Source organism: Sparus aurata, chromosome 7, assembly GCF_900880675.1.
Source record: "Sparus aurata chromosome 7, fSpaAur1.1, whole genome shotgun sequence".
Lineage (NCBI taxonomy): Eukaryota > Metazoa > Chordata > Actinopteri > Spariformes > Sparidae > Sparus > Sparus aurata.
Window position 1 is genome coordinate 33,912,713 of NC_044193.1, and position 71,879 is coordinate 33,984,591.

General features: G+C 40.3%; 3 protein-coding genes and 1 long non-coding RNA gene across 15 annotated transcripts; 3 read left to right on the forward strand and 1 right to left on the reverse strand.

Annotated features, from left to right (window-relative positions):
• Positions 1-5,852: 5,852 nt before the first annotated feature.
• efhd2 (EF-hand domain family, member D2) lies at positions 5,853-17,246 on the forward strand. 3 transcript variants are annotated; one of them, XM_030423605.1, is made up of 5 exons: positions 5,853-6,450; positions 10,478-10,625; positions 10,715-10,849; positions 11,955-12,134; positions 12,169-12,714. In XM_030423605.1, exons 1-4 carry the CDS (start codon positions 6,164-6,166, stop codon positions 12,084-12,086), a joined length of 702 nt encoding a protein of 233 aa, XP_030279465.1. In that variant the 5' UTR covers positions 5,853-6,163; the 3' UTR covers positions 12,087-12,134; positions 12,169-12,714. The 3 variants fall into 3 exon arrangements, with proteins under 3 accessions (XP_030279465.1, XP_030279466.1, XP_030279467.1); XM_030423606.1 differs by having other exon boundaries at positions 12,175-12,714; XM_030423607.1 differs by lacking the exon at positions 12,169-12,714 and adding an exon at positions 16,873-17,246 and having other exon boundaries at positions 5,854-6,450; positions 11,955-12,115.
• A 457-nt stretch (positions 17,247-17,703) lies between these two features.
• Positions 17,704-48,985, forward strand: LOC115584365 (actin-associated protein FAM107A). Of its 8 annotated transcripts, none has more exons than XM_030421731.1 (5): positions 17,704-18,050; positions 19,602-19,861; positions 21,219-21,321; positions 27,870-28,017; positions 47,297-48,985. In XM_030421731.1, exons 2-5 carry the CDS (start codon positions 19,750-19,752, stop codon positions 47,450-47,452), a joined length of 519 nt encoding a protein of 172 aa, XP_030277591.1. In that variant the 5' UTR covers positions 17,704-18,050; positions 19,602-19,749; the 3' UTR covers positions 47,453-48,985. The 8 variants fall into 8 exon arrangements, with proteins under 8 accessions (XP_030277591.1, XP_030277596.1, XP_030277592.1 ...); XM_030421736.1 differs by having other exon boundaries at positions 19,602-19,650; XM_030421732.1 differs by having other exon boundaries at positions 19,605-19,861.
• LOC115584366 (uncharacterized) lies at positions 40,593-45,375 on the reverse strand. Of its 3 annotated transcripts, none has more exons than XR_003984527.1 (5): positions 45,166-45,375; positions 45,015-45,088; positions 43,200-43,319; positions 42,559-42,648; positions 40,593-40,731 (listed from the first exon to the last, which is right to left on the reverse strand). It is a non-coding gene; the product is annotated as an uncharacterized LOC115584366 (long non-coding RNA). The 3 variants fall into 3 exon arrangements; XR_003984526.1 differs by having other exon boundaries at positions 42,725-43,319; XR_003984525.1 differs by having other exon boundaries at positions 42,559-43,319.
• A 6,666-nt stretch (positions 48,986-55,651) lies between the features above and the next one.
• On the forward strand, positions 55,652-60,274 carry tnnc1b (troponin C type 1b (slow)). Its single transcript, XM_030421936.1, has 6 exons — positions 55,652-55,839; positions 57,282-57,312; positions 58,663-58,809; positions 58,967-59,081; positions 59,386-59,522; positions 59,956-60,274. The coding sequence occupies exons 1-6, from the start codon at positions 55,816-55,818 to the stop codon at positions 59,985-59,987; spliced, it is 486 nt and encodes a 161-aa protein (XP_030277796.1). The 5' UTR covers positions 55,652-55,815; the 3' UTR covers positions 59,988-60,274.
• Positions 60,275-71,879: the final 11,605 nt, after the last annotated feature.

Below are 71,879 nucleotides of genomic sequence, written 5' to 3' on the forward strand. Positions count from 1 at the left end.
CCTGTAGTAGCATGCGCTATGCTCCTGTAAACAGTCACATATTTTTTTAGTTCGCATTTCCAATCCAGCCCTTCTGCTTGAGCAATTTTGATTCTCTTCATCAGTGATGAGTTTTGGCGCTCGACTTCTCCGTTAGCCTGAGCCCATTTTGGTGTTGTTCTCACATGTTTGATTCCATTATTTTCACAATATTCTCTGAATAGGTCAGATCTGAACTGAGGTCCGTTATCTGACTTGCAGGTGACAGGTAACCCATGTCTGCTGAAGATTGACTCCAGACTGTCAATGATTTTCTCTGTGGTTGTCGATGTCAGCACATCATACTCATAATAGCGACTGTAGTAATCCACTACTACAAGTATGGAATGATTGCTTGGCAGTGGTCCTAACAGATCTATGGCCACATCCTGCCACAGACCGTCTGGTAGCGGAGTGGTTCTTAGTGGTTCAGGTGGATCAGGTCTGGCCACAATCTGACATCCATGACATGCCTTGCAGTATTTCTCAGCGGCTCTGTCCATGCCCGGCCACCACAGTTTGGTTCTGAGGTGTTGTTTGGTTCCGACAATTCCTAAATGTCCTTCATGTGCCAGGCTAAGTGCTCTGGCTTGCAAACTTTGTGGGAGCACAATGCGATTTCCACGGAGGACTAAGTATCCCATTACACATAGTTCATTTGCAATTGGTGCATATGGCTTATAGTTCTCCAAATGTCCACTTGTGATTGCTTTGCGCACCTCTTCTAGTTCTGGGTCAGTAGCAGAGGCTTCCTCCACCTCTCTGGTTGTAAGTGCTTTGGGCGTGGCACTCACTGCAACAAATCTCACATACTCCTCTGACTCATGTCTGTGTATCTCTTTCTTAGCCGTGTCCCCCAGCAGTCGTGACAAGGGGTCAGCTATGTTCTGTTTTCCTGGTACGTGCACCACTCTGAAGTCATATGGCTGTAATCTAAGGACCCAGCGCTCTATGCGTGCACATGGTTTCGAACGCTGACTGTATATGATTTCCAATGGCTTGTGGTCTGTGATTAAGTCAAACTTTCTGCCGTACACATAAGGATGAAGTCTTTCACAAGCCCACACCAGCGCCAATGCTTCTCGCTCTGTCTGAGAATATCGTCTCTCGCAGTCTGTCAAGCTGCGGCTGACATAGCGGACAGGTACCATCTCTCCTTGCTGGTCCTGCACTAGTACTGCCCCTAAGCCTACGGGACTGGCATCCGCTATTACTTTTGTTGGTGCTTCTTTATCAAAATAGGCTAGGGTACCAGCTCTGGCTAGCTCATCCTTTAAAGCTTGAAATGCTCTTTTCTGTTCCAGTCCAAAGTTAAATGGTGTGTCTTTTCGGGTCAGGCGTTGTAGTGGTTCTGATAGTGTTGCATAGTGTATCGTTCTCTTACAATTGCCTCGTTAGCTCTTCTCATATCTAGGCACATCCTGATATCCCCATCAGTCTTTGGAAGCACAACCACTGGATTTACCCATGGAGTGGGGCCTTCAACACGTTCTATAATGTCTATGTCCATCAATTCTTTTATTTTTTTCTCAACAGCCTCCCTGAGGTTGAATGGTATGTGTCGTAGTGGCTGAGCCACAGGTCTCACTTTTGGGTCAATGTACAGACTGATCTGTTTGGTCGTTAATTTTCCCACTCCCTTGAACACATCTGGGTATTGTAGCTGGAGAGAGTCTTTAATGTCTGTGACAGCTGAGACATTCTCACCGATTTTCAACATCCCCAACTTAATGGCTGTCTTTTTCCCCAGGAGTGGTTCCCCATTACCTTTAATCACCATAAATTCAGCCTGTTCAGTTTTGTTGCCAATTGTGATTTCACAATTAAAAGCCCCTTTGACAGGTAGAGCTTGACTGGATGAGTATGAGTATAACTTTCTCTGTTCTTTTGGTACATATGAATGACACTTGATCTTTTCTGCCTTCTGTCCCTCCCACACATTTTCTCCCATTATGTTACTTGTAGCCCCAGAGTCTACTAACATTTTCAGTTCTACTCCCCCCACACAAAAGGTAAGTCTCTCTGACATGTCACCATCTCTTACAATAAATGCAAACTCTTTTTGTTCTGTTTCAACATTATTCACATTTTGTTTCTTTGATCCCTTTGTGCGGCACATTTTTGAGAAATGATCTTTCCCATTACATTTGTGACATGTTTGTCCACGAGCAGGGCATTTGGGATCCTTCCCCATATGATCAGCGTACCCACATCTGTAACATTTTCTTTCAGATTTGCCCTCCTCTTTGTTCATTGATTTCCCTCTTGTTTTTGCGTACTTTCCTCCTTTTTGTGTGACGCGATGAACGGTCTCCGTCTCTCTTTGTCCATCACTCAGCGACATGGCTGCCATCTGTTCCTCAATTCTTTCACACTGTGAGGCCAGTTCCAACGTGCGGGCGAGCGTTAGCCCACGTCCCTCCTCCAGTAACTTTCGGCGGACATAATCTGATGTGCATTTACTCAGAATTGCATCTCTTATCTGATTATCTGTCTCTACGCCAAAAGCGCAGTCTCTCGCTGTTTGTCTCAGACGTGTAGAAAATTGTTGCACAGTCTCGCCTTGTTTCTGACACAACTTGTGAAACGTCTGGCGGGCGAAAGCTGTGTTCACTTGGGGAATGAAATAAGTGTTCAGCGCGTCCACCGCGGCCGTGTAGTCCGTTGCTGCTCCGGTGTTCGGCAGCGTCGAAAATATATCCTCCATGTCCGATCCCGCGAGGTGCAAAAGTAAAGCCTGTCTCCTCTGTTGCCTCACCTCCGATGCATCCTCTGTGAGTATGAGTCCTTGTCCATCCGCATACAACTCAAACGATGTCAGCCACCGAGTCCATCTTGGCCCTAGCGTAGCTGGCTCTGTGTAGCATGCAAACGGCTGAAGTCCCGACTTGTCCATGCTAGCTGTTTCCCGATATGACTTAGCTGCACTTGTCCTCAGAAGTCCGACATCCTCGTCGCCATTGTTTATGTGCATATCTTATTACTTAATTAGATTGCACCTGAATTGAATCATCACGCGAAGCGTCTCCTTTACTCGCTTTATTGTTTCCATGTTACAATGAACAACCGCCTCATGGCTTCCCTCACACTTCCTGTGCGCCCATGCGTCACTGCTCATGTGATCAACATAAACCAAAACATGACAATAAGTAATAAAAAATTGTTTTTTTAAACATATTTGTGGTTTTCACAGTAAAAAAAATCTAACTTTTTCTACTCAGATTTTATGGGTTTTTTTTTGTGATTTTAGGTCCATTGTGTTAATACAGTATGTCAAAATGAAAAAATAACTGCACAGTCACACATGTGAGGTTGTTCTGAAAATAATGACACCAAGTAAATAGTTTTTAGGGTGAAATATAATGGCAAAATCAAAAATAGTCAAAAACGGCCAATTATACCCTGGAATATCGGATTTCATAACAAACCTAAATATCCCTGATGTCCCACCTTCAAACACAGCCTCATTTGGCCATCCATGAAAAAGCTTCTTAACCTCCCACTTTTCTATAGGAACAGATATTTCCTATGGGCAGTGCACTAGTACACACAAACAAACAAACAGATGAACATACAGACACTCTCAAAACTTGCTTTTTGTTGCTTTTTTTGTTGTCAAATGTTTCCCTGTTGGAAAAAACAGCAGTGACCGGTCACCAGCAAGACCAGCATATGTTGTGTTTTGGTGCTGATCTATGCTGGTTTTTCCAGCAGGGTTGTGTTCTGGTTTTGGAGCCGTGAGAGCACAACTTATTGTTTAATAAACAATTGAATGTAACATTTTTGCCTGCTTACCTGTCTGATTGACAGTTTTATTGATTACTGAGATAGCTGTGACTTGGAATGAGGTTGTTCCTATATAAAAAAAAATAGCTTTAATTTAGTTAAACTCCTTTTGCCATGTTGCTGTAGCTTAGCTTGCTACATTTCTCTGGGGAGTAACTTTGGTGTAGTGAAGCTTAATTTAATGTAGAGTAAGTGGTAGCTTAGCTCACTACACTTTCCAGGTAACTTGCCCAACACTGCATCTTAGAGACATATTATCTAATGATATAGCTACTCTGCCGGCATGGCCTCCAGCACCACAGTGATGAATTGGGGAGGTATCTCTGATCAAGATTTGTTTTTTAATTGATAGTTGTTGTTGATCTTGTTTTGGGCCACCAAAATCCAGTGTCTGACCCTGACAGCAACCCTGCAGATCAATCATAATGCCAAACAAAATAATACCATCAGTCGGCAAGTTTTATGGAAAGACACCCAATTTGATTGGAACACGTTTTTTTTTTTTGCTTCCAAAGCAATAGAAATACCTGGAGAACTAGCTCAACCCAATTGCACTTAAATTAAAGTGAAACTCTCGCCAAAAAGCAACCAAGGCTTTATTTGTGTTTGAATATGAGTCAAACCTTTGTGTAAATGAATAATTACGACGAAAGAGGCACTTTTAAGATTTACAGTAGTTTTGTTTTCGTGCAAGCTAATTTTCAATGGGATGCAGGGGCACTCTGACGCTAGCATCATAATCGCTATTTTAAAACACTAAGAAGGCTCGACACAACATGAAACTTTGCTCGTAGTATCACCAGGGTCTCTACACATGAACACGAGCATTGAGAACATTGTTTGTGTACACAGAGTTTACAAAAAAAGAAGGTTTTTGAACTACTCACCATTGGAGCTGGATCTCAGGCGCGCCGCCGTCAAGGCAGACAAAAAATGTTGATCCCCGAGTGCGACCTAACAGGCAGGAGAGTAATGGTGGACCTCCTACCTGTTAGGTCGAACTCGGGGATCGACACTTTTTGTCTGCCATGACAGCGCCGTGCCGGACATGCTACTGCTAACGTGAGTTGTCCAAAAACCTTCTTTTTAGTAAACTCTGTGTACACAAACAATGTTCTCAATGCTCGTGTTCATGTGTAGGGACCCTGGTGATACTACGAGCAAAGTTTCATGCTGTGTCGAGCCTTCTTACTGTTTTAAAAATAGCGATTTTGATGCTAGTGTAAAAGTGCCCCTGCACTCCATTGAAAATTAGCTTGCCCGAAAACGAAACTACGGTAAATCTTAAAGGTGCCTCTTTCGTCGTAATCACGCATTTACACGAAGGTTTGACTCATACATTCACAAATAAAGCCTTGGTTGCTTTTTGGCGAGAGTTTGACTTTAATATCACAAATCTGGTTCCTTACAGTTATCAGATGGATACAACCCATCTCTCAGGTAAATGTTCATCTTTTGGAAAAGTAAAGTCCACATCGACTTTTTTTCAGGTTCAACATTCAAGATGAATATATTAGTTATACATTCAGGATTCTTCTTTTTGTCAGACTGAAAATTATCTTTATCTTGAAATCTTGATATCTTGAAATTGGAGATCTCTATATAACAGCATTAAACAAAAAGGGCTACCCTAGTTCCCTAGGGCTTCTGTAGAGGGCAAACACCTTGTTTCACAAACATCTTCACAAACCTATTCAACTAGCGGCCCAGGAGCCAAATGTGGCCTTTTACCAACCTCATTCTGTCCCTTTGATAATTGTGTATGTAGTTTAATTGGCAGATTACTTATTATTATTAGTAGTAGTAGTATTAGTTGTATCTATTTCTAAGCACATATAATCTAACTTCATTACCACGTTTTGAACTAGGCTGTTTGAGAAGGGGGGAACCTACAACCTACCTATAAGATTAAAGAAATTGTATTTTTTCCTGCACTGATTTCACATAATGTTTAAAAAAAAAAGAAAGAAGAAGAAAGTATTTCAACTTGTACATGACGTCTACAGTGTGGTGGAGCCCATGTGACTCAGTACCTGTCTCTTTAAAAGGCGTGGTGACAGCATGACAGGCTACAGAAGGCTACGTAGATAATGAGCCAATATACAACATCCTGGAGTAGAGGTATTTATCTCAGCTCAGAGCCTGAGTTTTGGAAATTAAAACGAACCGTTAGATAAGCGAATATATTCGTAATCAGTTTGGTTCGTCTCTTGTCCAATTACCCGTATACAGCGTACAAACAGGGGCAAGCTGCCGGACAGAAGGCTCTAAGAAGGCTACAGACGGTCTATAACGTTAAGCCTGAGCGCTTACGCCTTCTCCTCTACTGTAGTTAGCTAAATAACGCTGTCTTTTGAAAATGGCTACAGACGAGCTCACGTCCAAGCTCACTCGTCGGCTGCAAATTGAAGAAGGAGCCGAAGACCCTGTTGCCGTGGACGTCTCCGAACAGCAGAATGGGTCGGAAGACAAACCGAAGATAGCCAATGCAGACTCGGAGCTGGGCGCTAAACTGATGCGGAGAGATGAGCTGAACGAGGGGCAGGGAGAGCGCTGCCAGCCCAGCATGAGGGTCTTCAACCCCTACACCGAGTTCAAAGAGTTCTCCCGAACCCAGATCAGAGACATGGAGAAGATGTTCAAAATGTGAGTGTGACAGTCTGGGTGAATGCTGGTACCTGTCGCGGGGTGGAGGGTAAATCTGAAACATGCCTCGAGGCCAGTGGTTGTCCACTCTAATTTTGTAGCAGTCACTGGGTTTTGTCCGGGAAGTAACGTTAAGATTGCTCATATAAGGAAGTTTAGTTGTCAGCTTGCTCGTGTATCTGAGTGAGCTGACATATCTGAATAAAACAGTGTTGTTGCTGCTGGCAATTAGAAAAAAGTACCACAGAATAATACAAAACTTAATGGGTAAAGTAAAAGCTTCAAGACAAGCAATTGAGATGTTACACCACGATTTGATGGGCGTTACTCTTTATGAGATAAATGGTTCATGGATGGACTAAGAAATAGATAGATTAAAATACAAAATAGATTGTATATGTTTTTTTTAATCCGTATTTGAAGCTCTCTGCCCTGTCCAGTTTATGTTCAATCTAATGCAGCCCACCAATGGATTCCTGGAGCTGGAGTGATTGCAGGGTGGGGACATTATGCAAGTCTGTGATAAGGAAATCAGACAACAGGCTTCCCTGTTTATAGACTATTGCCTAATGGTCTCAGCTCTCAGTCCAGGACCTGGTGTGTGCTTAGTGATGTTAATAATTAAAACATTCTTCGATTTGATCTCAATAGCTTTGATCTGATCCAGAGGCAAAAACATATTTGATAGAACACATTACGCACATGACACTTGTCATAAGTTTTGCCCTCATAAGATAACACATGTTATAAGGTTAAAGAACGATAATTATTTGAATTATAGAATTCTGCCCTTTGCTGAACTCTATGATCTGAAATCTCTCCAGGGGGATTTTCAGGGGAATTCAGACCAGGTGTTAGCACTCATCCTGCATGATCTGATTACAAGAGGACAGCTTCGAGCCTGTCTGTTCACACCTGTCATTAACTTTTTTTGCCTATTGTACATTAACAGACAAGTAATACATTGAGACTTTTGATTGAAATATTATCAGTAATGTGGATATAATGATTAAGTTGGAATAAGTACAGTGGTCTGGTTAGTTCAGATGATATCACTGTCCTGTAATTCAGCCTTTAAAACCAGAAAAAGGCAAACCATACTTTTCCCAGGATGGGGGATTGTCACTTTGTCAAACCGATATTCATCAGTGTCTGTTAAAAGAACTATTTGTCAACTAATTGTTTGTCACGGCATTCATAGGGACACGTGTCACTTCAAAACGATTGCAAGCAACATTCAGGATGTTGTCAGCAACAAGTTAAAACCAGTTAAAATGGTTGAGTCATATGCTGCCTTTACTGTCTGCTGGGGAAGGAAGTGACTGTGGTGTAATATTAGTCTGATTACAAGTTTAATGTAATGCTAAAGTTAAGTGAACTGAGTGTGTTTTGTGGATTGCATTAAAGGCTATTCACATATTACTTAGTTTAACAGAAAAATGAATTTTGCTGACTTGATGATGAGTCCACTTGCTGTGTGACTTTAGTGTGAGTCAAGCTCCACAACTTACTTGGAGCTGCATGGCAGGAATTCAGGGTCAGCCAGCATACAGGCTTCAACACGCCTTGTAGCAGTAAGCAGTTACTGTGGGTGGTTGGCATTTGTGAAATGAGAGTTTATTTTACCTCTGCTGACCACTTCCCCTTACTTACACAGTTCTCTCTTGCATACAGAACACATTGTTTACAAACCTGCAACCATGACAGTGCATGTACATGCTTATTATTATATTGTACTAGCATCTATGTCTTGTAACACATATAAAAAAAAACCCAAGAGACAACTAAGCATCCCAAAGGTTTGCCTCTGAAGCAGCCAGCTAAAGCGAGTAGACATATGCCGATGATAATTTTTTATTGAATCTCCTGCCAAATTGAATGTAAATCACTTTTTTTTACTGTCTGATGTGATTTAAAATTTAAAATGTGCATTATCAAAAAGAGACCATTTATTATAAGCATGTAAGTCAAAAACTGAAAGGACAACTCTTATAAAGCCAGCCAGTATATTTTAGCTGTGTAATATGGATTTCAGCCCTGGGCTGTTTGTGAGGATAATTTAAAGGAGTATTTTGAGTCTTGTCTGTGCATGTCATAACAGCTTCCCTCAAAAGCTGGTTGGTTTAAGTAATTTTTCATATTTATATCTGCAAGGGAGGTTGTGTTTTCACCCGTCGTCCTTTTATTTGTTTGTTGTTTTGTCAGTAGGATTACGCAAAAAATTCCAAGTGTCAAGTAAAGTGTCATAAACTGCCACTTCATCCAGTTTCCAGCCACAATCTTTAGTTGTGTGACCGACTGAAGTGTCTTGACTGCTTCTTGCTTCACTAGGTTTTGTTGTAGCCTGTTGGCTAGGCTAGCTAGCCTTTTTTACTGAAGATTGGGGGTGACACATGTGGTTTGCATATAGTAAATTAATTGAAAAACGAAATGCTATCAGATACAGACTTCCTGTTGTACATATCACAGAGTTGACAGCATTTAGCATAAAGGGGTTGGGAAACCCTGATAGTATATGACTGTCATTTTACCCCCATTTGGAGTGCACAAAATATATGTAAGCCCCCCTATCCTTCAGCATACACACATAGACATACACACAGCCTTTGTTGTAACCTTCTACACAGAATGAATTTGCAATATTATCTGAAATTAATACAAAATTGAAATTAGAATACAGTTTTTACAGTCTGTAGGCAAGTCTACACATCAGCAACAGCAGCAAGATGTGTTTGAGAACTGTTGGACAAAATAGTTTAGGTAATGTAATGTTTTCTGGACTGTCCAGAAGAGAATTTGGGTGGCCTGCAAGATAGCAGACAAGACCAACCTCCAGTTCAAGCGAGAATCGTGAAAACGACAAATAAGAGAAATTAGATGCACCTTAAGTGTCTCAGCGAGGTGGAACTGGGCACTTCTCTCTGCTGCACACACACAGTGGGAGAAAATGTCAGTCCGTAGTATGATAGTATAGAAAAGTATTATAAATAATTGGTTATGTATCATAAATAATAAGTTAAACTTTAATTTAATTTAAAAAGACAAGGAGTGTAATGAAGGCGGTGGCACTTGCAGATGCAGTGGTCGGTAGCTCCTTCAATCCTAGCAACATTTTTGAGATATTTTTCTGTTTTGTCACCTCCATGCTTCCTGCTTCAGGATTAATGATTTACCTACAATAGGGACGTGCTTATCAACACTAAAAAAGTTTATGTGGGGTTTGGACTGAGTGCAGCAGACCACGAGAGGATCCCCCCAATTGCATTTGCCGAGCAGGCAGCCAGACCAGCGGGTGAAAATGTCAGCGCAAGCCAGGAAGAGGGGCAACATCAGAGCTAAGTTGTCTCGACTTGTACCAAGAGTTGTTCCTGTACCAAGCCTTTTTCTGGCTAATGTCCAGTCACAGGAGACGTGCAGCTGAGGCTCACTCAGCAACAGGAAAGCAGAGACAGCTGGGCACACATCTTCACAGAGACATGGTTTACCCCTAAAATTCTGGATCAAGCTATTCAACTTGACTTTTTCCCAGGATTGGGGGGGGGGGTCATGTCCTGGTGTCCCTGGGGTTTACGCCTATGTGATTTAATAAACAAGCTATTATTTTATGTATGGTGACAAAGACCTCTAGGGGGGAGCCCAATAATCATTTTTTAAATATGGGAGTTATTACTCTCATACAGTCTCTCCAGGATGCATTATGTTGCTCTCAGTTGTACATTGCATTAAACGTTCAAAATAAAGTTCGCCTCAAGGATGAAAATGAGAGCCTGGAACAAGGAATAGGCCTACAACATAGATTGTCATTCCTGCAGTAGAAGTGGGCTTCATTTGTGCAGCAGAGAGTATTTCCACTAAAACCAGTTACTATAATGGTCATTATAATGGGCCACAGGCAGAACTATTATGCCTTGGACAGAAAACCTGGATAAATAAACCCAAAACTATGCACATGGTTGAAGGTGTGGAATTTTCTTTTTGCCCTGTAGCCAAACTGTAACAAACCAGTTTTCTACTTGATTTTATCAAGGTATGATGCTGGGAAAGACAACTACATTGACCTGATGGAGCTGAAGCTGATGATGGAGAAGCTAGGAGCTCCACAGACACACCTCGGCTTGAAAAACATGATCAAGGAGGTGGACGAGGATTTGGACAACAAGCTCAGCTTCAGAGAGGTTAGACGAGAAAACTGAATCAGAATCAGTCAAACCATGTGATATTCTTTCCGTCTCTATCCATGTCTCTCTGTTCTTACTGTCCTCAGTTCCTCCTGATCTTCAGGAAGGCAGCAGCAGGAGAGCTGGCAGAGGACAGCGGCCTCTGTGTCCTCGCTCGTCTTTCTGAAATCGATGTTTCAACAGAGGGGGTCAAAGGAGCCAAGACTTTCTTTGAGGCCAAAGTAAGTTGACCTCAATTTTCATTCACAATAACCATACTAAAACTTATTATGAAATAAATTAAAATTTTGATCAACAAATCCAAGTTAAATGATAATGTTGGTGACAAATGAATGGCCAAATAAGCGTATAACTTCTAAAAGTCTTATTTTTTAACCTCCAAACATCCGTCATCCCACATGGTATAGCTGGGTAATAAATGTTGTCTTTAAGTTCACGTCATCTCCACCGCAGAAGTTAATTGAGCTGCTTAACTGGTTGCACTAATAAGCAACATCATACAATCTAGTAATGTTGTGTCCTTGGGGGATTCATGAATGATGATCTGTCATATGCTCTTCTGTCCTATCATGTCATACACATTTTTGTTGTATGTCCAAAACCTGTGGATCTGCAGGCAAAAAAGTTGTCCTCTTTTCCAGCCTTTTGTTAAAGGATTATTTTCCATTCATCCATCCATCCGCTAAACTCTCTTATCCTTACAATAAAGAAACATTAGAATTATTATTTAAAATTCATAATAGAGGATAAAATACACAGATATATTTTTGTTGTTGTTTATTTGATTAGATGTGATCTACATTTGATATAATAAAAGCTGGCTATAAAATGTTACAAGCCTGTATCATCAATCCATTATCAATCCATTGCTTTCCAATCGTGTAGAAGTCTAGAAGTTTAGAGTTGAAACTAAACATTTACTGAGAGACCAGATAATCACTGACTGGTTTTAAAACTATGAGCCCTTGAGGAGTGCCACCTTAACTATACACAGTTTGTCAACTGCCTTTAAACGAAATAGGAGAAACTGCTATCTTGCTCTGCAAATAGCATGCCAGCCCTTGTAGTCATGGTCTAGAACTGTTTAATAGAAATTTACTTAACTTGACCACCAATTGAATGTGCTCAGTCTGCTGAAGCTGACAAGCACAGACTGGTGTCATCAATGCAGGACACACTGCAAAAACTAGGGCCACAGACGCTCACCGACTGCCGACCATCAGCATGGCATGTCTGGTCTTTGAGCTGATTCCCAGTTCATGGCTGAGCAGCTCAATTGTGGCTGCTCTCCATCACCTGACTGCTCTTTGTTATTCTGTTGGACAGGTCCATGCCATCAGTGAGTCCAACCGGTTTGAGGCGGAGATCCGCCAGGAACAGGATGCAAAGAAGAAGCAGGCTGAGGAGCAGAAACAGAGACGCGCTGCCTTCAATGACCTGAAGTCAGCCTTCAAATGAATGCCTCTCTCCTCTCAGGACCTGTCACTGTGTGTGTTTCAGTAAAGCTGTGTGTGTGTGTGTGTGTGTGTGTGTGTGTGTGTGTGTGTGTGTGTGTGTGTGTGTGTGTGTGTCTAGAATCATCTATTCATTTAGCTTTGTAACTCAGTAACACATTTCAAGCAGGTTTAATGCAACTATAACAGATCAGTTGTACAAAACTAAGTGAATGGATGATTCTTACAGGAACATCAAAGACACAATTGTTACCATCGAAAATCAACTTTGTGGTCACTGTATTAGCACAGTGAGGGTGTTGACGCACAGGGTTCTAGCAGGAAATAGTTGAGACGATTGTCTTCATAACAATTTTCCAGAATAGTAAAATCTTGCTTCATAGCACAATAAACTGCTGTGCAGTGTTTTGGAGTCTAATAAGCCTTCAGACTTGTGGATCTTCGACTCCATTTGGCCTTCCTGAGTTGTATATGTTTGTTCGAACATCCAGTACCTGCTGTGCTTGCAGCTTAAATCTGTACCTAGTGTCCATCTCTTGGTATTTGCATAGAGTCGTGATGAAAGCACTTAATTGCACTGCTAAATGTTTGTCTTTACTCATTGCTGAACACAGATTAAATCCACAGCAACACTTTTCTCTCAATCAAATCAGCGTTAAATGTTGAACAAATAACTGAGCTCTACATTTTTACTGTCAGCTCTTATTTTTGTAAAATGGATTTAGAATTTTTTAGAATTAGGTAATTGGGGTTTGGGATGGTTGTGGTAGTGGTCACTCTTCAGGACAATGGTTTGTATGGGTCGTACAGCTTTAAACAACTTTAGAAAACAAAACTTTTAGTTTCAGCCATTATTCCTATAAGCTCTGTTAACATTGTATTCATCACCTTCAGTGCTGAGATGTAGGGGCAGTAGAGATTTGCTGTAAAGTAAGCTGGAAGTGGATGTTAAACACCCACATGGTCGAGGGACTACGTCCTGGTTCTAGTTTGATTGGGTTTACTGTTGTTGAATATAAAAAAACGCTTTAGTTTTTATTTTCAGAACTGTTCAGTGGATTGATGGTTTGGACTGGTGGTCCCTTAGCTCATTAAATATACTGAGTGAAATGTTTTGATTAGAAAAGTACATGATTGGAATAATAGCCAGGATTATGTAATTAGGGCCAAGGGCCCGTATTCACAAAGAATCTTAAGGCTAAAAGTAGCTCCTAAAAATAATGTGCGTGTCAGTCGTAACTGTAGGACTCCTAATTTTTGAAAATAAGAGTTATTCACAAAACACGTTAAGCCTAAAAGTAGCACCTAAGTCTGGGAGACCTTAGAAGTAGTCCAGAGGACTCCTAACTCTCTAAGACCTGGTCACAGCCGAATGTTTGGGAGATGCTAAATGACAGGGAATTATTAAAACGATGTCGGATGGACCGTGAAGGGATTGAAGTTGTGGTTGAGTTGGTGAGGGACACAATAACGTCCCCAACCAACCGAAACAATCCAATAACGCCGGAGTTAAAATGTTTGGCAACACTCTGGTATTTGGCTACGGTGAAAATGCAGCTCTTCGCACGGGACTAGTATTACCTGGGGACCTCAAGTGATTTAGAAATTATCCCATCACATCTGTGTTTCGTGCGGCGCATTCGCACAGGATAAGCAAAGTCTGTGTTTTAACTCGAATTTACTGACATTATCCCCCGAGTCAATCGCACCGGAGCCCTTGCTGGAGCAGCACAACAGTTAGATATGGATATTTTTAATATAATAACTGGTGAGCCTGTTGAAAGATGGAAAAATGTTCCTTACCGCATGCTGCCATGCATGTAATCCATCTAATCATCTTTCGAGATTTCACTCTTCTGATGAGCCTCCTGAATTTGCACCCAAAATGCTCAAAACTTTCATTCATAATTCCAAACGCAGCCTCCATAATTCTCGACTGGGAAAAAGGCAGAAAAAAGGTGTGGAAAACACAAAAAACCTTAAGAAAAACAAAAAAACAACCCCAAATCACAGAGATGCTGATTCGCATGGGACTAATATTATCAAATGACCTCTGTGTTTGGTGAAATATGGTAGGTAATTTGTGGTAGAATTTTTACTTTACAAATTACGGACATGGCAGATTCGCACAGGATTAAGATCACAGACGACCTCCGCAATTAGTACAAATTACTAGAGGTCCCCAGGTTATACTAGTCCCGTGCAAATAGGGCTTGCATTCCATCTATACACAAATTGTCTTTGACGCATGTTACAATATTCTGAATGCACTTAATTCTCCTCATAAATACATTTCTTTATCCAATATCTTTTCATAGGCTTTGTCATGGGCTTGTAGGCAACTTCCTTATTTTCACTTCATGCATTGCGTAGCCTAAATGACTTTTCAATGGGCTGCCCTGTCACTCAACAACCAATCACCGTTGTCACCGCTTCTAAGTGCGTCCTTATAAAATGACGTCATCCATAGCAACAGAGAGTTACTTCTAGTTTAGGAGTTCACTGTTTTCATCACTAAAAGTAGGTCTCAGCGGCGTGGTGAATTACTTTTAAGAAACGACTCCTACATAAAAACTTTTAGTCCGTTTTAGGAGTATTCCTAATGTTAAGATAAAAGTCTTTGTGAATACGGGCCCTGGTCTTTCTTTTCCTTTTTCTTTTTAAAAGCAATGTGGAAACACTTAACAAAGACCATTATTAATGGTAAATTAATAGTTAATTGAAACTTAGTTATATAGTTATAGTTATTTGACTGTTAACAACAATGACAATGCTTTGTAAACCATGTATTAAGTAATTGTAAAGGTTTCTAGACATTAGTTGCATTTCTATAATGACCAACCCAATAATGTTTATGGATGAACTACACAGTATTTATTAGGGGTAGACTGATTATCTGTCTAGCCAATTATTGAGGAAGATATGCAGCATTTTTATGATTATCGCTACTGGTGATATTTTTGTTTTACTGCTGATAAAATGTGTATTGTTTTAAAATATAGTTACTGGCTTTGATGCAGCATCCTTTCTCTGTTAGTGGTCACCAGTGTAGACAAACACTGATGTCAAGAATAATAGCTGTTCAGCACTAAATAATCTGAATTTGCTTGCTAGTTATCAAAAAAATGAAGTGGATGAAGTAGCAGAAAATGGTACATAAGTAGTACTTGAGTAAATTGCAGTTGTAGTTCCATCACTGGCTTATTCTTGACTATGAGCCTAAGATGTTTATTTTTCCTGTAAACTTATATCGGTTACAATTATTGGCTTTCAAAGTATAGCGAACATGGGTCGCAACTGTACGATAGACAATTGTTTGATAAATGGTTTATAAAGCATTATTATACATTAACAGTGAAATAACTATTAATTATAGGTTAATAAAATATTACTTTACCATTTAATGATAGTTTACGATTTATTGATAGTCGACATGTTCCCATTGTATGCCCTTGCCCTGGCATGAACCTGGAGCATGCATTATCATTTGTGCCATGACAGCAGTTAGACCAGTACAATTTGTGGTGTTTGAAATGTGCTCTTCTTTATTTTATTCACTGCCAGGCTGTTAAGCCATCGGTAATATAGATTTTGACCATTTGCCATTTTCGCATTGTCTGTGTCAGCACTCTGTAGTTGGCCAAATATGGTAAGGAAAGGGAACAGTGAGTCCCTCCAGAGATTTGAATAGTGCTTCCTCTCATCTGAAATGCTGTATTCACGTACTATCAGAAGAAATACAGTATTACTTATTTTTCTTACTAAGATCATCAAATCCTTGTCCAGGAATTTAAACAAGGCTTGAATGCCAATCATCTTATTCCTGGTTTTTGGTGTTCATTGTCTGTAATCAGGTAAATCTTTTTAGCCAAGTGGTTCACACAATTTGCACTTGCTTGGCCATTTGATTTAAGTGTCTTAATCAAGAGATGGTAGGTTTAACCTTTATAGTTTTGTTCACCTTGATTCAACATTATTGTCTGTCTTTAAAATTTACAGTGTTAATCCTACAGATTTTTTTGTGGACTGAGCTCATGGACGCACCTCAAGCAAACCAGCATAATAACTATTAGACCATAGACTTAACAAGTAATGGACTGCTGTTTATTTGACAGATAATACAGCAGCACCACGTCTTCTATAGAACAAAAGCTCGTCTCCCACAGTGATATGGGATGTTGCTTGTAATGTAACCTATATAGCACAATCATTTAAACCCTGTGTGGCTGTGCCCTTATAGAGTTGTTGGGGTCACATGTGAGCTGTTTACCAACCCAGCGTTTATGTGGGACTGTGAGCTTCAGAGTTCACAGGTGACCTTAATGACTCTGTGAGAATTCTAAGTGCTGTATCGTAGGCAACTGGACTTGTTTCAGTTTCTTGAAGATATTTCACCTCTCATCCAAGAGGCGTTTTCAGTTCTAACTAACTGGAGGGGAGGTGCAGGCTTTCAAACTCTGTGTGGGAATTTCCTTACAGAGTCATTAAGGACATGTGTGAGCTCTGGGTTTCAGAGTTGTTAGCCAGTTATCGGTCGTTGACTTAACCGGCCTTCATGTGGGTTGCTAGGGCTAGGTGAGCCCAGGTGTGAATGGTTATTAAGCTGTCTGGGGAGGGAACTCAATACTGCATTGTAGGTGGGTGATAAGTAATGTTGTAGGCCACCTCCTCTGTCAAGATGGTTGTTCCAGTTTGACATAGATGGACTCCTTAACTTATCTTTCAAGCCATCTGTCCTCTCTTGCCTAGATGTGTACATTGTTGTTAAAGGGATTATTTTTCTCCTTCAGATGTCAGTGGACAGCAGAGTCTTGACCTGAGGAGTCGGCCCACCTGTGATGTGCCAGATGAGATTACTTATCACCCACCTACAATGCAGTACTGTGTTCCCTCCCCAGACAGCTTAACAACCATTCACACCTGGGCTCACCTAGCCACACACATGAAGGCCAGTTGGGAACTTTGGATGACTGAGAACCTTCATGAACATGACACAGTCACACAGGGCTTAAAGCCTGCAACTCCCCTCCAGTTAGTAGGGGTGGTCAGCCAACAGAGCGCGATCCTTGAGCCACATAAAAAAAGAAAATAATTAATAAAATGTATTATATGTATTATCATTTTATAATTTCCTTCATAAATTAATAAACTTTTTTTCACAACAGTGTGTCCCATTTCTGACTACCTTAGTCAAAGACAGTCATGTATGTATGTATGTGTGTATGTATGTATGTATGCATGTATGCATGTATGTATGTATGTATGCATGTATGTATGTATGCATGTATGTATGCATGTATGCATGTATGTATGCATGTATGTATGTATGTATGTATGTATGTATGTATGCATGTATGTATGCATGTATGCATGTATGCATGTATGTATGTATGCATGTATGTATGCATGTATGTATGCATGTATGTATGCATGTATGTATGCATGTATGTATGCATGTATGCATGTATGCATGTATGTATGCATGTATGTATGTATGTATGCATGTATGTATGCATGTATGTATGCATGTATGTATGCATGTATGCATGTATGCATGTATGTATGCATGTATGTATGTATGTATGCATGTATGTATGTATGTATGTATGTATGCATGTATGCATGTATGTATGCATGTATGTATGTATGTATGTATGTATGTATGTACCTTTAGGGTGATTTCAGTGTGGTTGGAAACCACCCAGACCGCTCTGAACAACTTCCTTTCTAAAACTTTGACTGTAGGCACAGTAATTCATTCTCCAGGGCTTCCAGTGGGCTTGCACTAACTTGTTTTGGTCAGATGCAGCATTCACATGCTCCCTGGATGGTCCCCTTTCCAACCTAGAAAGCTTTTCTTCCTACTTTGTTGATTTAGTTTACTTCATTAGCTCTTATTGTGGAAACAACATGGCCACTGCATACTTTTTGTGTGTGTAAACTTTTGACTGCGACTGTTTCCACCGAGGTAAGGATGTCATATAACCAGGAACTTTCGCAGTAGAATGTTGAGTGTTTTCCTCTTACATGAGGTTGATATGTTTTTGGATAAATATTGCTGCATTTGGGAGCATTAATGTATGCCATGTATGTATGTGTGCCATTTTACTGCAGGGTGAGATCATTTTAACTACTTCATGTACTGTTGGCTATACTTAAATGGAGTTGATTGCTAATAAGATAGTGATAAAAGTATGTACCAGAATATATTATCTATATTTATTACCTGTTTATTACCTTGAGATTTCCACCAAATTTGGATGGAGGATGTGTGGGAAAAAAAATCTGTTATATTTAGGTGGCTGGATGTGTATGAATAGGTCTGTGACTAGGTGAAGGTTACAAGTGTTGTAAAGTTCTTTGAGCGGTCAGTAGACAGGAAAAGTGCAATAGAAATACAAGACCATTTACTGCCTGGTTTGTAAAAGACATCATATGGGCTAAACTGTCTAATGACTGTTCCAACTGGAGAGCAAGGTATTATGAATATTATTTTATACTTAAACAATATCACATGATACTGGACAAATGAGAATCCCCGCAGCAAGGTACAGTGTGTTTTGAAGGGTTGACCAATGATGTCATGAATGTATATATGAAATAGAAACAGGTCAAAGCACTATTATTTTGCAGTGCATAGTCTCACTTGTCATTGTCTGCCTGTCGACTGTGAACACGAGGGGCTGTAAGTAAGTGAGTGCCACATTCAGGGCTCTCAAGTAACATTGCTCTCAATAGTGTCACTGTCAGCTCCACACGATGGCTAATGTTCTCAAACAGCAGCCTCTCATGAAGGACCGGAGCAACAGGTAGGGCTCGAGCCTGTATGCATTTTCTTTAGATTCTACTTCCTTATATGAAGTATATAGAGTACCATGCAGCTGATACTGTTTTTATCTTTCACCTTTCTCTGCTGCAGAGTCACGTCCTTAAATTTTAAATGCATATCATGAGCTGTTTATTTCTGCTGTCATTTTTCAATTGTTAAATGTAGTGTTCTCTGGACTATGCATTGCATTATACTGTATCTGCATACTCCAGAGTATTACTCCATCTCAACAAAAATTGTTATGACTGTAATTCTCTTTTTCAAGTAAAAAAAAAAAACAAAAGAGAGCAACTTTAGTGCTGGTTGTGTGGTATATGTACCGTGTGTTAACATCTCAATTTTCTGAGTAGTATCTAATTTGTTAAGAAATGACCTTTTCATCAGTTTCTACATTTTCTACTTCTACTGTAATCCTACATCTTGTTTTTGCCAACCTGCATACTTCCCCTTTTCTAGTCAATTGAACTAGATGGCAGCTTTGGCACTGAATCTCTTTCAATGTAGCATTGCTTATGTGCTCTGTGATATGCCATCTACATACAAACCTGCTCACTGAGGTTAAATTATGCATCTCGACGTAAGATATCTGTTTCCAAACTACTGTGTCTCTGTCTGCTCTATTTTCTGATTTCAATCTGTCCTCCTGTAATACTGACTCTTGTCACCAGCTTCTGCTCCCTCTTCCCCCAGCAGCTAACCAGCATGCAGCAGGAGCTGGGGCTCCACACCAGGTCCTCAGGTGCTGCCCTCCATTCAGCCATTTTATGCACTGAGAAACATTTTCACAATTCCAAGCCTCTTACTCCAGCTGAACACACCCCACACCTCACAGGCCACCATGTCCCTCAATGGTTCATTTCCCAACATCAATAGCATTACACATATGGAGATCCAGACGGCCTCGAGAAGCAGGATGTTAAACAACACACAGTGCAACAATCACAGAAGAGGTAAAGGTTAACCCATTCCCACAGTAGGATTAGAGAATGTCTTTTATGTTGAACACCTTACCTGGCCCAATTTAAGAGTTGAGCCTTCCTCAGCCTTGAAACACATGGTTTCAGATATGTTATTCCCCCAATAATGACAGAACAAAAAACTTTTGTGTTTCGTATTTACATGTATTCCAAGATCCGGTGGCCATGGCTAGTCTAGCTTGGCATAAAGATTGGAAGCAGGGGAAAAAAGCCAGCTTAACCATGTTAAAAAATACGTTACATGTTGATTTAGCCTGTACATGACCAGACATTTTGATAGTTATTGGTTTTAGGTGGAGTTAAGTGCTGGATCTATTTCTTGACACACAATGATGTATCCATCAGCTTCTTTGCTGCATCTGCAGCTATGGCTATTTGTTTGTACCTAGTACCCTGTTTTTCCTGTACTTTATGTGTTCATTAGTAAGCTTTAGAGGTGTGGAGCTTTGGGCTATGCAAGGCCCACCATGCAGTGACTCCATCGTCATACATAGGTGCAGTCCGAACTTAAAGGTCAGGGGTTTCAAAAATTAAGATCAAGAGGAAATGTGATTCTAATGTTTCTCTTGCACTAAATTAATCCAGTGACTGATAGAAAATTGCATGAAGCAGCATGAATGATAAGAGCTTCCCCCAGTGCTGTGCACATTTACCCAGGAGGCACAGCAACTAATGCAGAGGCACATCAGTCACGATCTAATGTTAATTAATGCTCTGTGTTCTTCTACACATCCAAAAGTTCACCCACCCACCCACACACACACACACACACACACACACACACACACACACTCCTTATTGTGGTAGTAAGGCCACCATCTTCCTGATGAATCCTGAGCACCATCAGAGCAGTCTGAAAAGTTTTTATTTCACGAGCTAAAAGTTACATTCTGTGCCATTATACATTTGAAAGATAATATTTAAATCCCTACATGCATTTTTGGCTAATGCCACAAGGGGTTTCAGTGAGACAACACACAAACTGCACCTCTGGCTCTGTAACTTGGAAACAAGACTGATAATGATCATATTATCCAGGGAGCATGTGAATGCTGCATCTGACCAAAACAAGTTAGTGCAATGAATGTTGAAGAGACTCAATACAATAGGATACACTTTCAGTTGTCTGGGGTGTGATGTCATCGGGAATTACTCAAGGGACATTATACTCAGTTCTAATTTACTTATAACTTTTTGTTACATTTTAAAAACCATAACAGCCTTTAAATACTGATTGGCCATAAGATACGCAGTAAGGTAAAATTAATCTTTATCTGTTCAGGGATTTCTTTGATCTGTTTTGATGTGTTTGACATGTTTCCTTTGTCAGATAATGGAGTCAAGGCCGAGCCCTCTTCAGGTCAGTCACACCCCATGAAGGCTTCCAGGACTCACAATGAGCTTCACAAGGAACTACTACTGGCCCACAAGAGGTAGGTACCATACAGGAGCAACTCAATGGTCAGATTCTTTCTAAGATTTTCATGGATGAACTCTGATGTGATTTCTTTGGAAGCCATAAATAGCCTTGGGTCAAACATATTTTTTCTTCCGTTTTTTTGTGATGAATTGAATGATAATCCTGAGTATAAAAGTATTTGTTTCTTGAAATCATCAGTTAAGTATCACGTCATGACAATATAACAACTGTTGTTTTCCTAAAGTAACAAAATCATTTATCATGAGAAAAAGTCTTCATAGGATTCAAAAGGGTGGAACACCACATACACACCCATTTGTTGGGTGGGTTTGAGATTATCAAGGCAAATCATATGAACTTTTTATGAACTAGTGTTTTACATATTGATTTGATATGAATTGTGCTTACATTATGACTACTGTAAGCCATAGGTGTAACAGAATCATAATCGAGTGCTTTTTTAAACATTTTAGAGTAAGACACCTGTGAGGAGTAACTGGCTAGTGTGTTTGTTATGTTATATATGTAAGACTGTGATGGATTTAATAAAAGCGGCTAAGAATGCTTTATTTGTCCATTCTGTGTAGCGACAGAGCACAATAAAAATATATAGTGATCAGCTCAAAGCAGATGTGTTACTGTCCAGTAGGCTAATACCTCTTGTTGGCTTATTGAAAAGAAATTACCCACATTGGTGCATGTTTGAATGGTATGTCTTATAAAGTATGTATAAGATTAATGTTCAGTCTGATGCACTGATAAAAAATAGATACCCCATGATCACACCATATATGCATGGTGGCATTGTACTTCTGATCTCTTAAACATTAGGCTTTAAGTATTAAGAGGGAATGTCATTTAGTGCTTAATTTCATTACAAAGAAGCATTATTCCTTTGTACATTAGACCATGAACAAAGGGCCATTAAACTCAATCTTATCTCAACATTTTGTAAGAACATATGTGCTTTTGTCTCCATCATCTAAATGCATCTTGTGCTCTATCCTCAGTAATTCTTCTCTAAAGCAGCTGCCATTAAGAATGCATGAGAGTCTCTTTCTCTCTCTCACAAACTTGGAATTATACACCTTCTCTCCATGCTGCTGCAGCCCTTTAGACCATTAGGAGCATGAAGCAGTGTAAGGTGATATGTTCATAGGAGGACACAATCAGCTGGTCTGATAGCACACACTGTGCCAGTGAAAGCAGTGGATCTTTTTGTTGTTGCCTGTTAATCTGACCTCACAGTTCACATACATCTGGCCAAAAAACTTCTAAGCAGAACGTACACACAAATGTATTTGAAAATTTCCAGTCTCTCATAATCCTAAAATGACCAAATCAAACAGTCTACCATGAGTATTTTGGTTCCATGCAAACAGTAGCTGGAGACATTATCGTACCTCAGACAATGGCTTGTATTTTAACCCAATTTATGTTGATGATGCATTTAAACACTGGACCATTTTCAGAAATTGGTTTTAGCCAAGGTGATTCATTCATCACTGATTGGCTCGGTTGTATTGTGTATGGATAGCAAATTCACATTGCCTTGTGTTATCATGGCTTTATGGTTAAGTGAAATCACAAGACGACCAAATGTGGCACAATTACCATTCAAAATGGCACTGAAGATCTGTACATCGGAGGAACTTTTAAACATCAGACAATCCACCGTCAAGTTTACTTTTACCGTGCCTCTAATTGGAGGACCAGCAGCTCTGAGTACTTGTTAAATTGAGACAGAATGTTCACTTTCTGGCCAACAAGGTAGATAAAGTGCTGCTCCTCAACAGAGAAAACGCAGACTTTTTCCAATCTGCTGCCCTGTGCTTACCTTATCTTATCTGGTGAGCACATCCTAGACACTGCACCATATCCAACTCCCCTAAGCGTAACTTGGAGAAGTAAAGAAAAGATAACTCTTGCGGTGATAAAAAGGCCTACCATCCATGACAAAGTGAGAAGTGCATGATTTAACATTAGGAAATCTCTACACCAATCTTTTATCGATTCAAAGCAGTTTCCACCTTGCCTTAACTTCCACGACAGCTCGGTTGCACGATTCGCTCAGAGCAGTTGGGTATCTGCAAAAGTCTGTGTTTGCTCTGTTGAGCAGCACCTCATCCATCCGAACATTAGATTTAATAAGAGTAGTTTAGAATCCACACTGTACCTTTTAATCCAAAAGAGAGCCGCTGCTTCTCCAACTTCATCTTGGTGTAAAACTGAAAAAAGTCTCTAGTTTTGAATTGTCTGATGTTTAGAAGTTCTTCAGCCTGCAGACAGCTTAATACATAACAAATGAACAATTTTGATGCTGCCATTTTGGATAATCACGCATGCATGTTATAATTATATATATATACATGGAGATGACATGAAATGGAGATCACCTGAGTGCAGTGAATGTGTCTCAAGTGATTGTAGTCTAAAGACACCTGTGTCACTGGATAATCCGTATATCCCTGGTTACAATAACACCATGAACACGAAAGAACACTCCAAGCAGCTCTGTGAAAAGGTTATTGAAAAGTCAGGGTGCCATTTAGCTCAGTGGGTAGAGCAGGCGTCCCATGTACAGATGCTTTGTCCTTGCTGCTGCAGACCCGGGTTTGACTCCCGGCTCGGGTCCCTTTGCTGTGTTTCACTCCCCCTCTTTCTCATCCTGTTTCCAGTCATATCTTCAGCTGTCCTGTCAATAAAGCCAAAGGCCAAAAAAATATATTTGAAAAGTATGAGTCAGGGGATGGATAAAAAAACATTTTCAAGTTACTGAACATCCCCTCTGAGTTCGGTTAAATCCATCTTTAAGAAATGGAAGGAGCACATGTGTAAATCTGCCTAGAGCAGGCTGTCATCACAAACTGAGTGACACAAGAAGAAGACTAGTGAGGGAGGCCACCAAGACAGCCTATGACTACTCTGAAGGAGTTAAAAGCTTCAGCAGGTGAGATTGGATAGACTCTGCATGAAACTTCTAAGTGCTGTATCGTAGGGATCTGGACTTGTTTTAGTTTTTTGAAGATGTTTCACCTCTCATCCAAAAGGCGTCTTCAGTTCTAACTAACTGGAGGGGAGGTCCAGGCTTTTAAACTCTGTGTGGGAGTGTCCTTACAGAGTTGTTAAGGACACGTGTGAGCTCTGAGTTTCAGAGTTGTTAGGGCCACTTGTGGGCTGTTGACTTAACCACCCTTCATGTGGGTTGCTAGGGCTAGGTGAGCCAGGGGGCAATGGTTGTTAAGCTGTCTGGGGAGGGAACTCAGTACTGCATTGTAGGTGGATAATAAGTAATGTCGTAGGCCACCTCCTCTGTTCAAAGACGGCCGTTCAAGTTTGACATATATGGAATATTTTACTGATCTTTCACTGCCCTCCTGTGTTGAGCCCTTCATTTATGGAGAGGTTGTTTTGTCTCCCTAATGTACAAATACTTATAATACTAATAACTACATTTCTCTGTGTATGCCAGCATGTTGGTAGGTTTAAAGTTAAAGGGATACGATGCTTAATGAAGAGCCTCCTGACTTTCCCGCAAAATAAGGAATGGTGATGTAGTTATGTTTTTCCATCTCCTCCTGTCTGTCAGCTCTAGATCTTTTAGAGGTTTTGACAAAGGTCCTGTTTGGATAGCCACAGGTTTTAAATGCTCCCCTGATTTATAGGGCATGATATCAGTGTTAACAGTGCATTTGTGTTAACTCAACCAGAGTAATATGTATAATCTTTAGTTGTACATTGTAATGTTCTCTATACGTCTATCAATCCCATTTCTGCACATGTTCTCCCCATTAACGTTGCTTTTTTTCTGCCCTATGCATTCCAGATGTCAAGATCACATTGGGGTTAAGAACCAAATTAAAGATGAAAGATATTTCAACTGTCTTTCACAATACGCTTTTATGATTGTAGCGACACCTTTTCTTGCTGAGCTAAGTCAGGATGAAAATACTTGTATATTTCTTATTTTACTAAGCTTTATGTGTTCTTTTGGTGTCAGGTAAGTCACTTGGATTAACATCTAACATTTAACAACTTTAATGCAGTTGTTGAGGCCATTAACATTTAATGAAATATATTCAGGTTTCTCAAAAAATATATATATTGTCCTAGGTATGTACAGTCAAATTATGTGTACAATATATGGTTTTCATGTAATGTTTGTAGATGAGCCTTATTAAGCTTATTAATGGACCTTTATGTTGGGAGTTGTATGTCCATTTTGCCACAAGGGGGCGTTGCCTTCCTAGTGAGACCGGTGTTAGTGTGGTTGCATGTATGAAGGTTATTATAAGTTTTGTTGTTTGATACAAACTTGCTAATCTTGTCATATTGCTAGTTCCATTGTGTTTTCATACTATTACGCTAGTCATATTATGTTAGAAACATGCATCTACAAATGCAGTTATTAAAGCTGTAAGCAGCCACTAAAAAAATGTATTTCCTGTCATTATAATGTGAACAATGCCAAATGCATGGACAGTGGAAAATATTATTGTTATTGATGAAAGTGGCTTTTGTTGTTCTGAGATTTGATAATTGTTTAGTTTTGGTTTGATGAAGAAAGCCGTGGAGTAAAAAATGTAGTTTAACTACAAATAATGACACAAGCGAGTCAAGGACACACATAACCTGCCTCAACGTTATGTCTACAGGCCTCAAAACCAGGGCCTGTTACATGTACATGATCTAAGCTATTAACTTCCAACATCACTTTGTAAATATGTTTGTTTTATGCTATACATTGCTTCAGAAGAAGAAGAAGAACTTTATTGTCATAGTAAAGGTATATACAGCAGATGCTGTTAGGCTGCCTGAGAGGAGCTCAAATACAGTGCTTTGAAAAGTATTCACCCCCCTTGAACTTTTACACATTTTGTCACGTTTTAACCACAAATGTAAATGTATTTTATGTGACCAACACAAAGTGGTGCATAATTGTGAAGTGGAAGGAAATTGATACATGGTTTTATTTGTTTTCGACAAATAAAAAACAGAAAAATGTGGTGTGCAAAAGTATTCATACCCCTGAGTCAATACTTTGTAGAACCACCTTTGCTGCAATGACAACTGCAAGTCTTTTGGGGTAAGTCTCTACCAGCGATGCACATATAGAGACTGAAATATTTGCCCATTCTTCCTTGCAAATTAGCTTGAGCTTAGTCTGATTGGATGGAGAGTGTCTGTGAACAGCAATTTTCAAGTCTTGCCAGAGATTCTCAAGTTGATTTAGGTCTGGACTTTGACCTGGCCATTCTAACACTTGAATATGCTTTGATCTAAACCATTCCATTGTAGCTCTGGCTGTATGTTTAGGCTCGTTGTCCCGCTGGAAGGTGAACCTTCGCCCCAGTCTCAAGTCTTTTGCAGACTCTGACAGGTTTCTTTCAAGATTGTCCTGTATTTGGCTCCATCCATCTTCCCTGTCCCTGCTGAATAAAAGCATCCCCACAGCATGATGCTGCCACCACCATGTTTCACAGTGGGGATGGTGTGTTCAGGGTGATGTGCAGTGTTAGTTTTCTGCCACACATAGTGTTTTGTATTTAGGCCAAAAAGGTAAATTTTGGTCTCACCTGACCAGAGCACCTTCCTCCACATGTTTGTTGTGCCCCCACATGGCTTGTGGCAAACTGCATTGCTTTCTCTCTCTTCTTGCCACTCTTCCATAAAGGCCCGATTTGTGGAGAGCATGACTAATAGTTGTCCTGTGCACAGATTCTCCCACCTGAGCTGTGGATCTCTGCAGCTCCTCCAGAGTTATCATGGGCCTCTTGGCTGTTTCTCTGATCAATGCTCTCCTTGCCCAGCCTGTCAGTTTAGGTGGACGGCCATGTCTTGGTAGGTTTACAGTTGTGCCATACTCTTTCCATTTTCAGGTGATGGATTGAACAGTGCTCTGTGAGATGTTCAAAGCTTGGGATATTTTTTCATATCCTAGTCATGCTTTAAACTTCTCCACAACTTTATCCCTGACCTGTCTGGTGTGTTCCTTGGGCTTCATGATGCTGTTTGTTCACTAATGTTCTCTAGCAAACCTCTGAGGCCTTCACAGAACAGCTGTATTTACACTGAGATAAGTTTACACACAGGTGGACTCCATTTACTAATTAGGTGACTTCTGAAGGCAACTGGTTGCACTGGATTTTATTTAAGATATCACAGTAAAGGGGGATGAATACTTTTGCACACCACACTTTTCTGTTTTTTATTTGTAAAAAAAAATTAAAACCATGTATCAATTTCCTTCCACTTCACAACTAAGCACCACTTTGTGTTGGTCTGTCACATAAAATCCCAATAAAATACATTTACATTTGTAGTTAAAACATGATAAAATGTGTAAAAGTTCAAGGTGGGTGAATACTTTTGTAAGGCACTGTATAATACAAAGGAAGAAGATAAATAAGACTTCAACCCAAGGAAACTATTCTCCTTGTTCTCTTCTTTCCTCACCCCTCTTACCCATTTCCCTCTTTCCTTAAATTAAATTTACAGATGTTAATCTGTCTTTTGACTTTTCCACCATATCTAACTCAAGCTCTGTCTCTTCATCTATGGGCTAAGGGGTCTGGCACTGAGCAGCAGGTCAGAACTCCAGCAGGTGCTGGAGAGGAGGAAGAGGGTGCAGAATGACCGGGAAGACGAGGGACAGAGCAGGACTCCTCTGGAGGACGTGCTGCTTAGACGTCAGCAGAAACAACTCGAGGTAATACAACTAGGGCTGGGCGATTAAGCGATTGCGATCATTTTCATGATAAAAATGTTCACAATAACAATGGTAAATGTGTGACATTTATTTTTGATGCAGTTATTTTTGAATCCGTTTTCCTCTGCCTACAAAACACTACACCAACAGCCAATCGCACATCAGAGAAACAAATGGTTGATGCATATTTCTGGCCTAGCCCACTCACTCACTCACTCACTCACTCATTCAGAATGATGGTGACCAGTTGTGTGTCTAGCCGACACAAGAAAATAAGCGGTCCGACTAGCGAAACCGAATGCAAGGAAACTGACAAAGACAAGAAATTATACAGAAAAAAGGTCTAACCACTTCGCTCATTTGTAAAACTAGTGCATCGCCCGTAGGAAGCACGGATTCCTATAGAAAAGTGGGAGGTTAAGTAGCTGTTTCATGGATGGCCCAATGAGGCTGTGTTTGAAGGTGGGACGTCAGGGATATAATTGGCCATTTTTGACTACTTTTGATTTTACCATTATATTTCACCTTAAAAACTATTTACCTTGTCTTGTTTGGTGTCATTGTTTTCAGCACAACCTCACGTGTGACTGTACAGTTATTTTTTCATTTTGACATACTGTATTAACATAATTGGACCTAAAATCACATAAAACATAAAATCAGAGTAGGAAAAAGTTCGATTTTTTACTGTGAGAACCACAAATATGTTTAACAAACCATTTTTATTACTTATAATGCAAATATAACTTGTTGTTTGACTAAATTTGTGCATACGTGTTTGAAATTTACAAAGTTATATTAACTATTTACATTTAAATGCAGGCAATGCCTCAGGCTCAGGTCTGCCTGAGCTCCTCCAGCTCAATGAAGAGCTGCACTGCCTGCTCCACATTCAGCAGTCTGTTCATTGTTTTGACCCACAACACAAAAAACGACTCCACTACACACTAAACACACTACACCAAACACTACATAACACACTAACTACACACTCCAAACACGCTAAATGTCACAAATCTCTCAACTCTCAAAACTTGCGATCTCTATTGCGGACACTTTCGTGACAAAAGCCTGTTTTAACCGTTTCTTCCTGCACCAGACACAATGCAAACGTGACGGCAATGTTCACGAAAAAGCGTGGTGGACATTATTTACTGTAAGTCCAGTTTTGGACGTGCCGTCGCGTCCGTCGACTCAGGAGGTGGGGCGTGTGGGTGGGCTAGCAGCTAACGTTAGCTACACACGAACATACACAGATTCCTATTCCAGTTTGTTGTCCTTGCGTATCCGGATCTCCTCAGACCCGAACAGACTCGGTCCAGACTCGTTTAGTCTCGTATATCAACAAGAGTCAGTTTAGATGCACAGAACAGAACAGAACCGAACCGCCGGCAAAATCCCGGTCTAGCTCGCGCCGCTGCAGGTATAAACCGCTTGTTTCTTAAGGTGTCTCGTGGAGTCGGGCTCTGCAGCGATTGGCTCTGGTGCGCACATGGCTGTGGTTGCTACGGTTGACAATGCTAGCAGAATTGGTAAAGTATTTATGAAATAATTTATTAACGTTATCATTGCAGTCCAAACAAATCTGACGTCGCACACCCTTGAACCAAGCAGCAGCTATGTTGTAAGTCTCAGGTCAGTTTGTAGGGGTGGGCAGATCGATCCAAATATCGATAGTATCAATACCAAGGTGAGTATTGGTATCAGATCGATACTAGCGTGATGTGATAGATATTTTTGTTGTAGTTTCTCTTTTATAAGTTCAGCAAATCACTTGTATTTCTTCACAGAGTTTGTGTGATCGCAGCGTCTCTCTCAGTCCTTATGTGCAGTGCTCCTCTCCACCTCTCTCACTCTGCTCACTCAGGTTCACTGTGTGCCCCTTAATTGTTTTACTGGAACTCAAAAATACATACTTATTTTAAGATATGTAGCCTACCTCATACCTGAAGGATGAATATGGCAGAATATAATAACCCTTTTGTATATCTGTTGAAGGAACATTAGTATTCCTATTTAGGCTACATGCAGATAAGCTATAGATTTAATTATGTTAAATATAATTTTTTTATTTGACTAAAATCCTGTGTTTTATTATTATCATAATCATGATCAACTAATTAAAAGGCAAAAGTACAAAATCATTAAATGATCGGGAATTTCCAAGTAAAAAGTATCGGTATCAGTATCGATATCGGCAATACTGACCCTGTAATTACTTGGTATCGGATCAATACCAAAATTTGCAGTATCGCCCACCCATATCAGTCTGATCCTGATCCGCAGAGATATTTGAGGAACACACACACACACAGACAGACAGAGATTCTTTGCTTTTATAGAGAGATAGTTTGGCAACCTGAAGTCTGACAAAGGACAGACCAGCATTAGGTGCAAATTGTGTCCACCAACCTCTTCCATCATCTCAAAAGGTACCGTCCTAAAGAGAACTCCAACAGACCAGCTCCACTGCTTCTACTAGTCGATCTTCACTTTGACAACCAACAATCGAAGCTAATGACTGTCATGGATTCTAAGTACACTCTGCCTAGGCGAAAATATTTTTTCCAAACATCAGTCCCTCAGCTGTACGCAGAGTGGAGTGTCAAGGTGGAGCAGCAGCTCAGAGATGATATGTGGTGTGGTCGCACGTCTGAACCACATCAGGTCTTACAGGACAGGAGGCTGATGAAGCTGAACTGAACAACTACCTGCAAGCTCAAGAATGTGCAATATTCACAGGATACAGTAGCATAATCATCCTCAACGTTAACATTTGTATTATTTTCTTTAATCATTGTTCGGTTCAGTATACTACCTCTAAAATGCCTGAGACATGTTTGAAACAAGCTATTTGTTGTATGTATTTATCATTTTATATATTCATAAAGCCATTTGGTTGGTTGGTTGTGTTGGCTATTTGTCATCAAGTATCTGACAATAAATAATTGTATTCTATAAACCATAATAACCTTCTGGTTTATTTTGGGTTCTGTCCTAAGGGGAATACTCTTAAAACTGCTAATTCAACATTATTATTATTATTATTTTATATATATTGTAATAATTATCGACATCGATCAATTTTAAAAAAACATAATGTGATAACAGTTTTGGCCATATTGCCCAGCCCTAAACACACTGTGAATTTGGGTCTATAATGGTTTCAGCAGAAAATGTTTCATTAATCTTTTCATGCAAACGGTCACTTACTGTAACTATTAAGTGTGCTAACTTTTATTCACAGAATCAATTAAACACATGGATAATAAAGCTGACAGTGGCTGTTTAAATGGTACACAGTACAGTTTGCCCCTCTACACATAACCAGCAGTATTAGCTGTGCTCACAGCAAGGCAGGTTTCAGAGCAGAGTGAAGATGCAAAGTAACAGAGGTATACTTGACCAGTGTAAGGTAGCATGAAAGCTCCAATGTGGTTGACTGATCTTCAACCTGAGGCATGTACTATGAATCAGGATTTGTGGTTGGCAAGATTACTTTAGGGTTGACACTGGGTTTTCAGTGTTATGAAGCTGGTTCACTTCTAACCAGGGTATGTCGCCATGGCAACATAGGCTGCACACCAACCTGCTCCAAAGTAGGTTATGTTCAGGATAACGGATCAACCCATATAAAAGCTCTGCAGTCTGACCAGTCAGTTCAAGGTTACGTCTAAGTAGGAGTAGGAATTCCACAATGTCTATTAAGATGCATTACTTCTGCTATAAAACCATACAACATATATCTCCCATTAATGTCATACGTATCTGTTCTGAGGAAGATATCTTGACGTAGCAGTAACTTCATAGCTGGGCAGTAGTATATTGGGTTGCCTCATGGTACTTTTAACATTCTTCCTATTCTCCCTTCAGAACTGCATAATAACTTTACTTTTTATAATAAATTCACAGTTTTTATCAGAACAGTAACAGATATCTCAGTCTTTCTGACTTCATATGGACTTCACCCAGGTATTTCAGGCATGTCCCTATGTCCTCTCCCTGTTGGGCCACCTGATACTATCTTCATTGTTCAGTTTCTCTGCTTTGGCTGTTCCATTTCCTTATCAGGCATCAGGCTCCTATTTCTGAAGATGCTGCTCCCTCTGTTCTCTGGCATCTAATGGTTCCTCTCCATGTTCCTTGTGGTTTGCGTAAAAAGGTGGGAGATGGAGAAAGAAAGTGTTATCTTGTGCATGTGATCTTTGCGTAATGGATGTGGAGAGCTGTTCAATAACGTGCATAAATAGTCAGAGATTATTTCCTTGTGGTGTGTGTAAAAGGATTTTGGAGCTAATAGAGTTGCGTGTGACATAAACGTAGATGGTGCAGTGACCCAGGTTCATGCCAGCTGACCAAATAATGCATTGTTATAGCGTTATTGTAAAGTTTAATTATTAGCGCATATTAATCTGAGAACGGATTCTGTCTGTGTGTTACAGACCCTGGCTGTGTGCACTGAAGTGTATATGACAGTAAAGTGGTGAATCTCAATCTATTTATTTATTTTCAAAATGTTTTTTAAAAAGGCCTATAGGCTCATAGGTTTTTTGTCCAAAAAAACAAACAATTTTTTCACAGCACTCCCTGTTCAAAATCACTTCCAGCAGCCCTGCCACAGGTCCTTCTTGTCATACAGAGTTTCCCCTCCTTTGCCTTCTTTGCAGGCTCTCCCTGGGGCACAGCCTATAAGCATCATGCATTCAAAGTTGCCACTTCTCAGAATATTCTCTTTGAAGGGGAGCTTTCCCATCGGCCTTAGCTTTCTTGGCAAGGGACCTGGGCATGGCCAGCAGTGTCCTATTGAACTTTTCCACCTGGCAATTCCCCTGTGAGTGATATAATGTGGTTTGGACTCCTTAAAGGGATAGTTTGGGTTTTTTGAAGTGGGGTCATATAAATTACATATCTATAGTCGGTCTCTTCCCTACCGTAATTGCTGATCAGCGCAGCCTCAGTTTGGAGAAGCAGAGAGCCGCTCCAGCCCAGACGCTACGGAGGTTCTACGGTTGAGAAAATGTAGTGCCTAAAGAAAGGGCGGTCTGACGGCGATGTAAAGCGGTGCGAATTTTCTCTATATAAGGTACACTTGGACTGATATAAATTTTTTTAGGTGAGCCTTGTTTTAGGTGCTTAAAATTCCCTTTGCATCTGGACCCCGTTCACTGCAGTACAAAGCTGAGCGTCTGGGCTGGAGCGGCTCTCTGCTTCTCCAAACTGAGGCTGCGCTGATCAGTGAGTACGGTAGGGAACAGATCGACTATAGATATGTACTTTATATGACCCCACTTCAAAAAACCCGAACTATTCCTTTAACTCCACTGTATTCCTCAAGTTTAGCAATGAGTTTGTTTTCGAACTCCTTCCCCTGGTCATGATGGAGTTGAGTGGGAAAGCCAAATCTCAAATAAAGTCTCTATATATTAGCAGCTGTTTTGCCTTACTTATCTCTAAAGGGGAAGGCCTGAGCAAACTGTGTGAAGTGGTCCATGACGACAAGAATATATTCATACCCCCCATTAGATTTCCCCTAATGTAAGAATCAATGGCAACAAGCTCAAACAAATAGGTGGTAATGATGGTGAGGAGAGCTCTGGTTGCCTTGTCAGGACTCTTGTCTTTCTGTACAGTAGACCCTCATCATTAATGTGCCCCTTCTGTCTTTCTCGTGCTAGCGAAGCTATATCTTTGTTGTGAGCCTGTTTTCCACCTTTTGGCCAGTGGTATGAAATGACATATTTAAGCATCTCAGAAATGCCAACTTTCCTGAGTGTATTTGTTATTTTTTCTCAGGGGCAGTTAGAGTCATAGCATGCTGTATCTGAAAGAGCACTGCCCAAAGCCCCTCCTACGACGCATCACAATGTTTGATGAATGGCTTCTCAAACCCTGCTAACGTCATTCAAGTGGTCCTTGAAAGTTTAGGAGTGGGCCAGGTTGTGTCCAGATGAGGCAAGTATTTTTTATCTCGAAGCCCAGCCCAAGCATTCCTCCATTGACCTCTGAAACTCTGCAGGAGCCGAAGATAATCCAGAAGGGATTTGCACCAACTTGTAGAATCCCCATGGTGTAACAGAAGAGGGTGACTTGGTGATAGGCTATTCATTGGTCAAGTGCCAAAAGCCAGGATCTTCACTTTAAAGTGTTAAGCATGTGTTCTATGCACAGTACTGGATGGGGTTGGGGATTTACTTCCTATTTAGCCCCCTGGAATCACAGCACAGGAAGAGGCTACTGTTGTTAGGTTTGAGTTTGCTAGGACCCAGATGCAGAGACAGAGCTGGCGAAGTGAAAAAGGTTTATTTAGAGGTGTTGCGAAGGTGATTGGTAGGTGCAAGGTAGAGTTGTAGTCGGGACTCGCAGACGGGCCGCCTGGGGTTTGGCCAAGCCGGCAGGCAGGCAGGCGGCGAAGCAGTGTGACGCTGGGGGTTCTCTTCAGGAGACGCCAGACAGGACAAGTGTTAATAGGAAAAGCACAAATCATAAGACAGGTAATCGTAGACTTAAGAACGTGGTTTTTAACGGCACTAGTGATCACCATAGGTTACTGGATAATCTGGCAGCGAGTAGTGGGGAGTTATGTATATGGCAGGTGATGAGATCAGGAAGGGCAGGTGCGCTGCTCTGCTGCTGTCGCCACGCCCTCGGCCACACACACAGGGAGAGAGCAGGTGAGGGAGAAGAGGGAGGGGAGAAGAAGGCAGACAGGAGAAAAAACATAGAAAAACAGGACAGCCACAACACTGTCCCAGCGGCACCTTGATAACTGTCCTTTTTTTTTTGCACAGAACCAATGTGACTGGAATAAGAGGATTTGGACTTCCTGACATTATCCAGCCCCTAGTCTTTATGGAGTGGCTTTGGTGCTGATTTATTTGTGCGTCTTACAGGTGTGGGGTCACTGAGGCAGATTTTGAGCTGCTGTGAGGGTATGGTTCCCACATCTTGCTCCTCCATCAGTAGCTGTCTCATTTTCAGCTGTTGTGCTGGGGAAAGATGATCAAGGGGAACACCTTCAGTGCCAAGGTTTGTTGTGTTTATTTTATGTTTTCTTCCTGCTTTTCTCTTGCTGGTGTGGACACTCAGTGGTTGGCATTGCTGTTACTGGCTTTATTTCTGCTGGTGTATGTAAGCTGTTCATATAGTTTTTGACTATCTGAGTTTGTCCAGTTACGGTTTGTGGGGGCAGCACAACCTCATGATTGGCAGGGTGAAGTGGGACCAGGTACCTTGACTTCTAACCCTTCTGGTGACTGTGGATGTGAACTTTTCACGGTCCCTACACCTGGCGCATCCCCTTCACTCTTCATTACGTTAAAAAACACTTCAGCTTTCTTGCAGTCAAAGGAGAGTGCTTTGCTGACAGCCTCCGTTATAGCTCGTGGTGGGTCTATGCCCCTCTCTAACAGATATTCAATCACATTGAAAACTTCTGCCACTCCATCTTCATGGGTTACCAAAAATGGCACTAAAAGCTCTAACTGTGGGGCCTCAGATGCAGGCAACCGAAACTTGATTTCAACCCATCCATTAAAGAGGATTGGTGTCTGATTCACTGCCCTCCCATCTAGTGAACCAGGTCAAAGGATCTAAGTTAGGCTTCTAGCTGAAGCATGTAGGATGTTCTGTTGTCTTCAGTTCTCATTTAAGAGGCAAACCTTTGATTAAGTGTACCACAATGCTTTTGTTTCCACTTGTTTCCACTTCTCATCAATGAAAGAGCTTGGCTGTTTGTCTTGGGGTGAGGAGATTGATACTGATAGCTTTGCTTGCCTTGTCTTGTGTGTTAGCTGACACTTTTGCCTAAAAATTATAGATGTTGTCAGTGATGAGCAGTGTTGGGGGGGAAATAATCCGTTAGGATACTCGGATCACTTTTTGTGTTGTAACAAGCAACGGAAAACGTTAGTTCTTTAAGTAATCCATTATTTAGTTAATTTCTCATAAATCCAAATCCAAAAAATGGTTTTCCTTTACCTTTGTCACCACAAAAAAAGAAAATCCCTGAGGCACTTGCAATGTTTCTGCTGCTCAGCATGTGGTTGTATGCCAGCGGATGGTAAACCTGCAGTTGTGTCAATGTACATATGTAGCTAAGTAATTCAATGTCACGAGATGGCAGAGAGGACTACAGAGCACTGGGGGTGACATGGTTTTTGTTTTTTATTTAAATGCGCATGCGATTTACTAAATGGCACAAAAGTTATAACATCTAATTCCTACAAGTCCGAATATTTTTGACAACGGAGTCTGTGTGCTTAAAGGATTCTGATAAAATGCCTCCTGCTTTAAATGAAACCATGTAAGGCTATGCTTTAACGTATGTCTTTGTGATTCATACCTACATTAAAGAAGCAAATAATTGAATGGTCTCCATCCATGACTCTAGGCCTATATTTTACTGACTGCAACTGTTTAAGCTTTCCACTCTCACAGATGTATGGATTTTTCAGTTAGTAATTTGTTTTATAAAACAAAAAACATATCAATTTCACCACCCAGGCTCTGTGAAGGAAAGTATTAACTTTGTGGAATGAACAAGAACAACATCCCAGTGAAATAAAAGTTTAATTGTTTGTATGTAGGTATGTGTCTTGAAAAAAATGCATTATAGTTCCATTTTTAAACATCATATATTCGGGAGAGCCCACGTTGTATTGTTTCCATAGAAACAGCTGTGCTTAATACTGTATGTCTGTATGCCCAGTTCGCTGTCAGATTGTTAGTGGAAAAAAAAGAGCTGTAAATGTTACACTGTGTTTTTAATTCCTTTTATTAGGCTGCAGAGTTACTGATTTTGGGCCTTAAAGAAGGCCAAAATGACGCTAGAGTCAATACATTCAAAAATACATGTAGAGTTGGCTAAACGCTGTCCAGACAATATAACCGACATGCACAACGAGTCCCAAAGGTGTTTTTTAACTGTAATTTTTGGTAAGTCTAAAGTACTCTAATGCGTTACTTTTGTCATTAGATAACACAGTAACAGTTACTTTTTAATGGCAGTAACCTTGTAATGAATTTAGGTTCTCTTAAGAGCATTGTTACTCAACACTGGTGATGAGCCTATAAACATCCTTTTGCTGCTGGGATGGGAGGGGTTTTAGCAAATTACATCATCAGTGACTGCCAGATCAGTAAGGTCTTGATTTTATATTTTACATTAATCCTGTACCCACATCTCTGATGAGCTTTCTCTGTATAATTTCAGTACTGTACTGTTCATCCCTGCCTGATATTCTAATTGATGCTAGGAATATCCCCTTAAGCTCTATTGCCTTGAATAGAAAGTTCGGTGGGGACTTGTTATTGTCTTGGGTTAAATCAATCAACCAATGGTAAATATCAGTGAAGCTACAGTATCCTCTTTAGTGCCCCTTTAAGATACAAAGCTGTGAGAGGGTGAGTTCTGTTTTGGTCTCTATCAGGGAGGCTGAGGCCCAAGCTAATGGCTTTGACTATGACTTCAATAATTTCTGCTCACTGTGACTTTTTTTCAGTCCCATTTCAACCTGATGGACCAGATTACAGAGAAGCTTTGTCTTTCTGACCCTTTCTGCTGCATCCTCACTGGCATTATTATCGACCATCTGTGTTTGGTCATCTCTTTCTTTGACTTAAGCACTCCCAATGAAGCAGACCAGGAGCTCATGTGCTACCTCTTCACTTTAAAATTATCAGCCTCTCCACTTATTGATCTGGGCCCGTATTCACAAAGACTTTTATCTTAACGTTAGGAATACTCCTAAATCGGACTAAAAGTTTTTATGTAGGAGTCGTTTCTTAAAAGTAATTCACAAAGCTGCTGAGACCTACTTTTAGTTATGAAAACAGTGAACTCCTAAACTAGAAGTAACTCTCTGTTGCTATGGATGACGTCATTTTATAAGCACACACTTAGAAGCGGTGACAATGGTGATTGGTTGTTGAGTGACAGGGCAGCCCATTGAAAAGTCATTTAGGCTACGCAATGCATGAAGTGAAAATAAGGAAGTTGCCTACAAGCCCATGACAAAGCCTATGGAAAGATATTGGATAAAGAAATGTATTTATGAGGAGAATTAAGTGACCTCCCCCCCCCCAAACAAAAATGCTTCGGACAAAAATGACAAATTAGAGGATTGCGATGAAAAACGTGAATTGTCAATAAAAGCGGCATTTGCTCGAGAAGCTGCGTCAAACCACTCTCCATTAAAATTCGGGAATCATGTGTTGATCCGGGCCATTTCCCAACAATGTCCAGTATATTGTTACGTGTTTCAAAGACAATTTGTGTATAGATGGAATGCAACTTTTTCCGGTTGACAAAAGCCCTATTCACACGGGACTAGTATTACCTGGGGACCTCCAGTAATTTGTAATAATTGCGGAGGTCGTCTGTGATCTTAATCCTGTGCGAATCTGCCATGTCCGTAATTTGTAAAGTAAAAATTCCACCGCAAATTACCTACTATATTTCACCAAACACAGAGGTCATTTGATAATATTAGTCCCGTGCGAATCGGCATCTCTGTGATTTGGGGTCGTTTTTTTGTTTGTCTTAAGGTTTTTTGTGTTTTCCACCTTCTTTCTGCCTTTTTCCCGGTCAAGAATTATGGAGGCTGTGTTTGGAATTATGAATGAAACTTTTGACAGCATTTTGGGTGCAAATTCAGGAGGCTCATCAGAAGAGTGAAATCTCAAAAGATGATTAGATGGATTACATGCATGGCAGCATGCGGTAAGGAACATTTTTCCATCTTTCAACAGGCTCACCAGTTATTATATTAAAAATATCCATATCTAACTGTTGTGCTGCTCCAGCAAGGGCTCCGGTGCGATTGACTCGGGGGATAATGTCAGTAAATTCGAGTTAAAACACAGACTTTGCTTATCCTGTGTGAATGCGCAGCACGAAACACGGACGTGATGGGATAATTTCTAAATCACTTGAGGTCCCCAGGTAATACTAGTCCCGTGCGAAGAGCTGCATTTTCACCGTAGCCAACCACCGGAGTGTTGCCAAACATTTTAACTCCGGCGTTATTGGATTGTTTCGGTTGGTTGGGGACGTTATTGCGTCCCTCACCAACACAACCACAACTTCAGTCCCTTCACGGTCCATCCGACATCGTTTTAATAATTCCCTGTCATTTAGCATCTCCAAAACATTGGGCTGTGACCAGGTCTTAGAGAGTTAGGATTCCTCTGGACTACTTCTAAGGTCTCCCAGACTTAGGTGCTACTTTTAGGCTTAAAATGTTTTGTGAATAACTCTTATTTTCAAGAATTAGGAGTCCTACAATTACGACTGACACGCACATTATTTTTAGGAGTTGCTCCTAAATTCGCCTGTTAGGAGCTACTTTTAGCCTTAAGATTCTTTGTGAATACGGGCCCTGATCAGCATGTCTTTCAGTTGAGATTTAACAATGTAAACACACCTCTTGCAGCTTAAACCTTAACTGCAACAGGTTCTCATTCAGTGATCTTGCAGTTGCTCCAGCTCTATTGTTTGTGTTTTTGGTCTATGATCATTGACTGCTCACTCAGTAGCACCGGTGATCCCACTTCTGACACCAAATTTAGTTGCACACTTCAATAATGAAACAGCGTGTGGACCTAGTAGTAGACAGACTATCATCCTTCAAATAATGACTTGGGATTACAGTTATTAGACTGTTATGTAACTTTGCTATACACTTTTGAGGACATTACAGGGTTTATTATGTGCCTCTCACTGCAGTAATGACACTGTTTGATGTTGTTTACAGTTAGTCATTTATGAACTTCTTGCTCAAGGAAACAAGGAGCAGCTCGAAGAAACGAGCAGGTCTGCAGAGCTGGAAGATCCTGCTTCATCATTGTACCAAGTGACAGTGACAAGTCAGTCTGAAGTGGCTGAAGATCTCAGTTGTACTTTGTAAACCGTGTGGCTGTCTGACAAACATGTTTTCTCTGCAGTCCATCTTTCAACTATATGACAATATAAAATCATTAGTTTTGTACACAACTGTTCTTTACTTTCCTCCTGAATGGACTGAATTAATGAATAAATCGTGCCTGTAATATCACATTTATTGCTCTTACCATATCCTACATGTACACATTACAGAAAACATTCAAAATGCTACAGAGTTCCCACTGTGTATATCTGATCACATCACTGTTCACACTGTAAATATCTTAGCCTGATCACATCACTGCGCCATACATTTTCAATGGGAGACAGGTCTGGACTGCAGGCAGGCCAGTCTAGTACCTACAATCTTTTACTACGAAGCCACACTGTTGTAACACGCACAGAATGTGGCTCGGCATTGTCTTGCTGAAATAATCAGGGACGTCCCTGAAAAAGACGCTGCTTGGATGGCAGCATATGTTGCTCCAAAACCTGTATGTACCTTTTAGCATTAATGGTGCCTTCACAGATGTGCAAGTTACCCATGATGCCATGGGCACTAACATGCCCCCATACCATCACAGATGTTGGCTTTTGAACTTTGTGCTGATTGTTACAACCAGGGCCTAGTGGAACCCCTGGTGCAACAAGAGTGTGAGACTCCCCTCTTCCCATTCCCAAGCACCACCAGCAATGAGCATTTTTAACAGTTTTATTCAAAACAAACATTTTCCACAATCATGCATGCTGGCAGTCTGGGTCAGTGGAGGAGAGTTCCCCACCAGGAACTGGGCGGAGCCGGCCTTTAAACCCTCGTCTATGGAGGACCAAACCTGACATAAGTATAAATAAATAAATGCATAAATAAATAAATACATAAATAAATGCTGAAATAAATAAATAAATGTATAAATAAATGCATAAATACATGCATAAATAAATGAATAAAATAAATGCTGAAATAAATGTATAAATAAATAAATAAAAGTATAAATAAAAGAATAAATGCTTTTTATTTATTTATACATTTCTGTTCACCTACATATATTTATTTCTGTATTTCTGTGTCCATATGTAAATGAGGAGGTAGGAGGTCCTAACCTCAGTCAAGAGCATGATTGGTCAAATCGGAGAGCCAGACAAAAGCAAACAATTCCTGATCTCAAGCCTCGCTCTCTGTAACGTTGTAAAACAGCTCCAGTTAGCTTAATGGCCTCGACCAGTGTGACAGGTTAACTGGCGTTCATTTTAACTTGCGAGGGTCCCAGGTGTGCTGGTGGTGTGGTTTGAGAATCCTGTCTTGAGAGAGAGGGGTCCTCAGCCATGTCCGCTAACCAGGAAAAACATTCTGCTCATCGCTCCAAGTCATGTATATGTGTATTCGTTTTGACGTGGCTTGAACACTTCTATCCACACGGAGAAGCCGGGGCTGCGACTTGCAAACCACTGCTAGACGAGCGCTACAGAGCACAAATTGTCCAAAAGTGCATGTTGTCGGTCTCATATCTTTGTCGTGAATCTCTGTACTCTCAAACAACTCATGGGTGGAACAGTATTAAGCATTTGTTCACGCCGAGCGGCTCGAGAGCGGCGTGGACACCCTCCTAGCAGTTAGCTGCTCGCTGTAGCGCTAAGAGCGTAGCGTCCAGGTTAACTATTGACACATGTTACCACCGAGAGTGAGATACATGTCTGGGCTTTTCTATGAACCATTGTCGCTACTGGTGTTTGTATCACAGGTTGATCTGGACGTCTCACGATTTGCCACAGCTGATTGACCTCACGCTGAGCTCGGGCTGGATGTCAACGTACTCTGCAGACTGTTTGACCAGCAGGCTGTATGACAGTGTACAGTTTTCACACTGACTTAGCTTCAGCTTAAAGATGTATGCGGCTCGGAACGATGGCTTTAAGCGACCATTTGAACAGTGCGGAATGAAAAATACCCTTTGGTAACCGGTGTCACAAGGTAGCCTGGACGCTGCGCTACAGCGAGCAGCTAACAGCTAACATAAGAGCTAAAAGGGGTCTCCGCTCCGCTCATTTTGGACGATTTGTGCTCTGTGGCGCTCGTCTAGAATACACATATACATGACTTGGAGCGATGAGCAGAATGTTTTTCCTGGTTAGCGGACATGGCTGAGGACCCCCTCTCTTTCCAGACGGGATTCTCAAACCACACCACAAGCACACCTGGGACCCTCGCAAGTTAAAATGAACGCCAGTCAAATTCATAACTAACCAGAGCTACGTGAACAAATGTCAACAACTGCAGCTAACAGTTAGCTGAGCGGGCTTGCTGGTAGCCAGCAACATTCCTGTACAGTGTACAGGAATCAGCGCTGCTAGTAAGGCAGAAGTAGTAGACCCTCATCGAGCACACTCCTGTAACCAATCATGCTCTTGACTGAGGTTAGGACCTCCTACCTCCTCATTTACATATGAATACAGAAATACAGAAATAAATATATGTAGGTGAACAGAAATACAGAAATAAATGTAGGTGAACAGAAATGTATAAATAGAAAGCATTTATTCTTTTATTTATACTTTTATTTATACATTTATTTCAGCATTTATTTATTTATTTATGTAGTATTTATTTCAGCATTTATTTATTTATTTATGTAGTATTTATTTCAGCATTTATTTATTTATACTTATGTCAGGTTTGGTCCTCCATACTCGTCTTCCAGGCAGGAAACAATCAGCAACAATCCCAGGAACAACCTACAACCACTCAAACACACCTGCAACCAATCACACACACTCATACTCTCACTCAGGTAAAAAGGGATATTTAAAAAACAGACAAACATTTATGACCTCTAGGGCCGTAACACTGATAATAATCTGGGTGGTCCTTTTCCTTTTCGGCCCGGAGGACACAACGTCCATGATTTTCAAAAACAATTTGAAATGTGGACTCGTCAGACCACAGCACACTTTTCCATTGTTCGTCAGTCCATCTCAAATCCTTGCAATTGTACTGAGAAACGTTCATCTGGCAGGGCGGGAGCAGGTGTCAGTGTGTGTATGTGTAGCGTGCATTGTCAACAACGCCACCTGGGATTTTAACCCAGAAAATAGCCATACAGGCCAACACGGGTTCGTGAAATCACACAAGGGCCAGAGGACGTGGTTTCAAAGAAACATACTTTATATTAACAAATTGCTTAAAATGATTTAAAAATAAATGAGGGTTGCAGAGTTGGCTGACCAAAGGGGGATATGCCCAGATGGAGCCACCACACTGGCAAAAGAAACAACCAAAAAGAACCCAACCAGGGCTGAGGCTTACCACGGCAGCAGGGAACTCAAAAAGGGACAAAATCCAAACTATAAACCATCAGTGCACTGCAACTAAAAACTGTCAAACACCACCACCAGGGGAGGGCTGCTGCCGCTGGGGCCTCAGCACCTGTTGTAAACAAGAAAAAAAAAACTAAATTAACACAAGGTGCAGTGTGGGGACATCCAGGGGGTATCTACGGTTTAAAAAAGAAAAACCAAAAAAATACACAATTAATACTAAAGAAACCCAAAAGGAAATATCAGAACAAAATACAAATAATTTATATATCACAAAAAAAGAACAAATTCGATCTACAACTAAGCAGTTAAAGAAAATTAAACACCATATAAACCAACTTAGGCTATGAAATAATCAAATATTAAAGCAAAAAATACTTTTACACAAAATCAACTTGATGCAATAAACAAAATAATCCAAACTATTAGCAAACGAATACTAAACTAAGTGTGACCTCAATTAAAACAAAACAATCTTTGATATTTAGATTAGTAAAGGAAAATAATGATTGAAATCAAAAGAAAAGACAGGTGAGCCAAACTCGGCTTGACTCAGACCGAATTTCGTAGTGTAGGCACCGATAATGGCATGCCTTCACACTGGACCTGAAGCTGTGGGGGGGACATGTCCCCCCCTCCAGTAAAGCTGTCCCCCCCTACAATAATTTGAGACACAATTAATAATTTTTGAACAATGCAGTAGCATTTACTGAAAGCACAAGTAAGCGGTGCTCATTATAATAGCGCCATAATGTGCTATTTACATCTGTAAAGATTTAGTCCCCTCTCCCCCATTCCTAGAAATGGTTGAGTCCACCCCACACTCTCCAATGGGCGGGGCTAGCAGCTGCAGCAGCGTGTGGGCGGAGCCTGCTACTCACACCGTGCTTCGACATAGTTAAGTTACAACACCACACATCCCATTTACAAAAAGCGCCAGGTCCAGGCTGTCTGCAACATTTATCCTGTATTGTTCAAAAGCCTACTCAATTACGAGTGCTGTTAAGCTAAGTTAAAAGCTACAGATAGTGATAGTCACAGACAGAGAGGAGAGGATATAAATGTCAGAATCAGATATTACTGACTTTTTAGATTTATTTCCAGGAAGGTTTTATCCAGTTATCCAGAGTTCATTGTTTTGCCACCTTCCACCCAATACCATTGTTTTGTATTGCTGGGTGAATAAACAAGAACTTGTATAAAAGGTAGGATAAGGACTAATACAGTATAATACAATTATTGCAATCATCATTACTTTTGATAATATTTTTTAAAACATTTGATTTGAACACACACACAGACAGAGACAGACAGAGAGACAGAGAGAGAGAGAGAGAATCTGATACTTTCATCTGGAAAAAAGGCAGTTATCTGATTATGAGAAATCTGATAAACTTAGATGTTTGCCTGATAATTAGTTTATTCATTGCATGTGTACATGTTAATTTGATTTCAATCATTTTGTTTTAAATCTAGACATGTGCAGGTGGACTCAGCCAGTGCTAAGAAAGGTCTTCTGCCTGCCTGTTGGAGAGAGAGAGACTAAAGCCTCAAATTGCAGTAAAAGATGCTGTATAAAAGACAGGTTACAACTTTTATTCCTTGTTTCCCCCCGGAATTATTCTCTAAAATTTTACTGTTTACCATCCCCTCCACTATGAAATGGGATTTTCGCCCCTGAGTGCAGAACTAGGAGAGTGGGAGCCGCTGGTTACGGTGGCCCCGCAGCACAGCAAAAGAGTAAGTGTCACAACTATCACAATAGATGGAAAACTGCAGCAGCAGACAAATATGAGCGGCATACCTCTGAGCTCTACTGCACCCAACATGCGCGCACCAGAACCGCTCGCTCCCTCCGGCTCACCGTCGCTCTCAGCACTGCAACGGAACGGGAGGATGAGTCCCCAGAGCCAAATAAAAATGCAACGAAACAGCAGATAATAAAGAATGCCTACCTTAATGACACGACGGGGAGACACGGACATGCACGCCGGCCAGCACAGAGAGGGAGAGCGGTGACCAACACACCTGGTTTTAATCACCGCCCAACAATTAACCTGCACCAGCTGGCACAGCGCCATGCAGTGACCAGGGGGAAGATGACTCACCTGGCCACATCACGTTTTACACAATGTCCCAATTTCATCGGAATTGGGGTTTGTAATTAAAACGATGTTTATAACTGCTCCCAAAGTTCTTCCTTTTGGTACAGATAAGCCACGCTCCGACTGATGTTTGACCCGTTTTTATTTTCTGGCATTAATTGGCAAACACCGTGAAAAACTGGAATAAAATGCATATCACAAACACAAGACATTAGTACCAGAAAGAATATTACAAACACAAATATTATTATTCTAAAATAAAATACAACCACATACCATGTGCGCTTTCTGTCCAAAATACTTAGGAGTGGTTACCATCCTTTTTTATTGCAATGTTACTCTTCAGTATCTATTCCTTTTCTGCATGCAGCTTCCAACTAAACACACACCCTTCCTCTCTAATTGACAATTAAGCATGTGCACACAGCATGCTGCCCATTCGGTCCTGTACACTGGCTTGGCCAGTAGGTGTCTCCACAAACAAATAAACAATACACATTTTCAAAATACAATTTATGATATAAAAAGGCAAACAAAACAAAGGCAATAAAGACATTTAAATGTGTTAAGAGCACATTTTCTGCGACAGCTACAATGTGTCTAAACTAAACTAACTGCCCTGCCAGACCTTTGTCTTTTTAGGAGCAAAATTCCTGTCCAGCCAGCTCCAGGAATGAATTATCACCTCGCATTTTATTCTCATCTGCAACTTCCCTGCCAGTGGACGTCTGTCTCTAAACATTACATCCGCTGACATCTTTGACCATCATGCCATGACATAGACTCGCTATACTGTGAACTCTTGCACATTCCATTATGAAGAGGTTTGCACAAACTGTAAAGCTTTGATTGATTGATATTTTTACTTCAAGTTTTGCTCTTTTTTATTTATGTTTTTGACCGTTGCAGTAATTAGCTTTCTGTTTTTTATGCACCAAACAACAATGCAAATTTCTTCCTCTGAAATAAGAGTGACATTTTAGTGTCCACTTTTACTGATATTGCACTGATATTTTTGATATTTATGTAATAAATGGGGGGAAACTAAAAGGATTTTTGTGTTGAAAATAACTGAAATTAAACATTCCAACCAGCTGGAAAGGCTTTACCAGTTTTACTCAAATGTAGGTTAGTGTGGTTGTTTAGTATGCCTCCCTGCACAGACCTGTGTTTGTTACACAAATAGAATGAGCTTTTCTCAGATTTTTGTATCAATGTATACCTCCAAAAGATTTGTTTAGCACTTATTGTTTAACAAAAGAATGCAAGTGAGCAATGGTAATTATACTGGTACATAAATACACAGTGGTAATTATTTCAGTCTTTAAAAATTGAACAATTGCAATAATTAATTTACAAACAAACAAATGAAATATATAAGACCATTTGAACCAAACCTTGACAAAGTGGAAAATAGTGCCCCCTTTTTGTTTGATGCCAGTGGCTGCAAATTACAAATAGCTCCTTTAATAACTCACATTAGTACTCAGTAGTGACCACACTTGGCCTTCATTTTGTGACTGCATCTTGGATGGTTGTGAGTATGAAAAAATTCGACCCATTTTCTCTAGGACCACATTTTGCCATAATGACGTAGACACACACACAGAAAAAAGGGTATATCATCTATATATGAAAGATGATTAGGGCCACATCAAAAAAATGATTTTTTAGGTCAGGCTTCTGAGAAAAAAGTCTCTATTTTTTCAGTGTCTCTAATCCTCTGTTGTCAAATGTAGTCCAAATACAAGATGCATAAATACAGATGACAAGAATTCAAAAACCAATACGGGAAATATAAGCAAACACAAACATCACAAAGAGTGTGTAAGCATGGGAAGCTTTGGTGACTCTAAACAGATCATTTGGCGGTCATTATATGTCTCTCAAATCCTAACTGTTTTGCACTTGTCTTGTAGAAATGCATTTTTCAATCTTTACATTAATATGTAGTACGACTGCTTCTCTTTTCTCTTGTCAGAGGGAGAAGGAACAAGAGGAGAAGGTACGAGAGGAAGCCCAGTTGATGGAGTTTGTCAGAGTCCGACAGAACCTGAGAAAGATCCACTCTGCCATCCAGAACAAGGCGGCACACTCCTTAAGTGCTCCAGAAGAATTCACCCAACATGTGGAATGAACTTTGCTTTTATCTGACTTTATTCAACACCTACTGTTACCTGCAGTAACAACAATGTGCTGAAAGACAATTTGTATAAACAGATTTAATACAAATTTGATTCTGATCGACAAAGATTACAGATAAGAATGGATAAAGTTTTCTTTTATAGTTATGTAACAAAATGCCATTTGTCACTTTGTGTTAGGTAAACATTTCTAAGCATTTGAGCTTGATATACAGTTGTGGTCAAAGGTTGATGTACACTTGTTTCTGTGATGGAATGAGTGTAACACAAACTACTTTGTCACAAAAACATTCATGAAGTTTAGTTTGGTAATTAATTGATTATGGGTATTTGGTTAATTACCTCGATTAGTTGCTTCTGATAGCCATCGACAAGCTTCTGGTCATCCTCTGGCTGAATTTCTTACTCCTCATGAAGAATTTGGAGATAATCCTCCTTCCTCATTATTCCATTGACTGTATTTAGAGCAGCAGATCCACTGACAGCACAACAGCCCCACAGCATAATACTACCATCACCACGCCTGACAGTAGCTTTGGTGTTCTTGGAGTTAAAGGCCTCACCTCCTCTCCTCCAAACATACTGCTGCTCATTGTGGTCAGACAACTCAGTGTTTGTTTCCTCTGACCACAGAGTTTTCCTCCACAAGGTTTTTTCTTTGTCCATGTGATCAGCAGTAAACTTCAGTCGAGCTTTAAGGTGTTGCGTCTGGATCAAGAGCTTCTTTCTTGTACAGCAGCCTCTCAGCTCATGTTGATGTAAAACACACTTGACTGTGGACACTGACAGCAGGAGGTGATAGTTTGTGTTTTCTGATGTTGGCAGTGACACAACTGTGCCATGTACTTTATACTTACAAGCAGTTGTTTGTACAGTTGATCTTGGGATCTGTAACTGCTTTTAAATGGCTCCAAGTAATTTCCTGACTTCAATAATGACAGATCAATAATGTGATCTTTCAGATCAATGCTGAGCTCCTTAGACTTTCATATTGTAGTTTTTGTGGCTGAGTCTAATGGCTGTATCAAACAGGTCCTATTAAAATGGAATAAGATCAAAATGGAGAAAAATCATCACCTGTCAATCATAATCACTCAGAGGAATTTAAGAGGCCATGCTATAAAGACTAATTGACACAACTTTTCTATTATCACCTAAAACAAAATTATATTTTTGATCCAGCAGATTTGGTCACATTTTCAAAAGACCTATAATAAATCAATTACTGAATCAAACTTCATGAATATTTTTGTACAAAGTAGTATGCGTTGCACTCATTCCATCACAGAAACATGAGAGCTGTAGAAATCACTGGACCTGAAGACAGCCATGATACACATGTTCTTTACAAGTGGATGGAAACTTTTGACCACTACTGTAGTAGCTATGTATCATTACCCATTGTTGTAGAAAAACTATATGATCTCCTTTGACTTGTCAATGTGTTATCATCATTATGATTGTATATGCATGTCAAAGATTTCTTGATCTCAGCTAAATAAACTACTGATATTTTTCTATTTAAATGCTGGAATGAGACAATCTGCATGTTAACATGCTTACGACGAAGAAATATGCTGATGGTAAGCAGTTAAATGTTTACCCAACACATCATGATATCCAAACGACTGAATAGGTTGACTGCAAGTGGCTCCTGAAATGACATTTATCACCTCTCTCAACAACATTGTTGTTTGGCTTAAGATAACTACATTACTTATTTAACTTCAGTTGCTAATGCACCTACATTACGTTATGTAGGCAGTCTTGTGAAAAATGTGTGCATATTTTTTTGCAAACAGTGAACTGAACAAATTTGTTTGCAACCACTGATCATGAACGGGAGCGTTCAACTCCTACTAGAATTAACAACACTAATAAGAGTGACTAGGCATTATTAAATGGAAGAGGGTAATGTTTCAAGTTTATTGCAATTTAATACAAACTCCATGGTGGGCAATACTGTATTTACAGCCAATAGCAAAAACAGTCTTCAACACGGAAGATAGATGAATAATCAAAGAAGACTATCAGTGTTGGATTTATTATCATGGGTCTATTTTACAAAGTCTCCAAGAAGACGCTACAAGGCTAGATTACAAAGCTGCTGAACAGGACACAATCTCACCAGAGGCTTCATTATTTGCACAACAGTTTGGGAAACAAAGTAAGTCTGTCATATGATAAAGCTTTCCAGAGATATCGAGTATGCCATATATAACATATTTTGTCATCGTATATGACGTCGACCACAGGGTCGGGTGGTAAAACATTTTTTGACTTTTCAAAAGTAATAATTTTGCACTAATGCATGTGTTAAAACGCCAACACTATTGGGGTCTCATGACAAAGAATAACGCAGAGTAGCTCATTTAAAAGCGAACTTAACATTCTTTTAATGTTCATTTTAATTTGCGTGAATGTGCAACAATAAATGTAGGTGATGTTAGTTAAAATGACTCACTGTTGACTTTTGCTGTTATACTGGACCAAAAATAGCAATCTTTGTGGCATATTTACTCTTTAACTACCTCATCTTCAACTTCCTCATTTGCTGCCTTAAGACTTAATATTGGCAGACTTCGGGAGTAATTGAATACATTAATAGGATTGAAAAACAAAAATGTCAACGTCATGGTTGAGCTACTGGTAGACTAACTTTGCCATTTGATCTATTTGTCAGTATTTATTGATGCTATTTGTAGCTCTCTTTCGACTTGAAGCAGTGTGCAATGCCCTGTGATGCTACAGTTTTCTGTCATTTTTGTCGATACATTTTGACAATAGATTAGTAAAATTATCACTGTATCCCTCATAGAGACAGCACTAAAGTAGGAGGCTTGACCTTTCACCTCTGAGTTAATTCTACAGCTGCTGCACAGTGGCAGGTGCTTTCTGTCAGTCCGCCATAGTGTTAGCCTTACAACAGAGATTTATTACTATAGTCCCTCTGTCACCCTTCCCACTGGTAGAGGACTACTATTTCCAGCCAAGGGCACACGATCAAAATAACCCTATCCGTGTATGTATTGTCATGTAGACATCTGACTCCACTCTATACTTGGGGCATGGTAAATAAGTACAATTATATGTAGTTATGAAAAGTAAACCTTTAATTTCCTTCAATATCACCAGAATGGCTGCGTCTTCAAAATGTTGAAATATGGAGAGCTTATGTGCTTATGGTGAAATTGATATGAGTGACCTAACAAGCATGCAGTGTGATGCCATCCCAATTGTTGGCAGGGATTTCCAACAGATCCTTTACTTTGCCCTGTGAGTACCATTTAGCCTTCCTGATGAATAGACATATGATATTAGCATATTGCAGATATGTGTGTTTCAGCATATGACTGTCATCAGGTGAAAAATAAAGGTCAGTACGGAGGAAAATATAAAGAGAGGATTACCATTATTTAGACAGTGGAGCAGTGGCAAGGTTATTTTTACACTGTAAATGTCATGCTCAGCACGTGCTTTATCTTTGTCAATATTGTTTAAGGGATCCTTATTAAAAATGTTTATTTGTTCATGTTTAAAAAACTAATATGGCAAATATTTTCTTCTTTCAATTTTTAAACCATTAATATCAACTATTTGTATTAGCCTTAAAAATCAGTCACACAATGCATTTTGTATTATGCTGCTACATATATTTACTATATATGTGTATGTACAACTATGTAAAAGAGAATTTCAGTGTCTTCAAAAAACATATTCTTATGAACAACTGAGGTTAACAGTGTTGGTGAAGGCTTTCATTCATTGAGGTCATGGTAATTCTAAGTGCTGTGTCGGAGGCAACTGGACTTGTTTCAGTTTCTTGAAGATGTTTCACCTCTCATCCAAGAGGCTTCTTCAGTTCTAAATAACTGGAGGGGAGCTGCAGGCTTTCAAACCCTATGTGGGAGTGACCTTACAGAGTCGTTAAGGACACGTATTAGCACTACAGCCCCAAAAAGTCACAGCCTAACAACAACTGTAAATATGCTTCATAATGAGTTGCTTTCACAGTCAACCTGTACAGTCATTTTTCTGATGAGGGCTGGCTTATTATCCACATTTATAACATTTTGTCTTCCCCAAGCAGCAACCACAAGGGATAAAAATTAAGCCAATGTGGCAGTACCAAAAACTGCAGTTCTTCAAATGGATATTTGAGGCTGGTTTCTAAGGCTGGTTTCTCATAATAAAGGCTGTGGTCCCTTTGTGTGACATTAGTCAGAAGCTCAGCCTCACCTCAGCAAATTCCAGTCACTAATATTCACATTGTGGGAAGAGCAAGGAGCTACTGGAGAAATAAACACCGAGAGTTGAGGAGAGAATAGAATTTGTTTTTTTAAGCTTTTGGGAATAAGTAGTGGATTTATCGTTACTCTCTTTTTCAAAGTGTCTGCAGCAACAGGCCCCAGAAATGCTCTTATCCACTGCTGTGTTGTACTTGTTTGTATTTCGACTGCTGAGTGGATTGAAATATATTTTATGAATGTACAGAAATGTTATGGGAAAAGAATAGACACAGCAGGATAACAAAAAGAAATCTAGAGAATCCAGATCTAGTACCCAGTGAGTGTTCAAGATTCCTGATTCAAAGTTTTTTATGTCATATGCACAGTAAGGAAACATTTTTCTCAGTACCATGAAATTCTTCCTTTGCTGTCCACAGAATGCCAACAATGTAAAAAGAAATATATACAACAAACATGTACAAAATGAAACAATTTTACAAGGCAGCATGTGATAAATAAAGAAAAAAGCAACAATAATAATAATAAAATAGTGCAAATCTGAGCCATGCAATTATGCATGTACAAAATTTAAACAGTCAGGACAGTTGTGAACAGTCCGTGCTGGGGATGGGTGGGGTCCTTGAGGATGGAGGCAGCTCTCCTGTGGACTCTGCGGTGGTAGATGCTCTGCAGAGAGGCCAGTGGAGTCCTGGTGATCTTCTCAGCAGTCTTTACCACTGTCTGCAGGTGTTTGCGGCCCAAAGCAGAAGTGCAGCCATACCAGACGGGGATACAGCCGGTCAAGATGCTCTCAACAATGCAGCTGTAGAAGTTGCTGAGAATCTTAGGTGACATGCCAAACTTCCTCAGCCTTCTCAGAAAATACAGCTGCTGTTGGGCCCTCTTTACCAGCTGTGTGGTGTTGAGTGACCAAGTGAGGTCATCACTGATGTGGACGCCCAGGTATTTAAAGCTGCTCACTCTCTCTACTTCAAGCTCCCGGATGTACAGTGGCCAATGAGGTCTCCTCTTCTTCCTCATGTCCACTATTATCTCCTTTGTCTTGTCCGTGTTGAGGGTGAGGTTGTTGTCCTCACCCCATGACACCAGACTAGCCATCTCCCTCCTGCAGGTCACTTCATCCCCGCCAATGATGCATCATATCACTGCTGTGTCGTCCGCAAACCTTAGGATGATGTTGTCCTTGTGGGAGGCGACACAGTCATGGGTGAACAGGGTGTAGAGGATGGGGCTGAAGACATATCCCTGTTGAGTGCCATTATTTGTAATAATGCTTGCTGAAGGCCTATTACCAAACCTGACAGATATGGGCCTGCCAGTCAAAAAGTCTAGGAGCCAGTCACAGAGGATGGGTTGCAGACCAAGTATAGACAGTTAAGCCCTATTCGCACAGGATGAGTATAACCTGGGGACCTCCAGTAATTTCTAATAATTGCGGAGGTCGTCTGTGATCTTAATCCTGTGCGAATCTGCCATGTCCGTAATTTGTAAAGTACAAACTCCACTGCAAATTACCTACCATATTTGGCCAAACACAGAGGTCATGTGATAATATTAGTCCTGTGAAAATCGGCATCTCTGTGATTTGGGGTCGTTTTAGTTTTTTCTTAAGGTTTTTTGTGTTTTCCACACCTTTTTTCTGCCCTTTTCCCAGTGAGAAATATGGAGGCTGCGTTGGCAATTACAAGTTTTGACAGCATTTTGGGAGCAAATTCAGGACGCTCATCAGAAGAGCAAAAACTCGAAAGATGATTACATGGATTGCATGCATGGCAGCATGCGGTAAGGAATATTTTTTCTATCTTTCAACAGGCTCACCAGTTATTATTATATTACAAATATCCAAATCTAACAGTTGTGCTGCTCCAACGAGGGCTCCAGTACGGGCTCCTGGTCTGATGAGGTGGTTGGTTGAGGGTCGGGGGATCGGTCACCAGCATCCCATGCTGGTGCTGGTATGTTGATGCTGGTATGCTGGTCAATTGCATGGCAATTATTTCATATTGCAGGGTATGAGGAGGAGTGAATTTGGCTGTGAAAATCCAATACAGGGCACAGAATCAGTGAGGTTGTCACAGATCACCAAGTTTATTGAATACAATCTTCAAACCTGCAAGATTTTGGGCTCATTTGAGGGCACCCGAAACAAACTGCACTATAAATGCAACACTTTGTTTGTTGCTTCCATTTCTCTCACAAGTTTAAGTTAACAATTTTATAACGTTTTTCTTTTGCATGTACACAAAATAATTTCTTCTTTCAGATGTTGAGCACACATTTGTTAAAATCCAATAAAATAAGCCATCCAGCTGACAGGTGTGGCAAATCAAGATGCTGATTGAACAGGACTCAGGCACAGGTGTTCCCTGCCAGCATGGGCAGGGAACTTCCCATGCTGGTGCTGGGATGCTGGTGACCAGCATACCAGCACCAGCATGGGATGCTGGTAATTGGATGCTGGTAACCAGCATACCAGCACCAGCATGGGATGCTGGTAATTGGATGCTGGTGACCAGCATACCAGCATTTGGTCAGCATTGGTCTATGCACGGGATGCTGGTGATTGGATGGTTCCTCAGCAACATCACCAGCAAGACTATGCTGGTAGGCCATCATAATTAATGGGACCTTGCTAAACCAGCACTAACCAGCATAAGCCAGCATAGACCAGCATGGAAATCGTGCTGGTCTATGCTGGTTTTTTCAGCAGGGCTCTGTCTCAGTGCCTGAACTAAATTCCCTCTGTAGATAATAGGGATGACATTTTAGCAGTAAAAACTCCACATCTGGCGAACAGTGCTTGTAAACAGTCTGTATATCTCTACACCACGAGATGTGGATAAACAGACACCTCCTCCTTTAGCCTTACCTGAGACTGCAGTTCGGTCTCCTCATTGTATGGAGTGAGTCTGTAGCTGAACAGCACGGTCTGAAAGCTACGTCTCGGTGAGGATTAGAGTGCAGCACTCTCTTATTTCCCACTGAGTTGTAATCCTGGCTCTTAGCTCATCCAGCTTTCTTTCCCGCACGTAAGCTAGCAAAAAGGCTGGGTAGCGGTGGAGCCCTCTCATCTTGCCCTGCTTCGACGCCGTCTCCAAAGTGCTCTCCTGGGGTCAGATAGCTCACTCGAACTCAGTGCTTCGGGGTCTTCCCGGGTGGTGGTGGTGGTGGACAATGTGCTCCGTTGATAAAAAGCCAGTAAAATCTAAATGATTGTGAGTTGGCGATATCCAGCAATACCTGTCTATTTTGTCTAGAGTTGGCATTCAAAAGCAGAGCAAACAAACACATTTGCCTCAGGGGCCATGATCGTGTGTTGACATGTGTTGACATAAAACTGAACACAAACACAGACACACACAACCTAAGTGCAGGTTGTTCCGAGCTATCTTGAGGCAAATGTACAGTTATTCTGTCTGTTTGGGGCAAATAAACCTTGTGTGAATAATGTGAGGGAAAATCTGCTTCTCTTTATGCATGAACACAGATAGCTTGTTAGCCTTAGCTAGCTTGGCAGCTTAAAGCTAGGTGGCCTTGTTTAACTTAGCAGGCTCGCTTCAGCTCCACCCAAACTCCACCTCTTTTTTTAATTAGCCGGGAGTTAGGCAGTGTCAGGTACTGCCAAGATGGGGATGGCCAGTACAACCCACTTTGAGCTTTATTCTGGCTCTTCGGAAACCTTATAAATACAATGATACAGATGTCACAGAATTACATCTGTGTTGTTTTGACCAAATGTCTAAATACTTAAAATAAAATAAAAAAATAAAAATAAAAGTAAAAATGATGATAAGTGTCATTAATATGAGCTGAGCTGATCACAGAGACAGCATGAAGCCCTAAAGAGAGCATCTCCACGTAGGGTGCTGCTGTCAGTCATCCACTATTGTTGGTTGGCTACTGCTGTTTCCTATTTATAGATATTTCTCTCTGTTACTCCTCCTTCTATCTCCTCTGTATTTTGGGGGATGGGTCAAGAGACTTTTTTAGTATCACACTCCTCCAACAATAAAGACCAAGGCAGTCATTGCTGGCTGTATTTGTCCTGTGTCTGAGGGCAGCAGTGAGTGCAGTGGTGTGTCAGAGGAAGGGAAGAAACAGCAGCCATGGATGATGTATATAAAGCCGCGGTGAGTAAAGATATAACCAAGTGTGATACTCTGCTGTATTTCTCTGTCTGAAGAAATTCACATTGATTTCTAAAGCAAGTAATAGGTATCGATAAGGTCTTTGTTTGTTGTGTTTCAATAACAATAAAAAGGTAGAAACATATAACAAACAACCCACTGTGTTGCATAAAAATTATAAGTGCATGTTTGATAAAGTTCAGAGGCCTGTGCAGCTCCTGAATTCCAAAGTCACTAGAGGACATGCAATGCAACAATATTTAGTGGTCTTGTTTTTTGTGTGGTGGATATGAGTGCTGTAAAACAATGGGGTGGTACATTTTTTTTATTTCAAAAAAAGTATTTATTAAGTATTTATCCATCACAATGTTAAATCATCAGTGTAAAGACAACTTTGAAACAACATTAGAGAAAATACAATCAAACAGCATTTTTTAAAAACTAAATGAATAAAAGATATCAAAAATAAGGAGAAAACACAAAAACAATAATGTGTGTTCCTGTAACTTGTCTGACACTGAAACAATGGAAGTACTAATGCCAGACAGAGAGCAGAGTGACAGGGACACTGGGACAGCTGATGGCTATTAAAACACTTCCCACCCCACCTATTGTACCCACAAAACAAGAATAGTAAGCGAAGAAGGCAGTGTGACATTGCTGTCATTGCTGAGATTAACAGTATACTGCTCTGCTGAGCTGAAGTCCTACTCTGACTCATCAGTAAACCCAATTCCAAGAATTAATGTTGCCAATGTACTGTATGATTCCGCAAACTACAGATATGTTAAGCCTTACACTTCTTTATGTTGCAACTTCGTGTTTCTTTTGGTTCATTTTCTGTTTTATGGTGTAATAGCCCTGCACTTATTGAGTGGTTCGATGTACTTGGTCTGCACAAAAATACTTAGTTAAGGTTAGAACAATCATGTTTTGGTGTAAAACAGCTATTTTGGATGCCACACCACTGGAGACATCCAAAATATCTGGTTTCTGTCACCACATACATGGCTGGAAATTGTCCCAAGGTCTTTCAACTGGTGCCCTGCTATAAATGTTGAAACATAATCTTGTAATGATCTGGCTTCTCAGCCTTCTCTGTGACTCAACTACCATCTTATGCACCTCCTGATTTGACAGTCATAAACATGTGAATGTGATATGACACATATTTCAGAAATGCCATCATGGTATGTAGCCTATGACACATACAAATGTTACTGTATATCAGTGTGTTGCAAAAATTGTAACTGCCAACATGTTCTCCTGGCCACTGAGGTGTTACAGTGCCAAAGGGTTAATAAATACACACCCACACACACACACACACACACACACACACACACACACACACACTTATATGTGTATATATATATATATCCAAATACATATACATATAAACACTATATAAATGCAATATTAATCCTGATTTTGTTTCCCTTAAGGTTGAGAACTTGACTGAGGAGCAGAAAAATGGTGAGGAAAACTACTCGTTATTGTTATTATTACTACCATTGTGTGTATTTATTTTTCTATATATTTCGACTTTTACAACTAATAGTACTCAACATTGCAAGTATGAATACTGCTACTATTCACACTGGTACAAATCTCAATAAGCAATCTGTAACAATACCACAATTTAAACAAAAACAATGTATGAACACACACCATACTTTATATTTTATTATGTAGAAAGTACATCTATTGAATGGATAAATGATGAAGGTTTTCAACTATGCAATGTTTTGCCTCAGATTACCATGTAGACTAGTCTGTGTAACCTACTTCATGTTTTGGTCAGTATAGTCAAGTAAAAAAAAGGTAAAGATAGCTTAATTTTAGCATTTCTCCAATTCGTTTTTTAGTACTTAAGTTTAAGAGTCTGATTGTCTATTTCTTTTTTATTGAGAACTAGCCTACTTAATTTTTGAAGTTTCCATATGACTTGAAATTGAATCTACTCTAGTTTTAGTGTGCTAGTGTCATTTTTGAAGTAACCTGACTAATATTTTCTATTAGTCGATATAATTTATACTGAAAATAATAGTTCTTATAATGAATATATTCTTTGTAAAAAATTTGTGTGAGTCCTTCATGACATTTGTCAAGGGAGTGGAAGTAGTGTTAACAAGAAATGTAAAGCAGCAAGTTCCTTATTGAGTCTAATGAGTAAAGAAAATATATTTACATCCTGTTTTCCTTACTAAACAGAAAAGTACAATTCCCTACCTTTTGAATTCAAGTTTCTGTCTTTAACCGAACTAAGACAAGCTTAACTGCTTAGTCAACTAATTGTGAGACACACTTCATTCAACCTGGGCATAAACTAAATAAAACTCACCAAAACATTCTTGGTTTGTCTTTCCACAATCACCTCTGGGTGCTACATCACCTGTGTCCCATCACCTGCCATGTCATCCTGCTCCGCTCTGGGGCATAGGCTGTGTTCAGAATCACATATTAACATACAACTAATTATCATGTCAATTTGAGATGTGAATTTGTTTGGCCAGAATAATCATGCAGTGAAAACTTCATATCATGACAGCCCTTATGAGAATGACATTGTTAATACAATTCTTTCCATGACGTCCTGGGACATTATTAGGGAAATTACAGACCTGAATACCAAAGCATGACAAATTGCTTCAGTTTTTGCAGGGCCCTGGAAGCATTTCTATGTGTATTTGTTTGTTTGTTTGCTTGTTTGTTTATTTGTTTGTTTGTTGGTTTCTTTTTGTTTTGACATAGATTTCTCAGTTTGTAGTTCTGAGTAACTTTAGTACCTGTCAGACAATAACAGCTGCTGTGTGTCCCTTTCAGAGTTCAAGGCTGCATTTGACATCTTCATCCAGGATGCAGAGGACGGCTGCATCAGCACCAAAGAGTTGGGAAAGGTGATGAGGATGCTGGGACAGAATCCCACCCCTGAAGAGTTACAGGAGATGATTGATGAGGTGGATGAGGATGGTATGTCAGCATCATTAAGCCAGTCACATCACTGTACTGTAGACATCACGTGCATGTTTTAAAGCAATTTCAGTGTTAATCTAAGGAGTGTTTTTGCAGGTAAAATAACTGCAAAAATGATATAGATTTCTGGAGTCTTTTTGGCGTATGTTCACAGGCAGTGGCACAGTAGATTTTGATGAGTTCTTGGTTATGATGGTCCGCTGCATGAAGGAGGAGAGCAAAGGAAAATCAGAGGAGGAGTTGGCTGAACTGTTTCGCATGTTTGACAAGTAAGTTTCTGTAAACATACTCCGCAGTGCCCTTTCAAAATCCATGGGAGCATCATAAAGTTATTATCAGAAAAATGGTCCAGATTCCCATTGACATTTATGTCAGAGGTATCATGAAAGTCAAACAAAGCTCATAGAAGATTAATACCCCAAACTTTACTACATTGTACTGTTTCACAGTGATAGAGTGAGAGAGAGAGAAATGATTTGGTCAGCACAGCAAACACACAGAGCAGTTATGTGTTAGATTTCAACTCAGCACAAATCCCAGATGACAGGACTGATTCTTTTATCTTTGCTTAAGGAATGGAGATGGCTACATAGACTTAGACGAGCTAAAGACCATGCTGATTAACACTGGAGAGTCCATCACAGAAGATGATATTGAGGAGCTGATGAAGGATGGAGACAAAAACAACGATGGAAAAATTGATTATGATGGTAGGTGAGCTAGCCCATTAGAAGCACACCAACTGAATTCTGAAAATCCTACAAACAATATTCACATATAGACAATAGACCCTTTTCACTGCAGACATTTTGACTTGTCAAGGCTACAGGAAAAGCACATGGCTGCATTCCATTTTGATGGGCGAATTCTATGGCTCTGGTATTGTGCATTCTCACTCACTGACATGACTTCATAGAATGGAGCCATTGTTAACATTATTGATGACACCTGTGCTTTTTCTGCTGACAAATCAAAGGCTGCATCCTATGTCCAGACTTCACCCGCTTGCAGTCTTGAGGGCTGTTCAAACTCACATTCCATCCGGTCCACAAGGGCCCTCAAACAGCCCTTCTGCAGACTGAGAATTGGGGGAGAAGCTCTATTAGTTTCATACACTGACTTTGAGTTTCCCCTCTCTGACAGAGTTCCTGGAGTTCATGAAAGGTGTTGAATAAAGGACTCAGCTAGAGGGCTCACTCTGCAGCATCTTCAATTTCCATTGACAGCATCATTGTCCGAGGCCCTACCCCAAAGACATGCTGCCACCTTTGTCTGCTTTTAACAATACCAACACACACCTATCCTCAGCAGGCTCCTATCCTGCCAGTAATTCTCAAACAACCCCACTGAGCTTCACTGAGAGATCTCACTGACTGCAAAAATCTTTGTTTCTGATAGTGCTGACAAATCAAAGTGTGAAATGTAAATGACTATTTTCATTAAAAAGATTTTCATAATTTCATCTTTTGTCTGTCATAATATGTGATGTACTGAGTTAATTAAATCATATTTTACCACCTGAGACAATAACACAGACACCCAGAGACTTTCCAATCAGATGTTAAATAGATGTAACATGCATCAGATTTTGCTAAAGTGAAACATTTGCCAAAATATGATTTTTAATACGAATAATATACTAGGATTAGAATATCATCCAGTCTTACCTGTTTGGGTCATGGTTCACCCGCTATCACCTCATGGTGGTCCATTTGGGGATTACCCACCAGTTGAGAACCAAGGGATTATGGAATGCTCAAACATAAATAATCTATTTTCTCTATACTAAATTAAAGGTTTTCTAGACAGAGCCTTTCAAATGAGACAAACTGCAGACTGCATTAATTATCTTCATGCACAGTTGAGTCTTGGCCTGTTAGCGTTAGTGTACATGTAGTTCAATGCACCCACCAGCAGATGGTGTCCCTGAGGGAAGCGATGAATCCACCACCTTCAATTTTTCACAGGAAAAGTGATGTGATGTGATGCAGAAACATTCACAGATGTGTAACAGATTTTATTGTTGACAGTTTTAACCATAAAATAAAATCAATGCTGGACTAAGTGGCTCCACTTTTAATAAAAACAATTAATACAAGACCTACACCCCCGTGGAGAAATACAGAGCTTAAAAACTAAAGAGAAACTGCAGGAATGCTGAGAGGAGATGGAGAAAACAAAGTTAACAGTTCACTATGAAATTTTACGTGGACACCTCAAAACCTATAATAACACAGTCAAACAGGCAAAAATCTCCCATTTCCAAAAAATCATCAACGAACATAAAAACAACCAAAAATTCCTCTTCTCCACAATTGACTTTTAACAAACACAAATTTTAATAGATCCTCCAAAACATCAACTGATGCCCTTTGCGAGGACTTTGCAGACCACTTCAGAAGTAAAATCAATGACATCAGATCGAGTCTTTTACCTCAACAGATTTTAAATGTCGACACACCTGGATCATTGATTTTACCCGAGGAAACACTGGAGAGTTTTGCCCTGGTTGATGCGGGGACACTTGGTTGAGTCTTCTCCCAAGTAAAGCCCACAACCTGCCTATTAGACCCAATTCCCACACCGTTTTTTAAAACACTTTGTGGATTCTTTGAGGATCAGCTGTTAAACATGGTGAATTGCTCTCTTCAGACGGGGGTCTTCCCCGCCTCCTTTAAAACGGCGGTGGTGAAGCCCCTTCTGAAGAAGAGCAACCTAGATCCCAACATCTTTGATAATTATCGGCCTGTATTCAACTTTCCGTTTTTAAGTAAAATTTTGGAAAAACTTGTTTTTAATCAAGTAAGTGATTTTTTAATCGCAAACAACATTTTAGAGAAGTGTCAGTCTGGTTTTAGGATGAACCACAGTACAGAGAAAGCCCTTTTAAAGATTTTAAACAACATCAGGTGTGTCATGACTGTAAATCTGTTTCTTTGTGTTCTTGTCTGGTTTTGTCTTGTGGTTTCTTGTATTTGATTTCCTTGTCTCTGTTTCTTGTCTTGTTTTTCCATGCCCTCATGTGTCCTTTAAGTTTTCCTGTGTATTTTCCTATGTTCCCTCTGGCTCCCTCTGTCTATTGCTTTGTTCCCTTCATGTTCTCATGTGCTCCTCCCCTTCGTTGTCTCACCTGTCGGTCCACCTCACCTGTTCCTCGTCTTGTCATCAGTGTCTGTGTTCCCCTCACTCCTTGTCTGGTCATTGTTCTTGTCAGCGTCCGTCTTTGTCCATGCTCCATGCTCCAGTTCTTGTGCCTCCGCCTGTTTGTTCCTTGTTCCCCCACGGTATGTGTTTTTGGAGTTTTGCATTTTGCATTTTTGATTTGAAATTTGCCTTTGATTTGATTAGGCAACTTAGATAACCATAAACTCACAGTCTTGGTACTACTGGATCTAACCGCCGCCTTCGATACAGTAGACTATCACATTTTATTAGATAGACTGAAGAACCTTATCGGCCTCTCTGGTACTGTTCTTAACTGGTTCGTCTCTTACCTCATAGACCGACACTTCTTTGTAAGTATGGATATGTATTCCTCAGAAACCCACAAAATAAAGTGTGGGGTTCCCCAAGGGTCAATCTTAGGTCCAACTCTTTTTAATCTTTACATGCTTCCCCTTGGGGACTTCATCAGGAGGCACGGCATCAGCTTTCATAGTTATGCTGACAATACGCAACTGTACATCGCCTCGTCTCCTGATGACACAGGGCCTATTGATGTCCTTTTTAACTGCATTTTAGATATCAAGACATGGATGGCAGCAAATTTCCTACAGCTCAACCAGGACAAAACAGTGGTTTTACTCATTGGTCCTGAAGGCAAGAAAGATAAACTTTTACCAAAGTTAAAGGATTTTAAACCATCACAATCTGTAAAAGTTCTGGGTGTAATTTCTGACTCTGAGCTCAGTTTTATTCCACACATCAAAAATATAACAAAGATAGGTTTTTACCATCTTAGGAATATAGCCAGAGTCCGCCCGTTTCTCTCTCAGGCCAGCATGGAGGTGCTGATGCATGCTTTTATCTCTTGTTGTTTAGACTACTGTAATGCCCTGCTCTCTGGCCTTCCCAAAAAGAGCATTTTGAATCTACAATTATTACAAAACTCAGCTGCATGAGTGCTGACGAGGACCAGAGGGCGGGAGCACATTACACCGGTTTTAAAGTCGCTGCATTGGCTCCCCGTGCGGTTAAGGATTGATTTTAAGGTTCTTTTACCAGTTTGTAGGTGTCTTAACAGTCTTGGGACTTCTTACTAATCTTACCTGCTTTTACTCTATCAGCCCCCGCAGACCCTGAGGTCCTCCGGCACCTGCCTTTTGACCATACCACAGGTTAGTTCAAAAAAGCACGGGGAGGTGGCTTTCAGTTGTTATGGCCCCCGACTGTGGAACAGCCTGCCGGAGAACCTCAGGGTCTCGGAGACTGTTGAGTTTTTAAGAAGAGGCTCAAGACCCACCTTTTTAACCAGGTGTTGTGTATTCAGTTATTACTTCACAGCCCTAGGGGTCGCTGTTGGTCAGTAATGCTGCATTGACTGTGTGCCGTATATGTTGGAAGAAGAAGAAGAAGTTGAACAGTAAAAGAGTGAAGTTCACGTCTGAGTCTGCCATCTTTCATTACATCTAGTTAGTACTACTCTGATTATACGAGCACATAACAAATTGGCGACGAGGATGGTGAATGTTGTGCCTCTCCCTGCATTGTTTTTACCACAACCTGCAATTCCGTTCTACATGTGGATGAAGATGTTCACGAATGGCCCAACAAGAGGAAACATGCTCTACTCCTGCACTGCTTGGGCGCCGAAGGACAACGTGTCTTCTATACACTCACGAATGGAGATGCAAGTTATGAGTCAGCAGTGACTGCATTGCGTGCACACTTTCAGCCTGCAATAAATGTTGTGGTGGAGAGACATAAGTTCAAACAACGAGTGTAGAGACCGCATGAGACTGTTGCTGAGTATGTTGGCGCGCTGCGAGAATTGGTGGCAACATGTGAGTTTGCTGGAAATACTGATGAGATGATACGGGACCAACTCATCTAGCATGATAGCTGCCCAAGAATACGTGAGAAGCTGTTGGTGCGAACAGAGGGAAATCTCACACTGGACTTAGCAGTTAAAATGGCGGGTCAGGTGGAAGCGGCGATCAGACACGCATGGACTCTTACAGCAGAGCCCCAAGCTCCCGTGCACGTCGTGAAGGTGAAGCCTGTGCAGCTGCACAGGTGAGCTTTGACACAGTAAAGACTCGCATTGTAAACAGTCCAGCACTTGCAGTTTTTGACCCTAGCCTCCCGACCATTGTTTCCACTGATGCTTCGGATTATGGTCTGGGGGCCATAGTGACACAAATACATCCTGATAAGACAGAGCGTACAGTTGCATTTGCTTCACGTTCACTCACACCAGCAGAACGAAAATACTCCATTGTGGAGAAGGAGGCATTGGCCTGTGTGTGGGCCGCCGAAAAGTGGAGGGGACAAGATTCACGCTGTGCACAGACCACCAGGCCCTGACCACACTGCTAGCTACAAAAGGACTCGTACGCGCAGGAATGCGTATTGCACGATGGTCAGTCAGACTTCTGTGTTTCACATATGATGTTGTGTATCGTGCTGGTGCACAAAATTTTGCTGCTGACTGTCTTTCCAGGTTGCCTCTCCCATCAGAAGAGGATGCAGAGCCAGTGATGGAGCCTGAGCTGGTGGCTTTACTGGATGCGGAACTGAAAGCTCTCTCAGTGAAAGACTTCACTGTGGCATGTGAGGTGTGTCCAGAACTTACTACTCTGAGAGTGCAGATGAAAAGAGGATGGCCTAAAACAACAAAGTCCCTACCTGCAGTGCTAAAGCCTTACTTTGCTGTCAGAGAGGAACTCTCAGTCCAAGATATCGTAGATATACAGGGGCCCTCAGCGACAGTTAGTTCCTGTGGCCTCAAGAAAACAGCTTGTTGATCTGGCACATGAAACCCACCAGGGTGTTGTCCACACTAAGCAGAGGCTGCAGGACTTATACTGGTGGCCAAGTATGGACATGTGTGTGCAGGAAAGCATCAGATCACCACTTTCCTGTCTACAGTGTTCTCAAGGTTTGGCAACCCTACATAACTCATTAGTGATAACGGGGCACAATTTACCTCAAGTGAGTTTGCAAAGTTCTTAGCAGTGAGAGACATCAAGCACAGAAAAGTGTCTCTGTATTATCCTCAAGCCATTTTCATCTTCTTCTTGTTGTGTTCGGTTTCTCCGTCTACTGTCTGTTTGTTTACAGCGTGCACGCTTAATGCGCATGCTCCGTCTCTTCTTCTCCGTTTTTGGTGAATGTCAAGCGCCACCTATAGGCCTGGAATATGAACTACAGCGTTTTCAGTCGTATTCAGTGGATCCGTATGGACGCAAATTTTCTTGAAGTGATGCCGAGGAAGACGGAGGAAAAAAAGATAATTTTCGTCCGTGTGGACGGCCCCTCAGTCTGCCGTCTTTCATTACTACTAATTAGTACTACTGCTGCTGAGTATACAAGCACATAACACCAGGCTTTTAACTGATTTTTAAATTCTTTTTAATTCCTTTTATGCTGTGCTAATCAGAGCACTTGTATCCTTTATCCTTTTTTTACTGTTTTAATCTCTCACGTTTTTAGCCTCTATGCTTTTAAGTTTTAGTCCCTCGTGTTTTTTGCTTCTATGCTTTTAGGTTTTAGTCCCTCGTGTTTTTAGCCTTTATGCTTTTATGTTTTAGTCTCTTATGTTTTTAGCTTCTATGCTTTTACGTTTTAGTCCCTCGTGTTTTTAGCCTTTATGCTTTTACGTTTTAGTCCCTCGTGTTTTTAGCCTTTATGCTTTTTGCTTTCTTTTACTGTTTTAGTCTGTCAGTTTTAATCTCCAGTGTTTCCTCATGGGGGCCTGCCAGACTGGGAGATGTCTCTGGTCTGGCTGCTGGGGGTGCTGTCCCATGGACGGTTTCAGCCCGGGTGGGTAGAGGGCTCTGCACCTTTGTGCGGGGCCTCCTGTCTGCCCAGGTTGGGGTGGTCTCTGTGGCGGTGCTCTCTGCGGCCTTGGACCGGGATCTCTCTCAGTGTGGTTGGCCCCCCCAAAGGTAGCTTCCTCTGTGCCTCAGGTCTCGCTGCCCAGCCATGTCTCTTTAGTAACAGCTAGTGTATGTGTGGGTGTGAGTGTGTGTGTGTCTGCGTGCGTATGTTTGAGTGTGTGTATGAGTGTGTATGTATTTGTGTATGTCTCTGTGCATGTCTGTGGGGGTGGGAGGGTTGGGTTCTTCTCATTTTCTTCTCTTGATTTTATTTGCTGTTTCTTTTTTTCTGTTTTTAAATCTCTGTAAGGCACTTTGGGCTACTTTTTTGTATGAAAAGCGCCCTACAAATAAAGATTGATTGATTGATTGATGAATTGATGATGTTTGATGCTGAGCTTTGTTTTGATGTGCAGGTAACGAGCACTGTTAAGTCTTGTTTCTTCCAGCTGAAAACAATTTCCTAAATCAGATTTTTTTTTATCCCATTCTGACTTACCCAAGGTATTATATGCTTGTATCTTCTCTCGCCTGGACTACTGCAATGGACTGTATACTGGAATCAGTCAGAGCTCCCTCCACAAACTCCAACTGGTGCAGAACGCTGCTGCCCGAATTTTAACAGGAACCAAAAAATATCACCACATAACTCCGGTTTAAGCAGCTTTGCACTGGCTACCCATTTTATTCAGAATCGATTTTAAAATTATTTTACTCACTTTTAAAGCTTTAAATGGCCTTGCCTCTATATACATCTCTGATCTTCTGGTCCCCTATGTCCCAATGCGTACACTGAGATTTATGGATGGGGCTCTACTGGTGTTCCCTAGATCCCGGCTGGTGACCAAGGGTGACCGAGCCCCGACTCTCTGGGACTCACTACCGCTTGAGATTAGACAAGCAAAATCACTAGTCTCTTTTAAATCCCTACTGAAAACGTTCTTTTATCGTAAAGCCTTTAACTTGTTTTTCTCTCCCAGCACTTGCGACTTTCTATGTTTTGACATTTCTAATCCCAGCTTTGTCTGCATTGCACTTCACTTTGCTTTGTTGTTTTTATCGTAATTTTTTATCTGTCATCCACTGTGTTTTTATCTCTTGTCTGTAAAGCACTTTGTAACTTTGTTAAGAAAAGTGCTATACAAATAAAGTTTATTATTATTATTACTATATTGGGTGTCTAAACTGCAACCACTTTGAAAGTTTAAACAAAATCAAGACAACAAGAAGATTTGTTATTGTATAACACAGGGTTGCAAAACGAAACAAAAGTTTGTAACTCCTTCATTCCACACAAACATAGACAGGCAACTATTTAGGCTATAAACATACATAAACCCATTACACAAAGGAAATAATTCTGTGGTGCATCTTTTGATTTGCATCTTGGTGTTTTTATTATCAGTGCATTACGAAGAGCTTAAGATCTGTAGCAGGTTGGTTATTTGGGCTGGAAGTGTAAAGAAAAGACTTTAATCAAACAAGTTAGAGATCATGCAAAACACAGAGTCAATACAAAACGACAAATAGGTGTCAGGCAGAGTTCAGCGCTTGATGTGATTGCTCCAAACATAGTCCTTGAATTCTGGCCTGTAAAGCAACAGATGAGCAACATGATTCCTGGACAAGACTGTACGGATGTCCGAGTTTATACGACATTTTTTCATTTATCTACACTCAAAAAAATAATACTGCATAATACTTAATTAAATTAGTGAAACATTTTTACACTTAAAAATATTGAGTTGATTTGAAAGCTCTCAAATCTGTTAAAACAAAACACGAGTAATGAGTAAATCTAAGTAATATTTTCAATTAGGTCTGAATGATTTGACTTGGCACAAATACCACATAAATTGAGTAAATGTAACTGAAATACTGTGTAAACCATATAGAAAACGTGAGTAGAAAGCACTAAAGAAACTGAGTAAATATAATTAAAAATATTTGTGGGAGATAATTGCAAATTTGCTAATGACTTACTAAAAATATGTGTTGTACTGACTGATTTTTTAAACTTAATTCACTACATGCTGTATTTGATTTGAGGATATTCAGTACTATATACAAATATGACCAAGATCTGACAAAACATTAAACTGTATTTTAAAACATTTTTTTCCACAGAAAATTAAATTTTTTCCAGTATATGCACATACCTAATACATAAAAGTGCATTTCAACAAGGAATTTTTTAAAATACTTAGCTTGGAAACTTCTCCACAACAACTGGAGCTGTATCACAACAACAGAGGGGTTCAACTGTTCTTTTCATCTGAACCATCACCAACTAACATTTAACTCATTAACATGTCTGTCTGTCTTACCACTCAAGTTACATGGACAAAACCTACAGCAGCACATTCAAAGCTGTTACAGGAAAGGCAATTCAGGATATCCAAGATCAAACGCCTCTGAACTAAAATGCTTCTTGCCAAATGGCCATGAAAAAAAAAGTACATATTAAAGATGTATATTAATGCAAGGGGTAATCTTCACACTAAACACATTGATGACTAACAGTTGGGCCTATCACAATCTATGACACAAGGGCAAAATCATCTCCACAGCATATCTGGCTTTTCAAACACCTGCATTTCTCACAATTACAGATACTTTAAACTGAAAATACAAAAACGACTTTCTCCTAAGCACAACATTTAAATCACTGACTCGAAAATTGGATGCCTAATGCCTTACAGGAATGATCAAAGAAAAAAGTGAAGTATATAAAGAAAAAATGCATATTAATGCAAAATGTAAATGTACAATCAAAAAAACATCAGATCATGCAATCAGTCAGACAACACCTGGAGGTGGTTTGACGAAATGAAGCCATGGATTGTCCAAGTTCCTGTCCAGAAGAACCTCACTAATTACTGCCGGTACAGTCTGACTTACACGCATGGTTCAGTTGGGTATGAGTCTCATCTGTGCTCATCTACCCCACAGACAACTATATCATTACATTGTTTTTCAGTCGTTGCACCTTTGTCGACAGGTTTCCAGCATCCACTTCAACAAGCATCTTTTGAAATACCTCAAAAATGTATTTCAGAGTTTTGGGGTATTTAGGGTCCAAGGCATAAGTTAGTCCAGGCAAGTATCAGCAGGCTCTGCTGAGATCCCCAAGCTGGTTGAGTACGGTGGAACCCTCAATGACAATCCCTACATCCCTGACTTGTCCATCTTCATTACGCACAAGGTACAGAGCCATCGTCTCTGCTGCCAGCTCTTCTTCCACATTGGCGGCTGAATCATCAAAATTCTGTAGACATTGTAAAGGAAACTGGTTATAGCAGGCAGGATGTCACCAAAATAAATTTAAATAAAAACTAACTACATAAATTAGCTATACAAACATCATGTTGTAAGTTATTTTAACTAGCGTATGACAAATTTGAATGATGTGAACAGACACATGCAAATAACAACAATAATAATACTGACTTCACCACTAATAAACAGGGTATCCGCGGAGTCTTAAAAAGTCTTAAATTTGACAGTCTCAATTTGAGGCCTTAAAACGTCTTAAATACGTCCATATTTTGCATATAGGTCTTAAATTACATTTTCTTAAATATTAAATATGTACGTTCATTAACCGCTTCCGTCATCGCCTTTTTTTTTTTTTTTGTGGGAGTAAATGTGTTGGTGAGATTCACAGTCATCTCCGTGTGGTCTTCTGCCTGAAGTATCCAGGATCGTAAGTGGTATTTATCGCAGCACCATTCGCCAGTTCTGGAACGACTTCGACAGCGGAATCTGCCAGAGGACCCTCAAATTGGGCACACTCGTTGTCAAAGCGCTGAAAAAACACCAGTTAGCTTCTAAAAGTCTCCAGCGAAGTCACGTAATCACACACTTCTGTACGCCTTTGTCACCAGTTCCCGGTCCAATTTCATCCAGTTCTGCTCGACCCGAACTCTGCATCGCCTCTGCCACCTAACAGTCAAGCGACATTCAAACCGTCTCTGGCCCAGCTCCGACGTTGAAAGCGGAGGTGCTTTCGATTTTGAACACTGTGTGTGTGTGTGTCTGTGTGTGTGCGCACACACCAGGGTTATTATAGTTAACTCAAATTAAATTCCTTGATAAAAACTATACTTAAACTACTTGGATCACTTGTTAAACTAATTGAAACTAAACCAAAATGAAAAAAAAACTGAAAAACTAAATTAAAATAAAAAATAATGAAAATGTTAAAACTATAATAACCCTGACACACTCATTCACTCCATTCTTCATTGTTTGAGCTGCTCTGTGAATGGCAATAAATGTGGTTATTTGTTTAAAGCAATTCTGGGACCGCATTTTTCCTTACTTTTTCGTACTTCGTGTAGGTCTTAAATTTAGTTCAAAATGGTCTTAAAAAGTCTTAAATTTGACTTGTTCAAACCTGCAGAGACCCTGAATAAAAGGTATCCATGCATATTCTCATTCATCCAGGTCATAACTGGACTTAGCGATATTTCTGTTGGTACCATAATGTAGTGGGGAGGGGCCATAAACTAGGTGGGGCCTTATGATAGCAAACAGCATACAGACACAGGTGTTGTCCAGTTGTGTGTTTTTTAACCAATAGAAACTACTGAAATGAAACATTATCTGTGAAGATAAGTCCTCTCTGCAGATTACATCTGTTGTTAAGTGGCACTATATAAACAAAATAGATTTGAACTGAATGTCACGCCAATATGGAATTACATTAAATTTGATTAATAATTGGTGTATTAGGTTTGCAAAATCCGAACTGATTTAGATATGAGCTACACGTCTAATGTTGCAGTTGTTATAACTGACTGTATTCAGCGGAAACACTTTCAAATTTACAGATTACAGCAGGGAGAATATTGAAAGTCATCTGTTGCACTCACGTCAAACTCCTTGATTAAGGCACCCACATCTTCGCCGAGGTGATCAATGAGACATCGGATGACAACTTCTCTGGTTTTCTCTATGGGAATTCCATTCTGTTAAGGACAAAATGTATTTAAACAGCTGACAAAATTCAGCAGTCACTCTCCTCAGTGCACATTGTGGACCTTTTCCTTTAAATATTGGAACAGATTTGACTACACTGAAAAAAATGAAACAAAATTTAGTGAAGCAGTTGGTAAAACATTGCAATTTCTATTAAAATTCATTATATCATTCAGCCCTTATCTGGAGTGATCACCGCAACCTTGAAGTCATGTTTGCCATGTGATATATTCTTTAAAAGTCTACTCAGAATATACTCACACTGAAACAGAGGAAAAAGGAATGAAAGATAAAACAGTGTGGTAGGCAGATGGGAAGAGGAGCAATAATGTAGAGTGTATGTTGCATATGAAGAAGACAGATGGTTATAGGAGATTGAGAAACACTATGGTGGAATAAAGGCTGAATGAGGCATATGATCTTGTGTTGAATGCAAGAGTACAGAAGAGTCAGTTACTTAAGAAGTAAATAAGATTCAGAAGAGAAAAGAGTGGTGACAAGACAGGTGAGGGGGAGAAGCATCCCAACAGAGGAGTAAACTGAAATACCTGCAGTAGAATATTCATTTCTGTACGATGTCTCTCTCCAGCAGCACCTTTCTTGACTTGGAAGATGGAAAGCATTTTAGGGGTGTAGTGGTCTAACAGGAACATGAATTTGGCCTCAAGATTTACGATGGAACTCAGCGTTGACCTGAAGAAAAAAAAAAAAAAAGACAAAAAAGGATTTTTAGATTTAAACAATACAATTTCTGAATTTCAGCCTCTTTCCAACCGTGTTGGAGAAATTAGATTTTCTCACCTGTGATGAGTGGCTCCCACACTCATTCTGTAACATAGGGACGACATTTTCAAAATGAGAGCACAATAAAAACATGTTGCCACAGCAAGTTAAAGCGAAACTCTCGCCAAAAAGCAACCGAGGCTTTATTTGGGATTGAATATGAGTCAAACCTTCGTGTGAAAGCATAATTACGACGAAAGAGGCACTTTTAAGATTTACCGTAGTTTCGGTTTTGGGCACGTTAGTACGCTTTAAGAAACT

What these genes read in the sequence shown, in the direction of transcription:
- LOC115584365 (XM_030421730.1), top strand. Translation starts at nt 19,750, where the DNA reads ATGTCCCTCAATGGTTCATTTCCCAACATCAATAGCATTACACATATG. An exon ending in GTGCAACAATCACAGAAGAG is followed by an intron (nt 19,862 to 21,218) that starts GTAAAGGTTAAC and finishes TTCCTTTGTCAG; the next exon opens with ATAATGGAGTCAAGGCCGAG. An exon ending in GTCAGCAGAAACAACTCGAG is followed by an intron (nt 28,018 to 47,296) that starts GTAATACAACTA and finishes TTCTCTTGTCAG; the next exon opens with AGGGAGAAGGAACAAGAGGA.
- tnnc1b (XM_030421936.1), top strand. Translation starts at nt 55,816, where the DNA reads ATGGATGATGTATATAAAGCCGCG. An exon ending in GACTGAGGAGCAGAAAAATG is followed by an intron (nt 57,313 to 58,662) that starts GTGAGGAAAACT and finishes TGTCCCTTTCAG; the next exon opens with AGTTCAAGGCTGCATTTGAC. An exon ending in TGATGAGGTGGATGAGGATG is followed by an intron (nt 58,810 to 58,966) that starts GTATGTCAGCAT and finishes GTATGTTCACAG; the next exon opens with GCAGTGGCACAGTAGATTTT.
- efhd2 (XM_030423605.1), top strand. Translation starts at nt 6,164, where the DNA reads ATGGCTACAGACGAGCTCACGTCCAAGCTCACTCGTCGGCTGCAAATT. An exon ending in ATGGAGAAGATGTTCAAAAT is followed by an intron (nt 6,451 to 10,477) that starts GTGAGTGTGACA and finishes GATTTTATCAAG; the next exon opens with GTATGATGCTGGGAAAGACA. An exon ending in ACAAGCTCAGCTTCAGAGAG is followed by an intron (nt 10,626 to 10,714) that starts GTTAGACGAGAA and finishes TACTGTCCTCAG; the next exon opens with TTCCTCCTGATCTTCAGGAA.